Source organism: Rhipicephalus microplus, chromosome 8, assembly GCF_043290135.1.
Source record: "Rhipicephalus microplus isolate Deutch F79 chromosome 8, USDA_Rmic, whole genome shotgun sequence".
Taxonomy (NCBI): Eukaryota; Metazoa; Arthropoda; class Arachnida; order Ixodida; family Ixodidae; genus Rhipicephalus; species Rhipicephalus microplus.
Genome location: NC_134707.1, coordinates 84633047 through 84705135, shown reverse-complemented (window position 1 = coordinate 84705135; position 72089 = coordinate 84633047). Strand labels below are relative to the sequence as shown.

General features: G+C 46.2%; 2 protein-coding genes and 1 pseudogene across 2 annotated transcripts; 2 read left to right on the top strand and 1 right to left on the bottom strand.

The window, feature by feature from the left end:
- The first annotated feature begins 62553 nt into the window (after positions 1-62553).
- On the top strand, positions 62554-64031 carry LOC119179069 (uncharacterized). Its single transcript, XM_075870263.1, has 4 exons — positions 62554-62666; positions 62996-63125; positions 63625-63768; positions 64020-64031. The coding sequence occupies exons 1-4, from the start codon at positions 62554-62556 to the stop codon at positions 64029-64031; spliced, it is 399 nt and encodes a 132-aa protein (XP_075726378.1).
- LOC119179068 (uncharacterized) lies at positions 63653-66850 on the top strand (annotated as a pseudogene).
- LOC142769207 (uncharacterized) lies at positions 65940-68178 on the bottom strand. Its single transcript, XM_075872237.1, has 2 exons — positions 67979-68178; positions 65940-66733 (listed from the first exon to the last, which is right to left on the bottom strand). The coding sequence occupies exons 1-2, from the start codon at positions 68116-68118 to the stop codon at positions 66187-66189; spliced, it is 687 nt and encodes a 228-aa protein (XP_075728352.1). The 5' UTR covers positions 68119-68178; the 3' UTR covers positions 65940-66186.
- Positions 68179-72089: the final 3911 nt, after the last annotated feature.

Sequence of the window (72089 nt, the reverse complement as noted above, 5' to 3'; positions counted from 1 at the left end):
AGGTCTGGATCTTAAGTGGCTTTTCAAATACCTTCCAGTCAACGTCCAACCAAATGGCTAAGGGCGCCCCGCGTACTGGCTAGACGTCACCGTCGTCTTCTTCCGAGGAGTTGTCCTGAAAGCCACTCGGTCCTGGTCTGGGCTCCAGGGTATTCAAATCGTCCCTGTCACCTCGCCACACGCCAGGGAAGTCGTCCAGTCTGCGACGCTTGCACAGCGGTCCGGCGTCGTCATCTGAAACATACGGTAAAACCCTACAGACGGTATCAAATCCAGTAGACGCCTCTGCATTACCTACCTCGACTCCAGCGCCAGAAACAGCGGGTGCCGAATCCGCACCATCGTCAGTCGACGAGCCATCGCTCCATGAATCTTGACTGGACGAGTCATCGCTCGATGAATCGTGGCTTGAGGAATCGTCACATGGGACCCATTTCTTCAAACTCTCCGCGAGCAAGACGTAGTGAAGCAGGCTCGAGGTGTTCTGCATCTTCCCTTGAGCCTGCGAAATAAGATCGTCAATAGTCGGGGCACGCTTGACGGGCATGACGATAAAGCGGTGTACTTACGGGAAGCAATACTTTTTTTTTCTCCCAACGTAGCGCACGTGCGTTCAATGCCGAAGCCAGCAGCCGACTGAAGACTGAGTTCTCGTCTCTCTCTCCTTTCACTCAAGCAGTGACGTCACGAGCAGCGCCCGCCAGTGAGGCCCACTCTCGCTGTCGGAACAGGAGCTGGTTGGCCAAACGAATTCTGGTGAGGGCAACCACTGGAAAGGCTGGCGCTACGGTCGCGCTGACGCAGCAAACGACCACACGCGACAAGTTCATGCAGTCGTCAGTGAAGCACGCTTCCTTTAAACACCAAATCAGATATTTTTCTAGCTAACCGGTTTTTTTTTACCGCACCATACCCAGTGCCGGACACAATTTAGCGAGTCTATAATGAGTCAGCCTTTCCAAAACGCCACGGCAGCGATACACTTGCCTACAAAATTGAAACTGGCGAAACAAATCAGCCATCATGTTCGGGTGTTAAACTGAGTTGGCAGCCACTTTCTTTTTGCGCGTCCGTGCATTCGCTAAGAATCTGCGTCTCTTATTAGATTTCAAATATACGGTATGTATTGAAGAATTTCAAAATATTACCGTGCACCCTCACCTTGATAAATACGTAGAACAACTAGCTGCAATATGACGTTTCTTTTTATTTTGAAACTACTTTCACCTAGTTAAACGCCGGAAGGCCTCAAAGTGCTGTCACTAAGTCTTGTTCAAACTTGAGAGCGACGACGTCTATTCCTCTTTATAGTTACGTCCCTCAGTGCATCGACCTGCATTCCATCAAATGCGTTGCTGATCCAGCATTTGCGAAAAGACTTGCGCAACATATCTTCCGTGAAAGATTCCCTTGCTGACGACACTCAACCAAAAACTGTCGCGGGGCGGTGGACGTCGTATAAGCGCCCAGCATCCACTTATTGTAGAGTTCGCGCACGCAATCTCGCAAGGTGTTTTTGGGCACTACGTACAAATGCTGGAGAATTCCGCGTAGACGTGGCGATTGTATCTGATACCTTAGCGCTGTGCTTAGGGGAAAAAAACGAGAGCCAGCGGCGAACATCTTACCACACCATTTCTTCGTACGTACGAAACAAAAAATCCAGTGTTTAAAATGCCGAGTAAATGTGACGTTAAGGCATCTCAAAAAGGGCATGTAGTCTCTGCGGGAGCAGAGCATGGTAAAACCCCTTTGGTTTCCACACTCATGCACGACGTAAACGGCGCAACGACGTTACAAACGTTTAACATTGCGAATGTACTTGGCGCAAATATAGTGTGCAGGATCTGCCCGTCACCAGCACCTGCATTCCCGTTGGCAATTTAGCTTTGCTTCGAAGGTTCCTGGATTATCCGTACGCAGTTGCTGCCGGCACTTGGCCTACCGGGCTTGTTTTTGTGCCTGGACTGCAGCATCAGCCCGCCGAATGCGAGCTGTCTCACCTTCTCACTTCCGGCATTCTTCTCGAGTTGTCCGTGGCATACCCATGTGGAAGGTTACAGGAGAAGCTCTCGAACACGCTCGCCTACTATAACTGTCTATCAAACAGTTAGTGTACCTCGGGCGTACCGTGATAGCGTGAAGTGTGCATGCGCAGATACGTATATGTTACCCGTACCGCTTACTGTACGTGCACTATTTAACGTCAAACATGGTGGCGCTCTCGGAAGCCCGCTTTGAAGTGACGTGGTTGTTGAAAGATTCACTTTGTTTGCATCAAACGACTGTTTAAAGTGACTTCGCTTGCCTTCAGTTAGCTTCTACGACCGAGCATACAATTAAGTTGGCGCAGTCTTTGAGATAGCGTCCCATTTCTAACGTGTTTAGGCCTCACTACAACATCAATGTAAACAAATCGGAAACTTGGAGTTTTTCGCATTTGGTGCGTTGTTTCAATTTATTTACTTTCTTCATTACTAAAATAAATGTGTAACAATGCTTCGCGCGGTAACACAGGCTGATAATCTCGTTTCATTATCCTTGTCACTTTTCTTACTTATCAACACTTTGATAGGTGGCGCCACCATTCCGTGCGGGGAATGTAAATGCTGTACCGCTAAACAATAGGGCACTGTCCGCGACTAATGTTTCCTGCACGGTAACGTCATTCCCTTAACCTCTGATATCGCGCAGAAGTTAAGGGAATAACCCAAAGCACTGCCGACGGCGTGCATACGACGCTGCGAGTGATTAACTGATAAAAGAGCCAGCGGAGACCGCTCGTGACACCACCACTATACGAATTATTCAAGTTATACACAGCTTTCACTGTAAAACGGAGCACCAACGTAAGCTTACTGGCGTCTCGGGGAAGGTGGCGAGACCACTCGACGATAAGTATAGTAGAGTCGAATGCGCCCATCCCTCCCCCCTTCCTTCCAGATGAACAAAGGCGGAGGGCGCCTCTAGAGTTATGAATCTGTTTTTTTCTTTTTCTTTTGTGGTCGGAACTTCATCTCAATAGCTCAGGTCCTGACCTCTTTTTTTTTTACTTTTTGGTGTTAAGTGTATATCTGATGTCATAAATGATGCTCTTTACGCCTCCATCTAGCAGTTCGCAAGTCTGTGTTCCTTGTAGTGTTTCTCTAGGATAATGTGTTACCTATATAATGTCGTCTGTATATCTTTATTCTCGATGTACAATAGGCCTAATCGATTAATTAAAACTTTTGCGCCAAAAGAAATACATGTTATTTACAAACACAGATCAAAAGACGCATCATGCAAAGACATGCAACAAAAGAACACTAAACTTCGTAAAGAAAAGAAAGGTCTGGATCTTAAGTGGCTTTTCAACTACCTCCCAGTCAACGTCCAACCAAATGGCTAAGGGCGCCCCGCGTACTGGCTAGACGTCACCGTCGTCTTCTTCCGAGGAGTGGTCCTGAAAGCCGGTCGGTCCTGGTCTGGGCTCCAGGGTATTCAAATTGTCCCTGTCACCTCGCCACACGCCAGGGAAGTCGTCCAGTCTGCGACGCTTGCACAGCGGTCCGGCGTCGTCATCTGAAACATACGGTAAAACCCTACAGACGGTATCAAATCCAGTAGACGCCTCTGCATTACCTACCTCGACTCCAGCGCCAGAAACAGCAGGTGCCGAATCCGCACCATCGTCAGTCGACGAGCCATCGCTCCATGAATCTTCACTGGACGAGTCATCGCTCGATGAATCGTCGCTTGAGGAATCGTCACACGGGACCCATATCTTCAATTTCTCCGCGAGCAAGACGTAGCGAAGTAGGCTCGAGGTTTTCTGCATCTTCCCTTGAGCCTGCGAAATAAGATCGTCAATAGTCGGGGCACGCTTGACGGGCATGACGATAAAGCGGTGTGCTTACGGGAAGCAATACTTTTTTTTCTCCCAACGTAGCGCACGTGCGTTCAATGCCGAAGCCAGCAGCCGACTGAGCTCTTGTCTCTCCTTCCACTCAAGCAGTGACGTCACCAGCAGCGCCCGCCAATGAGGCCCACTCTCGCTGTCGGAACAGGAGCTGACTGGCCAAAGGAGTTCTGGTGAGGGCAACCACTGGAAAGGCTGGCGCTGCGGTTGCGCTGACGCAGCAAACGACCACACGCGACACGCTCATGCAGTCGTCGGTGTAGCACGCTTCCTTTCAACCCCAAATCAGATATTTTTCTAGCTAACCGGTTTTTTTTACCGCACGATACCACAGTGCCGGACACAATTTAGCGAGTCTATAATGAGTCAGCTTTTCCAAAACGCCACGGCAGCGATACACTTGCCTACAAAATTGAAACTGGCGAAACAAATCAGCCATCATGCTCGGGTGTTAAACTGAGTTGGCAGCCACTATCTTTTTGCGCGTCCGTGCATTCGCTAAGAATCTGCGTCCCTTATTAGATTTCAAATATACGGTATGTATTGAAGAATTTCAAAATATTACCGTGCACCCTCACCTTGATAAATACGTAGAACAACTAGCTGCAATATGACGTTTCTTTTTATTTTGAAACTACTTTCACCTAGTTAAACGCCGGAAGGCGTCAAAGTGCTGTCACTAAGTCTTGTTCAAACTTGAGAGCGACGACGTCTATTCCTCTTTATAGTTACATCCCTCAGTGCATCGACCTGCATTCCATCCAATGCGTTGCTGATGCAGCATTTGCGAAAAGACTTGCGCACCATATCTTCCGTGAAAGATTCCCTTGCTGACGACACTCAACCAAAAACTGTCGCGGGGCGGTGGACGTCGTATAAGCGCCCAGCATCCACTTATTGTACACTGTAAACCAAATTACACCCATATAGGTGTTTTATAGTGTCTATAACTCACACCCCAACACCCCACGAAATGGGTGTATCAAGCAGTACTACACCTATATACCGTGGGCGGATTTCCGAATTTACACCCTATGGCACAAACATTTTTGGGGTGTAAAAGCAAATGTACACCCAAGTGGCCTTAAGGGAGTGAGGGTGTAAAATCGAATGTACACCCAAGTAATCTTAAGGGCGTAAGGGTGTAATATTGCTATGACACCCTAACACCCTTAAAAACAAAAGTAGTGTAGGGGTGTAATTCGCCCAAACAGCAAAAAGGGTGTGCGGGTGTTCATGCTGAATAATGCCCCAACACCCATGCAAAAAATACCATGATTCGAGTGTTACCCCTTTCCAGTAGGCCCCTGTAGAAGCACGTGAAAGCTTACCCCTTTAGCTAGACCTTTCATGTGCAGATGTCCTATTGTAGTGGCTCCTGCCACCGTGTGGTAATCCTGGCCCTAGCACAGCTTTTATGGTGCATATATGAAGCACAGCATATAAGGCTCTCACATATAACATGTAATTTTAGCTGAATCCGAAGGTATCACTCAAAATGAGCTGTCACACATAACACAACGTTCACAAAGTCATGCCATAGTGCAAAATGAAATCAAGCTTTATTTTATTAGAAACAGAGCACATACAGGCTTCAGAGACAAATTGTACCTTAATCAAAAGCCTTTTTCAATTGTGCAGAGCAGAGTGCCATTTGCTACAAAAGAAGACCGAAAATCAGACGTGAATGGTACGTCATGGAGCTCTAACGACCGATGCATGCATATCAAAGTACCACAGAAGAGCCTTTATTTGCACTTAAAAATGAAGAACTAATTTTAACACGCTTCAATGCAGCACAAAAGCACAATGCAGTGAAGCATACAAACAGCAGGAAGAGTAGTGCAATGCAGCATGCCTTATTTCAACAATATACTGAAATAATATATCAATACACACTACAATTGCCTCATTGATACGCCACAGTTTGCATGTGTTGCCGCATGCCTTATGCATATTATGCAAGGCTAGTGGCATTCTAATGAATGTAATGACAAAACAGTCTTAAAATGGTATTATCAATTCACAATAGCCCTTGTGTGTTCAGACATTCAGAATACTGGAGAAACAATAATACAGGAGTGAAAACAATAGGCAAAATTACAATAGCTTAACAGTGTCACTGGATACTAACCATGCAGAATAATTGATTTAAAGTTGTAAAATATCAACCGCATCACATATGTCCCCCTGAAACAATGCAACATCAAGGAACATAAAATGGACACACAAAAGCAAAGTGAAAGATTAACCACCTACAGCTAGCAGAGGTGGAGCAGCCAAGCTATCATCTGAAGCAATCTTTTGGAGCATCATATCTTGCTTTTCCAGGGAGAAAATTTAAATTTGGAGCAGGTTTCAGGAATAACAAACGCAGCATTTTTGAGCCTGAAATTCCAAATTTACAGCATTGATTGATATGTGCAGTTTAGCATCCCAAAACCACCATATGGTTATGAGAAACATCGTAGTGGAGGGCTTTGGAAATTTTGACCACCTGGGGTTCTTTAACGTGCACCCAAATCTGAGCACACGGGCCTACAGCGTTTTTGCCTCCATCGGAAGTGCAGCCACCACAGCCGTGATTCGATCCCGCGACCTTGGGGTCAGCAGCCGAGTACCACAGCCCCTAGACCCCCCTGATGGGGCTCCAAATTTACAGTAGTACAACAAATTAGACTGAATCACACAAAAAGAAAAATATATGAAGAAATCATTTGATATCCGCTAATTCATTCAAAATATACGAAAGTGCAGCTATTTCAATAAAAGAAGTCTTGAACTGTCTCACAGTGCAAACAATGCTAACCTTCCTATTTACGAACGCTCCTCGACTCTAATCTCGTCCTTCACTTGAACTATCCGAGCACAGCGCCACCGCTTGTCTAAAAATGACGCTGTGTTTCTCGAGAATCGCTGCAGATTATCCCTGATATTGGGTGACTTGCTCTGCCTAGAGGCTGCACTGGAATCAATTTTCTCAAGTCAAGATGAAGCATTTAGTGAAGGGACGTTCTAAAATATGGGGGTAAAACTCACAGTAGTATTTGCCAAGCTTGTCAAACTATTTGACAGGCGACCCAGAAATTCCAGATATTCGTAAAGGAGGCGCTCAAGGGGGTGGCCAAAAGAAAAAAAAGTGGCATATGATTTTCTTTATGGTCGCTTAAGGCAGAAAAAACCTCATAAATCACTCTGAAAGACGGCAAGCACTAATACTAGTACTCGTTATTGAATGGCATCTGCATGGCAGAGTAATATGGGGAAAAAATATTTTGTGTCCTGTGACAGCGAGTATTAGTAGCCACTTCCAAATCATAAAGCACTTTTCCGCAGAGCGAAAGGACACTCTGGCAAAAGCGATTTAAAAAGTGTTATGGACGTCATAGAGAGGGGGGGAGAACTTTCAAACCGTTCTACTCTTTTCTTTTGCTGTGAGGTTAGAATATAGTCAATTAAAAGTTAAAATTACGGTTGGCACATCTGTATTAGATTGGATGATGATGACCCCGTCTCAATGGTTTAGTCGCCAAGGTACTCAGCTGCATTTTTCATGCAGGCGAAAATGCTGTAGGCCCATTTGCTTAGATTTGGGTGCACAAGAACCCCAGGCGGCCGACATTTCTGGAGCCCTTCCCTAAAGCGTCTCATAATAAAATGGTGGCTTTAGGACATTAAACTGCACACATCAATCAATTGGATGGTGATGCACAAACTTACATTGAATAATGGATTTTATGTTTCTTGATAAAAACAACAATACTGAGAAATAATTGAGGCTGGTTGGGCATTGCGCAATGGTTTTATGCAAAATTAGAAAATTGTATCCAATTGACACAATTGGCATGGCTGCTGTTCTCTTGAACATGCAAATATGAATACGAAAATAGCATGTAATATTGTGCTACAGACATTAAACATGTGCTGTAAATAGACATGAATGCCTGAATTGAATAGTCAATTTCGCGACGAAACGATCGCACAAAGAAAACACATGGACAGGACGGGTGCTCACTAGCAGCTGTTTGTACCATATATTCATATTATAGCATATATTCATACACACAACCTTAATAAGGTGGCGAGTTGGCATGAAGTACTGATGGAGTTCGTGCCCCTAACAAACTCGCAAAGTTGCGCTGGTGCATCGCTGGAAATCATGCTGAGCAGCTGAAAGGCTGTAAAGAGAAGCATGCGTGGCCATTCACGAAGTCTGCCACTGAAGTGGTTTACAAAATGCCCCTATCGTGCAGAAAGGGACATGTTAGCCAGACGACAAGGCGCTGCGTCAATGAGGGAACACGCCCTTACAACAAAGAATAACGACGGTGCCCGTTCAAGAGCACATGTCACTTTATGTGGATTCACACCCAGAGCAATTTCAAAGGGCTTTCACAAAAGAAACGGGGTATCAATTACGTTAGCAAAACTTCACTCATCATGTATGAGCTGGAAGCACGGTATCTAGCGATCATGTGTCCTATAGCGTGATTACGTAAGGGACGGCCCGAGTAGGTTGCACATGCTACGACGAAAAGTGGGTTTATATCAGCCTGTTTCCTCAAGAAATAAACAATTGCAAATGAGTGCCCATCCCGTTTGGGTGTTTTCTTTGTTTGTGTGGTTGTCATTTTAGCACAAAATTGACTAATATTTAATGCAAACACGCACCAACTATCCCAACAGCGAGTTCTACTAGATATGAATGCCGCTACTTCACATGTAAACAACAATGGCACGTGCAGCCGCCTTAGAACTGTGAAAAAAGCAGTGTTATACAGTGCCTCAGAGGAGGCACTTTCAATATATTTCTTGGTAAATAAAGGGCTTGATAAGCATAGGACCTTTTTTTTGTATTCATGACATGCTGTTAGGGTGATTTCATGCCAAATGCCCAGCCATTTTGGCGACCATCTCAAATGCATTCGAAATATATTGTGCTGATTACCTGTATTGAAAGCAGTGAAACGGTAGGATATTTCGCAGAGAAAAAATCTTTGGTCACGTGGTTGCCTTCAGAACTTTCCGGAATGTCGTTTGGGTGTTTGTGAAAAAATTTATTTTAAAAGTACGTTCTACACCAAACACGGTCTATATGTTGAGTAAAGGTTTTTGTGTAAGGTGTTTGAAGCTCAGTAATATTATTGCAATTATACTGGCACATATGCTTCTAAGAATTTATCGAAAATGTGTTATGTTTGCAATTTTTTATTGCAATACTGCAATTCGTATGAATATCTGAGTAGTGAATACTTACTCCACACAAGGTATATTTTGAGAAAAAAATATATTGGAGACCTCTCAAGCCGATAAACTTTATGAGAAAAAGTCATAAATTCTACAAAATCATAATTTTTGTCCATATTGAGGTGCGATTTACGTCATGTGGTGGCTCAACTAAAAATTACCTTTACACATAAATTGAAAGCAAGTAAACAGTTCTTTTCATATACCATCATTACATTTTTTTTTGTTTTAACGAACAAAATATTTTTTTAGCATTCCGATTGGCGCCTATCTTCCCATTTGGTCATACGACAGCTGCCGCTTTGAAACTCCCTATTTTCATCAATGGGAAAGTTCAAAACTTATTTTCTTCCTTAAAACAAAAATATGTAATGATAACAATTGGCATATGAAAATACCTTTTTTTCCTTTTGATTTAGGTTTGAAGATCATATTTATTTGGACCACTCGACAGTGCAAATCGCGTCTCAATATAGACGAAAATGACGATTCTGCGAAATTTATAATTTTTTCATGTAATGTTTAGCAGATATTATTTCCTCAAAATATACCTTTTGTGTAGTTAGTATTCATTACTCAGACATTCATAGAAAGTGCAGTATTACAATAGAAAAAACTGCAAATATAACACATTTTGGCTAAGTTCTTGAAGGCGTAATAGACGAAGAAAGTGCTCAACAGCGCAAACGACAAGGAGGAAAAGAAGAGACGAGAACAGAGCTCTGAGCAAACAACCAAAGTTTACTGCAAACCAACTGCAATATATAGAAAACAGAATCTGCGCATAACCACGCACTATAAGCAGAATTGCACATACATGCACCATAGGCCTACCTTATCAACAACCGGTCATACAAGTGGACCCCAGATAACTACACAGCACTTAAGAAAAATTGAGGGTACGCTAACACAGGAAGCACCAAGTTGTTGAATAAAGAAGGCTTCACTAATCTCGTGCTCGCGCCGATTTTTATATCCCCCGTGGTCAAACAGTTGTCAAGAATTGGCTGACAACAAGACTTATTACAATGGTCTGCCAAGTGGCTGGGAAGGAAACCTTTTAGAAAGTTAGTGTGCTCCCTCAACCAACCATTCATGCATCGCCCTGTTTGGCCAATGTCCACAAGTAAATAATATCTTGTAGAAAATTGCTAAAACACATTCAACATGGCACATAGCGTGTTTCTTAGTGCCTGCTTCTTTCTTAGGTCCTTCACTGTTGTCCCTGCGACATAGGCCAGCGAGCTTGTCGCGTGCGCAGAACGCAACTCTTACACTATTTTGTAGCATTAGCTACACTGGCCTCGCTGAGCCAATTTCGCGTGGCACTGGTCTGCGCATGCGCAATGATACTCCGCCGCCGGTGTGCGCGCAAGTGGATGCGCTGCGCAGGCGATCAGTGGTGTCACGCACCGAAACCGGCACCTTTTTCAGCGACCTTCTTTAGCCTATGGCAAACTTCGTGTACGTAGGGAATAACAGCCTTGCTAGAATGGGGCTTGTTGAGTTAGCTGTTGCTTTGTGTCTTATCAGGCAATCTTAGTGACGTTAGGAGAGCCTCGGCAATACAAGTTAGCAGGGGATTAGAAAAGCCTGCTTGTTGAAGGCGGTGAACTTAGAGCGAGAAACTGCAGTCTATCTGGCGGTGACAAGAGCCAGTTAGAATTGCCTTTAGGCAGGAAAAAGCGATGTTTCACTTGACTAGCTTAGAATGGGTGGACGTAAAAAGAAGAAGGTTTTTCCTTGAGCAATGTTCGTACCGCCAATATACATGGTGAACCAAAAAAAGCATTTCCGAGTCTAGACATCGTAACTTGTCGTCATGAATTAAACTCCAACTTTAATTTCAGTTGCTTCATTTCACGCCGAAAAACGTTAAATATCTCACCGGCGCAGATGTGTGCATTGGCTCATGTTTAGCACCAGTTCTTTATGACCTCTTACTCACGCGGTATGAAAGAAGTCTCATGGCTAACTTTGATCACACGGGTAGAGTTAAAGTATTCCGCTACGTTGACAACTTTTTAGTGTTTTACCACATCGATCAATCCGACCCTCGGGGAACCACCGATGAGATATTTGACGTTTTCGGGCGTGAAATGAAAAAACTAGAAATAACGTCGGAGTTTATTTCTGACGACAACCTACGATGTCTAGAATCAGAAATGCTTTTTTTGTTGATCATGTATATTGGCGGTACGAACCATGCTCAAGAAAGAACCTGCTTTTTACGTCCGCCCATTCTAAGCTAGTCAAGTGAAGCATCGCTTTTTCCTGCCTAAAGGCAATTCTAACTGGCCACCGCCAGATAGAGTGCAGTTTCTCGCTCCAAATTCACCGCCTTCCAAAAGCAGGCTTTTCTAATCCCGAGCTAACTTCCATTGCCAAGACTCTCCTAACGTCACTAAAAGTGGCTGATAAAAGACAGAGCAACAGCTAACTCAACAAGCCTCATTCTAGCAAGGCTGTTATTCTCTACGTACACGAAGTTTCCCAAAGGCTAAAGAAGGTCACTGGCAAAATAAGTGTAAAAGTTGTGTTCTGCGAACGCGATAAACTCGCTGGGCTATGTCGCAGAGTCAACAGCGAAGGATCTAAGAAAGAAGCATGCACTAAGAAACACGCTACGTGCCATGTTGAATGCGCTTTAGGGATTCTCTACAAGATACTTTTTACTTTTGGGCACGGTTACATTGGCTAAACAGGGCGACGCATAAATGATCGGTTGAGGGAGCACGCTAACTCTCTAAAAGTCTCTTCCTAGCCACTTGGCAGACCATTGTAATAAGTCTTGTTGTCAGCCAATTCTTGAAAAGTGTTTGATTATGGGGGGATATGAAAATCGGCGTGATCACGAGATTACCTAGTGAAGCCTTCCACATTCAACAACTTGTGCTTACTGTGTTAGCGTACCCTCAATTTTTCTTAACTGCTGTGAAGTTAGTTATCTGGGGTCCATTTATATGACCGGTTGTTGATAAGGTAGGCTGTATGGTGCATGTATGTGCGATTTTGCTTATGGTACGTCGTTATGCGCAGATTATGTTTTCTAAATATTGCAGTTGGTTTGCAATAAACTTTGGTTGTTTGTTCAGGGCTCAGCTCGTCTCTTCTTTCCCTTCTTGTCGTTTGCGCTGTTAAGCACTTTCTTTGTCTACCATACAGCACCAACCAGCGGCATCGAGCACTTTGTTAGTCTTGGAGGCGTATGTGCCAGTGAAATTGCACTAATATTACTGTGCTTCAAACACTTTACACACGAACTTGTACTTAACATGTAAACTAATTTTGGTATAGAACCAAGGAGCAGTACTTTTAAAATAAAATTTGCACAAACAAGATTAAAACGACATTCCGGTAAGTTCATAAGGCAACTACGTGACCAAAAATTTTTTCTTTCAAAAATACTTTACTGTTTTACTGTTTTCAATGCAGTAAATCATCACAATTTTTTCGAATACATTTGAGATGGTCGCTATATTAGCTGGGATGTTTGGCGTGGAATGACCCATTAGTGAATCAACATTTTAAGCTGGAGACATCTAGGCCATCTGCAGTTTATCATACAACTCTAACATTATGCATTGTACACAGTTTTCTACACGCACTGCTGTTAATCTGATGGCAAACTGATACTCATATTGGAAAAATAAATAGGTATATAGGACGCATAGCTTGAGATGAAGCCTTCCCATCAGAGGAATGTTCCTAAAATGTACAAGATAATTGGTGCACCCTATGTGTAGCATCCACCACTGCTGCAACCCTTTGAGTGAGGTCGTGAGCCGGGAACAGCTGCTTTCATGTTGTGATGAAGAATGCACTGCATCATCAGCACCCAGTCCATCCTAGAAGACGTAGTGTGCTTTCCTTTCAACATTCTGCATGTAAGAGATGCACAACATTCAACTAAGCATTTAAAAAATACTGGGAACAATCAGAACCTCATTATGATGTGTCATATAATAAAAAGTTCCAGCTTCCCCACTTTCAGCTTTACCATTATTCACTTTTACGTGTAAAAGCATCTGTGCATATTAGTGTACGAATGCAAGTGCCAAGTTTGAGTCTACACCATGGTGGTGGTAAAAAAGTGCTTCTCTCTTGAATCAAGCACCTACCAAGAAGTTTCAAATATACTGGCATGCTCAAATTTCAGCGTTTTACCAAGTTTTCTTGCTTAGCTAGAATACCCTAACCAATAGGCCACTACAATGGGTGACAAAAAAAATTATATAAACCCATTCAGACAGAAAAGTAGCAATATTTATCAGTTACTTTGAAGGATCGTTTTGTAGACATGTACACATCACAGATGTACAATCTACTGTGTGAAGCTAGTGTAAAACATTGAGCAAGCCCCAATCTGAAAAGATCAACTGCACTTATTAAATGACAACTGCTGCTGGAAACACCACTGTGTATTTGTGGAAGCTCACCTCTAAAATTCTTCTTCAGTTACATAAATTTGGTGTACTAGATAATTTTATAATATGTCTTTCACAGGTTGCTTATTGTTCAACAAAATGATTACTTTAGGCCTTGAGTAAAACTGACTACTCTCAAAAATCAATAAGACCTGCTAATCTTATTATTCGAGTGCATGCGTAAGCAGCTCATTCGCCATTGATTTTTTTTTAATTCATAAAAACAATCATGCAACAGATAATGCATCACAAGTAAGTTAAATATATGCTCAATAAGCTCTGAACTGCTGGATTATAAATATGTATAATTAAAAAAAATGCACGACTTATTGGAGAAGTAGCTAACAGGAATATATGCATGGAGGGCTTATTAGTTGGATCAGTGTGTTTGCATTCGTAAGGATGAAACCTGCACAGACAAAATGCATGAAACAGACAAGAACTGTTAGGTCTGTTTGCTTTCATTAACAGCCACCTGTGTCGCCATGGTCATTTCGTTTTTCGCGAGCGTGTTCTTTAGTGGCTAACTATGCCTACACTATTATCATCTGTGCTGTATCAGCTTAACTGAAAGTTTTGTGTGGGTATTTGTTTGTACACTTTGGCTAAGCTTTCATATGTAACCACAGCGCCAAAACCCTACACCAAAATATACAGAAATATTCTATGTGCCGCACTACAACGGCGCAAAAATGCAAAAAGATGTGTGCAATTGAGTGTGGCTGTTCAATCCTTTATTAAAACACATCAATATTTCTATATCCAGATTATCTACAATATACTAGTATATATATAAACAAACCTAACAAGGCATAAAAAGCGCAAATCGCTGACCAAACAAGGCACATCTAAAGTATTTGGTTAGCTGCGAGATTTTTAACAAAACACATCTCACGCCGCTGCAAAGCGCTGGAATGAAGGGGTACTGATAGAAATTTTATGTATTTTTGAATTGTTGCTTTAAATGGCGTATTTACTCGCATTAAAAACGCACCCCTATCTTCAGTCATTGAAATCTGGATTTTTTTTTTCTCCCGCGTAATAAACGCGCCCTATTTGTCCACTGCAGTCCCGCTAACTGACAACTTGCGCCTCCTTTACCGTTGATCTGCTTCGTTTTTTTATTATGATTATCATTATGCCATTTCTTTCGCCCACCTCGGTTCGCTCACACCCCCCCCCCCCTTTTTTTTTTCTCACCCGCTGCCGCATGCCGTAAGGTCTATCTGCGCGCGGCACATCCCCCCGTTTTCTTTAACCATGCGCCACAGCGAGGTTCACGAACACTGCGGCTGTTGAGACATCGCAGCTGACAAGCACGCAGCGAGCGAAGGTCACGAAGCTACCGGCCGCCGGCGCCAAGAGACGGTCGCTTCCTGCAATTACGAGTATCGCGGGCAAGTCGGGCGTTGGCAGGCAGACACGCACTTCTGCACTTCGTTGTTCGCATGCACGAAAGCTTACCTTTTCAGCAATAGCACGAAATCCAAAAGCATTCTCCGTGTAGCTCCCAGCGTACACTCCGTTGATTGCTTGATCGGAAACACTGCTTGCGGCGTGCACAAGCTTCAACGAAAGCCGTTGACAGAGGACACACACTCCGCCGCACCGAAGTTGTTCTGTACTTGCCGACGCGCCACAGATTGCAGTGACTTGTACTGTATCTACTGTAAGCGCGAGTTGAACCGTGCAAGCCGTATACGTACACATCCTGGACAAAGCAAGTGAACAGTAAAATAATAAACCACCATCAGCCTGCTGCAAACACGCATACGGCATGTTACCACCCAATTCAAAGTCTGCCTGTTGACGATGGCGATGCGCAGTTGCTCCGATACCTCGAAACCGAAACCGAAATTCATAGCAGCACCGTTTTATGATATAATTTCCAAGCTACGTCAAGCCTCCAAGATATAGTCTAAATTTTATGCTTGACAACATATTTATTTGCTAGCAGAGCTTCAATGTCGTTTTTTTTGCCACGGACGTGTGCAGGCGGCAAATGCGTAGCCTTCGTAATGCACATTCCCGAGGGAGGCGTGATTGTGGCGTTGTTTCGACATTTTAGAGTCAAAATTTGTTACTTGTGCAACATAGATATAAATAAAAAGTTAGGGAAGGGCGGCGGGGAGGTTGTTTCATATTTGACACACCTCCACCCCTTTCTTATGTTCGTCTGAGGAGCTTTTTTTTAATTCAAAATGGGGCAAATCTAGAACCGAAAAAAGCTCAACTAAGCCGCCTTGGCATATACATGCTATCAACGTTTTTCTAGAACAGCGATAAGTATAAATAATGCTTTAATATTACTGTTTTAGAGGAAAGGTGAACGTATGTATGAGCCAATTGAGTGTCATTGGAGCTACTTTCGGGTTAGGATTTGGCCCATTTCGCACAAAAAAAAAATGAAAGCTCCCGATTTGGTTTCTCAAGGATGCAACCACAGGCAAAAATGTACATGCGAATGGGTCAGGCCCTCTTTTTTTTTCTCTTTCTATCCCCCTGCATGCATAAATCCTAGAAACACCCCCGCTGTGCTATTAGCTTTATTTAAATAACACTCTGCCATTCAGTAAGAGCCTGGGGACTATGCTTTTTTCACCAACAAAGTATGAATGACGCTTGCTTTTATTTCAAGTCCTAAACTGTGTGTGAGCATAGCAATGTGCCATTAGCAGTGCATTGTAACGCCACAGTAACAATTACTATCAATTACAATGCTGCAACTAGTCAACTATTCTCCATTCTTGTGGCACGGGTACATTGCGCTAGTGTTGTCTACGATCGTTCGCGTGTATATTAAGTGACGCGCAAGCGTTCATATAAAGGATATAAAAAAGAACAGTAAGTGCCCAGAGTGGTGCATACCATTGTACGAGTTCACCTGTGCTTAGCGGATGTGCGCTGAGCTTGTCCTGCGGCGCGGCATGCGTGCACAGCAGCGGCATTAGAGTAAGCTTAGCCTGTTATTTGTAAACATGCCTAGTTCCACGGCAATGCGAGTGCTGCAAACATTCAATTTGAACTCATCCATGTTCATATATCTAAATATACCTCACTGAATAAATCAGGGACTTGTGTATTGATGCGAAACACTTCAGTGTAAGGAAATATGTGAACCCCCGTTAAAAAAATTGGCCCCGTATCTGCATGTTTCTGCAAATGTCGAAAGACGATAGTCTTGCGTGTGGAGAGAGTGAACAGGAAATTCATTTGGTGTTCTGCGCAAGAAAATCGGTGAGTGGTATTCTGAAGGCACTGCGTTTAAGTGCCTCGAGCGTGCAGCGGAGGCAAACTAGCGCATCAAGTCACGTCACACATGAGACATGAGCGTCATCTGGTAAAATTCAGAAAAGAAAACAGCAAAGCGCATGGCTCTGAGACGGGTGTGCGCGCCCATCTCAGAGGTGATAAGGTGTAGAACGCAAGGCGACGGTAGGTGCCACCACCATCTCGTCTTAGCAAAGTGTTGGAATTACTCCCCATTCCGTGCAATCATTGCATGGTCAGCGCAGCGTGATAAGCGCTACGGTCCTTAAAATTACTTATGTATGCTTTTTCTGGTAAAATATTCACATGCAGAGTATATACGTGTTGTTATCGTGCCCCAGACATGCGCAATAATTGCTTTTTAATTGACGATTGCACAAGCATGAACGCTCAACCTTGAGCAACATATAGGTGGGTGCTGTGAATGGGGTCGGCCGTTTCAAGTACCCGATGCCGTATAGAGTGGACAAACAGACAAATGTGCAGGCGGACAGACAGACAGACCAAAATTTTTGCGTCGAAAGTCCCCAAGAAAGACTATAGTTTTTAATAAACCAGAAGCTCTCGTACGAACAAATTTGTGTGATTTCAAATGAGAAAGCGCGCACGATAGCCTGTCGAAAACCGTGTGTAATCGTTTCATGTTATGTTTAAGCGCAACATAACCTCTTTTACCGATATCTCTGTGAGAATTAGGGAAGAATGGACATGAGCAGCAGCAAAATATTTTTATTAAGAATCCCAAAAACGTAACCCAAGTAATAAGTTGTTAAACATGTGAGAAATGCTCTGAATAATGTAAATAGGGGGTGGTATAATAAATATAATACATAGCACAATATATTTTGGCGAATGATACGGTAAATGAAAACAAAGGCCCAAACATCGATATTTTTACCAGAACATTGGCATGCGGTTTGATTGCATTCGTTGAGATGTGATATGTATTGATGCTCTAAACTATGCATATATGATAGGTGTAACATTCAAGGAAACACCCTTGGGTGTAATTTGCTAACATACACCTATAGTACACCTAAAAATGATAAATGGGTGTACAAAAGGTGGAATTGCAGACGTTACACCCGTGCGGATAAGTTTGGCAGAAAGAATAGGTGTAAGATGGGTGATTTATTGTAAAAACCACCCTTAAGGGTGTGAAATGATTTGCAGTGTAGAGTTCGCGCACGCAATCTCGCAAAGTGTTTTTGGGCACTACGTACAAAGGCTGGAGAACTCCGCGTAGACGTGGCGATTGTATCTGATACCTTAGCGCTGTGCTTAGGGGAAAAAAACCAGAGCCAGCGGCGAACATCTTACCACACCATTTCTTCGTACGTACGAAACAAAGAATCCGGTATATGAAAAGCCGAGTAAATCTGACGTTAAGGCATCTCAAAAAGGGCGTGTAGTCTCTGCGGGAGCAGAGCATGGTAAAACCCCTTTGGTTTCCACACTCATGCACCACGTAGACGGCGCAACGACGTTACAAACGTTTAACATTGCGAATGTACTTGGCGCAAATATAGTGTGCAGGATCTGCCCGTCACCAGCACCTGCATTCCCGTTGGCAATTTAGCTTTGCTTCGAAGGTTCCTGGATTATCCGTACGCAGTTGCTGCCGGCACTTGGCCTACCGGGCTTGTTTTTGTGCCTGGACTGCAGCATCAGCCCGCCGAATGCGAGCTGTCTCACCTTCTCACTTCCGGCATTCTTCTCGAGTTGTCCGTGGCATACCCATGTGGAAGGTTACAGAAGCTCTCGAACACGCTCGCCTACTATAACTGTCTATCAAACAGTTAGTGTACCTCGGGCGTACCGTGATAGCGTGAAGTGTGCATGCGCAGATACGTATATGTTACCCGTACCGCTTACTGTACGTGCACTATTTAACGTCAAACATGGTGGCGCTCTCGGAAGCCCGCTTTGAAGTGACGTGGTTGTTGAAAGATTCACTTTGTTTGCATCAAACGACTGTTTAAAGTGACTTCGCTTGCCTTCAGTTAGCTTCTACGACCGAGCATACAATTAAGTTGGCGCAGTCTTTGAGATAGCGTCCCATTTCTAACGTGTTTAGGCCTCACTACAACATCAATGTAAACAAATCGGAAACTTGGAGTTTTTCGCATTTGGTGCGTTGTTTCAATTTATTTACTTTCTTCATTACTAAAATAAATGTGTAACAATGCTTCGCGCGGTAACACAGGCTGATAATCTCGTTTCATTATCCTTGTCACTTTTCTTACTTATCAACACTTTGATAGGTGGCGCTACCATTCCGTCCGGGGAACGTAAATGCTGTACCGCTAAACAATAGGGCACTGTCCGCGACTAATGTTTCCTGCACGGTAACGTCATTCCCTTAACCTCTGATATCGCGCAGAAGTTAAGGGAATAACCCAAAGCACTGCCGACGGCGTGCATACGACGCTGCGAGTGATTAACTGATAAAAGAGCCAGCGGAGACCGCTCGTGACACCACCACTATACGAATTATTCAAGTTATACACAGCTTTCACTGTAAAACGGAGCACCAACGTAAGCTTACTGGCGTCTCGGGGAAGGTGGCGAGACCACTCGACGATAAGTATAGTAGAGTCGAATGCGCCCATCCCTCCCCCCTTCCTTCCAGATGAACAAAGGCGGAGGGCGCCTCTAGAGTTATGAATCTGTTTTTTTCTTTTTCTTTTGTGGTCGGAACTTCATCTCAATAGCTCAGGTCCTGACCTCTTTTTTTTACTTTTTGGTGTTAAGTGTATATCTGATGTCATAAATGATGCTCTTTACGCCTCCATCTAGCAGTTCGCAAGTCTGTGTTCCTTGTAGTGTTTCTCTAGGATAATGTGTTACCTATATAATGTCGTCTGTATATCTTTATTCTCGATGTACAATAGGCCTAATCGATTAATTAAAACTTTTGCGCCAAAAGAAATACATGTTATTTACAAACACAGATCAAAAGACGCATCATGCAAAGACATGCAACAAAAGAACACTAAACTTCGTAAAGAAAAGAAAGGTCTGGATCTTAAGTGGCTTTTCAACTACCTCCCAGTCAACGTCCAACCAAATGGCTAAGGGCGCCCCGCGTACTGGCTAGACGTCACCGTCGTCTTCTTCCGAGGAGTGGTCCTGAAAGCCGGTCGGTCCTGGTCTGGGCTCCAGGGTATTCAAATTGTCCCTGTCACCTCGCCACACGCCAGGGAAGTCGTCCAGTCTGCGACGCTTGCACAGCGGTCCGGCGTCGTCATCTGAAACATACGGTAAAACCCTACAGACGGTATCAAATCCAGTAGACGCCTCTGCATTACCTACCTCGACTCCAGCGCCAGAAACAGCAGGTGCCGAATCCGCACCATCGTCAGTCGACGAGCCATCGCTCCATGAATCTTCACTGGACGAGTCATCGCTCGATGAATCGTCGCTTGAGGAATCGTCACACGGGACCCATATCTTCAAACTCTCCGCGAGCAAGACGTAGCGAAGTAGGCTCGAGGTTTTCTGCATCTTCCCTTGAGCCTGCGAAATAAGATCGTCAATAGTCGGGGCACGCTTGACGGGCATGACGATAAAGCGGTGTGCTTACGGGAAGCAATACTTTTTTTTTCTCCCAACGTAGCGCACGTGCGTTCAATGCCGAAGCCAGCAGCCGACTGAGCTCTTGTCTCTCCTTCCACTCAAGCAGTGACGTCACCAGCAGCGCCCGCCAATGAGGCCCACTCTCGCTGTCGGAACAGGAGCTGACTGGCCAAAGGAGTTCTGGTGAGGGCAACCACTGGAAAGGCTGGCGCTGCGGTTGCGCTGACGCAGCAAACGACCACACGCGACACGCTCATGCAGTCGTCGGTGTAGCACGCTTCCTTTCAACCCCAAATCAGATATTTTTCTAGCTAACCGGTTTTTTTTTACCGCACGATACCACAGTGCCGGACACAATTTAGCGAGTCTATAATGAGTCAGCTTTTCCAAAACGCCACGGCAGCGATACACTTGCCTACAAAATTGAAACTGGCGAAACAAATCAGCCATCATGCTCGGGTGTTAAACTGAGTTGGCAGCCACTATCTTTTTGCGCGTCCGTGCATTCGCTAAGAATCTGCGTCCCTTATTAGATTTCAAATATACGGTATGTATTGAAGAATTTCAAAATATTACCGTGCACCCTCACCTTGATAAATACGTAGAACAACTAGCTGCAATATGACGTTTCTTTTTATTTTGAAACTACTTTCACCTAGTTAAACGCCTGAAGGCGTCAAAGTGCTGTCACTAAGTCTTGTTCAAACTTGAGAGCGACGACGTCTATTCCTCTTTATAGTTACATCCCTCAGTGCATCGACCTGCATTCCATCCAATGCGTTGCTGATGCAGCATTTGCGAAAAGACTTGCGCACCATATCTTCCGTGAAAGATTCCCTTGCTGACGACACTCAACCAAAAACTGTCGCGGGGCGGTGGACGTCGTATAAGCGCCCAGCATCCACTTATTGTAGAGTTCGCGCACGCAATCTCGCAAAGTGTTTTTGGGCACTACGTACAAAGGCTGGAGAACTCCGCGTAGACGTGGCGATTGTATCTGATACCTTAGCGCTGTGCTTAGGGGAAAAAAACCAGAGCCAGCGGCGAACATCTTACCACACCATTTCTTCGTACGTACGAAACAAAGAATCCGGTATATGAAAAGCCGAGTAAATCTGACGTTAAGGCATCTCAAAAAGGGCGTGTAGTCTCTGCGGGAGCAGAGCATGGTAAAACCCCTTTGGTTTCCACACTCATGCACCACGTAGACGGCGCAACGACGTTACAAACGTTTAACATTGCGAATGTACTTGGCGCAAATATAGTGTGCAGGATCTGCCCGTCACCAGCACCTGCATTCCCGTTGGCAATTTAGCTTTGCTTCGAAGGTTCCTGGATTATCCGTACGCAGTTGCTGCCGGCACTTGGCCTACCGGGCTTGTTTTTGTGCCTGGACTGCAGCATCAGCCCGCCGAATGCGAGCTGTCTCACCTTCTCACTTCCGGCATTCTTCTCGAGTTGTCCGTGGCATACCCATGTGGAAGGTTACAGGAGAAGCTCTCGAACACGCTCGCCTACTATAACTGTCTATCAAACAGTTAGTGTACCTCGGGCGTACCGTGATAGCGTGAAGTGTGCATGCGCAGATACGTATATGTTACCCGTACCGCTTACTGTACGTGCACTATTTAACGTCAAACATGGTGGCGCTCTCGGAAGCCCGCTTTGAAGTGACGTGGTTGTTGAAAGATTCACTTTGTTTGCATCAAACGACTGTTTAAAGTGACTTCGCTTGCCTTCAGTTAGCTTCTACGACCGAGCATACAATTAAGTTGGCGCAGTCTTTGAGATAGCGTCCCATTTCTAACGTGTTTAGGCCTCACTACAACATCAATGTAAACAAATCGGAAACTTGGAGTTTTTCGCATTTGGTGCGTTGTTTCAATTTATTTACTTTCTTCATTACTAAAATAAATGTGTAACAATGCTTCGCGCGGTAACACAGGCTGATAATCTCGTTTCATTATCCTTGTCACTTTTCTTACTTATCAACACTTTGATAGGTGGCGCTACCATTCCGTCCGGGGAACGTAAATGCTGTACCGCTAAACAATAGGGCACTGTCCGCGACTAATGTTTCCTGCACGGTAACGTCATTCCCTTAACCTCTGATATCGCGCAGAAGTTAAGGGAATAACCCAAAGCACTGCCGACGGCGTGCATACGACGCTGCGAGTGATTAACTGATAAAAGAGCCAGCGGAGACCGCTCGTGACACCACCACTATACGAATTATTCAAGTTATACACAGCTTTCACTGTAAAACGGAGCACCAACGTAAGCTTACTGGCGTCTCGGGGAAGGTGGCGAGACCACTCGACGATAAGTATAGTAGAGTCGAATGCGCCCATCCCTCCCCCCTTCCTTCCAGATGAACAAAGGCGGAGGGCGCCTCTAGAGTTATGAATCTGTTTTTTTCTTTTTCTTTTGTGGTCGGAACTTCATCTCAATAGCTCAGGTCCTGACCTCTTTTTTTTACTTTTTGGTGTTAAGTGTATATCTGATGTCATAAATGATGCTCTTTACGCCTCCATCTAGCAGTTCGCAAGTCTGTGTTCCTTGTAGTGTTTCTCTAGGATAATGTGTTACCTATATAATGTCGTCTGTATATCTTTATTCTCGATGTACAATAGGCCTAATCGATTAATTAAAACTTTTGCGCCAAAAGAAATACATGTTATTTACAAACACAGATCAAAAGACGCATCATGCAAAGACATGCAACAAAAGAACACTAAACTTCGTAAAGAAAAGAAAGGTCTGGATCTTAAGTGGCTTTTCAACTACCTCCCAGTCAACGTCCAACCAAATGGCTAAGGGCGCCCCGCGTACTGGCTAGACGTCACCGTCGTCTTCTTCCGAGGAGTGGTCCTGAAAGCCGGTCGGTCCTGGTCTGGGCTCCAGGGTATTCAAATTGTCCCTGTCACCTCGCCACACGCCAGGGAAGTCGTCCAGTCTGCGACGCTTGCACAGCGGTCCGGCGTCGTCATCTGAAACATACGGTAAAACCCTACAGACGGTATCAAATCCAGTAGACGCCTCTGCATTACCTACCTCGACTCCAGCGCCAGAAACAGCAGGTGCCGAATCCGCACCATCGTCAGTCGACGAGCCATCGCTCCATGAATCTTCACTGGACGAGTCATCGCTCGATGAATCGTCGCTTGAGGAATCGTCACACGGGACCCATATCTTCAAACTCTCCGCGAGCAAGACGTAGCGAAGTAGGCTCGAGGTTTTCTGCATCTTCCCTTGAGCCTGCGAAATAAGATCGTCAATAGTCGGGGCACGCTTGACGGGCATGACGATAAAGCGGTGTGCTTACGGGAAGCAATACTTTTTTTTTCTCCCAACGTAGCGCACGTGCGTTCAATGCCGAAGCCAGCAGCCGACTGAGCTCTTGTCTCTCCTTCCACTCAAGCAGTGACGTCACCAGCAGCGCCCGCCAATGAGGCCCACTCTCGCTGTCGGAACAGGAGCTGATTGGCCAAAGGAGTTCTGGTGAGGGCAACCACTGGAAAGGCTGGCGCTGCGGTTGCGCTGACGCAGCAAACGACCACACGCGACACGCTCATGCAGTCGTCGGTGTAGCACGCTTCCTTTCAACCCCAAATCAGATATTTTTCTAGCTAACCGGTTTTTTTTTACCGCACGATACCACAGTGCCGGACACAATTTAGCGAGTCTATAATGAGTCAGCTTTTCCAAAACGCCACGGCAGCGATACACTTGCCTACAAAATTGAAACTGGCGAAACAAATCAGCCATCATGCTCGGGTGTTAAACTGAGTTGGCAGCCACTATCTTTTTGCGCGTCCGTGCATTCGCTAAGAATCTGCGTCCCTTATTAGATTTCAAATATACGGTATGTATTGAAGAATTTCAAAATATTACCGTGCACCCTCACCTTGATAAATACGTAGAACAACTAGCTGCAATATGACGTTTCTTTTTATTTTGAAACTACTTTCACCTAGTTAAACGCCGGAAGGCGTCAAAGTGCTGTCACTAAGTCTTGTTCAAACTTGAGAGCGACGACGTCTATTCCTCTTTATAGTTACATCCCTCAGTGCATCGACCTGCATTCCATCCAATGCGTTGCTGATGCAGCATTTGCGAAAAGACTTGCGCACCATATCTTCCGTGAAAGATTCCCTTGCTGACGACACTCAACCAAAAACTGTCGCGGGGCGGTGGACGTCGTATAAGCGCCCAGCATCCACTTATTGTAGAGTTCGCGCACGCAATCTCGCAAAGTGTTTTTGGGCACTACGTACAAAGGCTGGAGAACTCCGCGTAGACGTGGCGATTGTATCTGATACCTTAGCGCTGTGCTTAGGGGAAAAAAACGAGAGCCAGCGGCGAACATCTTACCACACCATTTCTTCGTACGTACGAAACAAAGAATCCGGTGTATGAAAAGCCGAGTAAATCTGACGTTAAGGCATCTCAAAAAGGGCGTGTAGTCTCTGCGGGAGCAGAGCATGGTAAAACCCCTTTGGTTTCCACACTCATGCACCACGTAGACGGCGCAACGACGTTACAAACGTTTAACATTGCGAATGTACTTGGCGGCGTATATAGTGTGCAGGATCTGCCCGTCACCAGCACCTGCATTCCCGTTGGCAATTTACCTTTGCTTCGAAGGTTCCTGGATTATCCGTACGCAGTTGCTGCCGGCACTTGGCCTACCGGGCTTGTTTTTGTGCCTGGACTGCAGCATGAGCTCGCCGAATGCGAGCTGTCTCACCTTCTCACTTCCGGCATTCTTCTCGAGTTGTCCGTGGCATACCCATGTGGAAGGTTACAGGAGAAGCTCTCGAACACGCTCGCCTACTATAACTGTCTATCAAACAGTTAGTGTACCCCGGACGTACCGTGATAGCGTGCATGTGCAGATACGTATATGTTGCCCGTACCGCTTACTGTACGTGCACTATTTAACGTCAAACATGGTGGCGCTCTCGGATGCCCGCTTTGAAGTGACGTGGTTGTTGAAAGATGCACTTTGTTTGCATCAAACGACTGTTTAAGGTGACTTCGCTTGCCTTCAGTTAGCTTCCACGACCGAGCATACAATTAAGTTGGCGCAGTCTTTGAGATAGCTTCCCATTTCTAACGTGTTTAGGCCTAACTACAACATCAATGTAAACAAATCGGAAACTTGGAGTTTTTCGAATTTGGTGCACTGTTCCTATTTATTTACTTTCATTATTACTGAAATAAACGTGTAACAATACTTCGGACGGTAACGCAGGCTGATAATCTCGTTTTAATATCCTTCTCACTTTTCTTACTTATCAACACTTTGATAGGTGGCGCCGCCATCCCGTCCGGGGAACGTAAATGCTGTCCCGTAAACAATTGGACACTGTCCGCGACTAATGTTTTTGCACGGTAACGTCATTCCCTTAACCTCTGATATCGCGCAGAAGTTAAGGGAATAACCCAAAGCGCTGCCGACGGCGTGCATACGACGCTGCTTGTGATTAACTGATAAAAGAGCCAGTGGAGACCGCTCGTGACACCATCACTATACGAATTTTTCAAGTTATACACAGCTTTCACTGTAAAACGGAGCACCAACGTAAGCTGACTGGCGTCTCGGAAAGGTGGCGAGACCACTCGACAATAAGTATAGTAGAGTCGAATGCGCCTATCCCCCCCCCCTCCAGATGAACAAAGGCGGAGGGCGCCTCTATAGTTCTTAATCTGTTTTTTTTCTTTTTTTGTGGTCGAGACTTCATCTCAATAGCTCAGGTCCTGACCTCTTTTTTTTTTACTTTTTGGTGTTAAGTGTATATCTGATGTCATAAATGATGCTCTTTACGCCTCCATCTAGCAGTTCGCAAGTCTGTGTTCCTTGTAGTGTTTCTTGAGGATAATGTCCTACCTATATAATGTCGTGTGTATATCTGTATTCTCGATGTACAATAGGCCTAATCGATTATTTAAAACTTTTCGCGCCAAAATAAATACATGTTATTTACAAACACAGATCAAAAGACGCATCATGCAAAGACATGCAACAAAAGAACACTAAACTTCGTAAAGAAAAGAAAGGTCTGGATCTTAAGTGGCTTTTCAAATACCTTCCAGTCAACGTCCAACCAAATGGCTAAGGGCGCCCCGCGTACTGGCTAGACGTCACCGTCGTCTTCTTCCGAGGAGTTGTCCTGAAAGCCGCTCGGTCCTGGTCTGGGCTCCAGCGTATTCAAATCGTCCCTGTCACCTCGCCACACGCCAGGGAAGTCGTCCAGTCTGCGACGCTTGCACAGCGGTCCGGCGTCGTCATCTGAAACATACGGTAAAACCCTACAGACGGTATCAAATCCAGTAGACGCCTCTGCATTACCTACCTCGACTCCAGCGCCAGAAACAGCAGGTGCCGAATCCGCCCCATCGTCAGTCGACGAGCCATCGCTCCATGAATCTTCACTGGACGAGTCATCGCTCGATGAATCGTCGCTTGAGGAATCGTCACACGGGACCCATATCTTCAAACTCTCCGCGAGCAAGACGTAGCGAAGCAGGCTCGAGGTGTTCTGCATCTTCCCTTGAGCCTGCGAAATAAGATCGTAAAAATTCGGGGCACGGTTGACGGGCATGACGATAAAGCGGTGTACTTACGGGAAGCAATACTTTTTTTTTCTCCCAACGTAGCGCACGTGCGTTCAATGCCGAAGCCAGCAGCCGACTGAGCTCTTGTCTCTCCTTTCACTCAAGCAGTGACGTCACCAGCAGCGCCCGCCGATGAGGCCCACTCTCGCTGTCGGAACAGGAGCTGATTGGCCAAAGGAGTTCTGGTGAGGGCAACCACTGGAAAGGCTGGCGCTGCGGTTGCGCTGACGCAGCAAACGACCACACGCGACACGCTCATGCAGTCGTCAGTGTAGCACGCTTCCTTTCAACCCCAAATCAGATATTTTTCTAGCTAACCGGTTTTTTTTTACCGCACGATACCACAGTGCCGGACACAATTTAGCGAGTCTTTAATGAGTCAGCCTTTCCATAACGCCACGGCAGCGATACACTTGCCTCACAAAATTGAAATTGGCGAAACAAATCAACCATCACGCTCGGGTGTTAAACTGAGTTGGCGGCCACTTTTTTTGCGCGTCCGTGCATTCGCTAAGAATCTGCGTCTCTTATTAGATTTCAAATATACCGTATGTATTGAAGAATTGCAAAATATTACCGTGCACCCTTACCTTGATAAATACGTGGCACAACTAGCTGCAATATGACGTTTCTTTTTATTTTGAAACTACTTTCACCTAGTTAAACGCCGGAAGGCCTCAAAGTGCTGTCACTAAGTCTTGTTCAAACTTGAGAGCGACGATGTCTATTCCTCTTTATAGTTACGTCCCTCAGTGCATCGACCTGCATTCCATCAAATGCGTTGCTGATCCAGCATTTGCGAAAAGACTTGCGCAACATATCTTCCGTGAAAGATTCCCTTGCTGACGACACTCAACCAAAAACTGTCGCGGGGCGGTGGACGTCGTATAAGAGCGCAGCATCCACTTATTGTAGGGTTCGCGCACGCAATCTCGCAAGGTGTTTTTGGGCACTACGTACAAAGGCTGGAGAATTCCGCGTAGACGTGGCGATTGTATCTGATACCTTAGCGCTGTGCTTAGGGGAAAAAAACGAGAGCCAGCGGCGAACATCTTACCACACCATTTCTTCGTACGTACGAAACAAAGAATCCAGTGTTTGAAATGCCGAGTAAATCTGACGTTAAGGCATCTCAAAAAGGGCATGTAGTCTCTGCGGGAGCAGAGCATGGTAAAACCCCTTTGGTTTCCACACTCATGCACCACGTAGACGGCGCAACGACGTTATAAACGTTTAACATTGCGAATGTACTTGGCGGCGTATATAGTGTGCAGGATCTGCCCGTCACCAGCACCTGCATTCCCGTTGGCAATTTAGCTTTGCTTCGAAGGTTCCTGGATTATCCGTACGCAGTTGCTGCCGGCACTTGGCCTACCGGGCTTGTTTTTGTGCCTGGACTGCAGCATCAGCCCGCCGAATGCGAGCTGTCTCACCTTCTCACTTCCGGCATTCTTCTCGAGTTGTCCGTGGCATACCCATGTGGAAGGTTACAGGAGAAGCTCTCGAACACGCTCGCCTACTATAACTGTCTATCAAACAGTTAGTGTACCCCGGACGTACCGTGATAGCGTGCATGTGCAGATACGCATATGTTGCCCGTACCGCTTACTGTACGTGCACTATTTAACGTCAAACATGGTGGCGCTCTCGGATGCCCGCTTTGAAGTGACGTGGTTGTTGAAAGATGCACTTTGTTTGCATCAAACGACTGTTTAAGGTGACTTCGCTTGCCTTCAGTTAGCTTCTACGACCGAGCATACAATTAAGTTGGCGCAGTCTTTGAGATAGCTTCCCATTTCTAACGTGTTTAGGCCTAACTACAACATCAATGTAAACAAATCGGAAACTTGGAGTTTTTCGAATTTGGTGCACTGTTCCTATTTATTTACTTTCATTATTACTGAAATAAACGTGTAACAATACTTCGGACGGTAACGCAGGCTGATAATCTCGTTTTAATATCCTTCTCACTTTTCTTACTTATCAACACTTTGATAGGTGGCGCCGCCATCCCGTCCGGGGAACGTAAATGCTGTCCCGTAAACAATAGGACACTGTCCGCGACTAATGTTTTTGCACGGTAACGTCATTCCCTTAACCTCTGATATCGCGCAGAAGTTAAGGGAATAACCCAAAGCGCTGCCGACGGCGTGCATACGACGCTGCTTGTGATTAACTGATAAAAGAGCCAGTGGAGACCGCTCGTGACACCACCACTATACGAATTTTTCAAGTTATACACAGCTTTCATTGTAAAACGGAGCACCAACGTAAGCTGACTGGCGTCTCGGGGAAGGTGGCGAGACCACTCGACAATAAGTATAGTAGAGTCGAATGCGCCCATCCCCCCCCCCTTCCAGATGAGCAAAGGCGGAGGGCGCCTCTATAGTTCTTAATCTGTTTTTTTTTTCTTTTTTTGTGGTCGAGACTTCATCTCAATAGCTCAGGTCCTGACCTCTTTTTTTTACTTTTTGGTGTTAAGTGTATATCTGATGTCATAAATGACGCTCGTTACGCCTCCATCTAGCAGTTCGCAAGTCTGTGTTCCTTGTAGTGTTTCTCTAGGATAATGTTGTACCTATATAATGTCGTCTGTATACCTTTATTCTCGATGTACAATAGGCCTAATCGATTAATTAAAACTTTTCGCGCCAAAAGAAATACATGTTATTTACAAACACAGATCAAAAGACGCATCATGCACAGACTAGCAACAAAAGAACACTAAACTTCGTAAATAAAAGAAAGGTCTTGATCTTAAGTGGCTTTTCAAATACCTCCCAGTCAACGTCCAACCAAATGGCTAAGGGCGCCCCGCGTACTGGCTAGACGTCGCCGTCGTCTTCTTCCGAGGAGTGGTCCTGAAAGCCACTCGGTCCTGGTCTGGGCTCCAGGGTATTCAAATCGTCCGTGTCACCTCGCCACACGCCAGGGAAGTCGTCCAGTCTGCGACGCTTGCACGGCGGTCCAGCGTCGTCATCTGAAACAGACGGTAAAACCCTACAGACGGTATCAGATCCAGTAGACGCCTCTGCATTACCTACCTCGACTCCAGCGCCAGAAACAGCAGGTGCCGAATCCGCACCATCGTCAGTCGACGAGCCATCGCTCCATGAATCTTCACTGGACGAGTCATCGCTCGATGAATCGTCGCTTGAGGAATCGTCACACGGGACCCATATCTTCAGACTCTCCGCGAGCAAGACGTAGCGAAGCAGGCTCGAGGTGTTCTGCATCTTTCCTTGAGCCTGCGAAATAAGATCGTCAATAGTCGGGTCACGGTTGACGGGCGTGACGATAAAGCGGAGTACTTACGGGAAGCAATACTTTTTTTTTCTCCCAACGTAGCCCACGTGTGTTCAATGCCGAAGCCAGCAGCCGACTGAGCTCTTGTCTCTCTCTCCTTCCACTCAAGCAGTGACGTCACCAGCAGCGCCCGCCAATGAGGCCCACTCTCGCTGTCGGAACAGGAGCTGATTGGCCAAACGAGTTCTGGTGAGGGCAACCACTGGAAAGGCTGGCGCTGCGGTTGCGCTGACGCAGCAAACGACCACAAGCGACACGCTCATGCAGTCGTCAGTGTAGTACGCTTCCTTTCAACCCGAAATCAGATATTTTTCTAGCTAACCGGTTTTTTTTTTACCGCACGATACCACAGTGCCGGACAATTTAGCGAGTCTATAATGAGTCAGCCTTTCCATAACGCCACGGCAGCGATACACTTGCCTCACAAAATTGAAATTGGCGAAACAAATCAACCATCATGCTCGGGTGTTAAACTGAGTTGGCGGCTACTTTTTTTTGCGCGTCCGTGCATTCGCTAAGAATCTGCGTCTCTTATTAGATTTCATATATACCGTATGTATTGAAGAATTGCAAAATATTACCGTGCACCCTTACCTTGATAAACACGTGGCACAACTAGCTGCAATATGACGTTTCTTTTTATTTCGAAACTACTTTCACCTAGGTAAACGCCGGAAGGCCTCAAAGTGCTGTCACTAAGTCTTGTTCAAACTTGAGAGCGACGACGTCTATTCCTCTTTATAGTTACGTCCCTCAGTGCATCGACCTGCATTCCATCCAATGCGTTGCAGATGCAGCATTTGCGAAAAGACTTGCGCAACATATCTTCCGTGAAAGATTCCCTTGCTGACGACAGTCAACCAAAAACTGTCGCGGGGCGGTGGACGTCGTATAAGTGCCCAGCATCCATTTATTGTAGAGTTCGCGCACGCAATCACGCAAGGTGTTTTTGGGCACTACGTACAAAGACTGGAGAATTCCGCGTAGACGTGGCGATTGTATCTGATACCTTAGCGCTGTGCTTAGGGGAAAAAAACGAGAGCCAGCGGCGAACATCTTACCACACCATTTCTTCATACGTACGAAACAAAGAATCCAGTGTTTAAAATGCCGAGTAAATCTGACGTTAAGGCATCTCAAAAAGGGCAAGTAGTCTCTGCGGGAGCAGAGCATGGTGAAACCCCTTTGGTTTCCACGCTCATGCACCACGTACACGGCGCAACGACGTTACAAACGTTTAACATTGCGAATGTACTTGGCGGCGTATATAGTGTGCAGGATCTGCCCGTCACCAGCACCTGCATTCCCGTTGGCAATTTAGCTTTGCTTCGAAGGTTCCTGGATTATCCGTACGCAGTTGCTGCCGGCAGTTGGCCTACCGGGCTTGTTTTGTGCCCGGACTGAAGCATCAGCCCGCCGAATGCGAGCTGTCTCACCTTCTCACTTCCGGCATTCCTCTCGAGTTGTCCGTGGCATACCCATGTGGAAGGTTACAGGAGAAGCTCTCGAACACGCTCGCCTACTATAACTGTCTATCAAACAGTTAGTGTACCTCGGGCGTACCGTGATAGCGTGAAGTGTGCATGCGCAGATACGTATATGTTACCCGTACCGCTTACTGTACGTGCACTATTTAACGTCAAACATGGTGGCGCTCTCGGAAGCCCGCTTTGAAGTGACGTGGTTGTTGAAAGATTCACTTTGTTTGCATCAAACGACTGTTTAAAGTGACTTCGCTTGCCTTCAGTTAGCTTCTACGACCGAGCATACAATTAAGTTGGCGCAGTCTTTGAGATAGCGTCCCATTTCTAACGTGTTTAGGCCTCACTACAACATCGATGTAAACAAATCGGAAACTTGGAGTTTTTCGCATTTGGTGCGTTGTTCCTATTTATTTAATTTCATTATTACTAAAATAAACGTGTAACAATACTTTGCACGGTAACACAGGCTGATAATCTCGTTTTAATATCCTTCTCACTTTTCTTACTTATCAACACTTTGATAGCCCTTCAGGGGCGCCTGTGCAAGTAGGCGTTTGGTGTGTAGCGACACCATGGACCCGAGCTAACGGGAAAGTTTTGACTTCCTCCCACGCCTAGCCGTACGTGGCTTTGCTGTGTCCGGGGAAGAGGGGATCCTGGGGGTTGAGCCGACGCTGGGTGATTGGATCTTTAAGGCCCCCCGGCAGAGGCAACACACCCCTTTGGCCCCGGCTTCACGTAGACGGCACCCCTGGGCTGACCCACCCAGGGGAAATCGGCAGTCGCCTTTTCCTATCTCTCTCTCCCTACATCTTCGTCTTTTGTTCTCACTTTACATCATTTCTGTATTCTCCTCACTTCATTTTACTTCCAATTTTTCCTGGCGGCAAGGGTTAACCTAGTGTAAATATCCAACCTTGGGTAGATATATTAGGTTATAGCGGTCAAGTACGGCTGGCGCCTGCGTCTCCTTCGCGTCTCGCAGCGTCCCCTTGTTGGGCTCGGTGGTGGGTGGCTGGCATGGCCGCCGAATAAGCTATCAAATTTATGGGAACCCCTAGCCCTCTCACAACTGATCGCCCCTCCAAGAGGTGGCGCGCCGATGCAATTTTTGAATTTGTTCCAAACAAAAAAGATAACTTCCCCAAATACCACATAATTCACTGTGAAAGTACAGAAAAGAAAGCTAGAAGTATTTCCCCTTTCCTTGTGTCCAAATGTCTCATAGAAACGCTGGGCGCAGGCGACAAGGCCACAAAGACTGCCAGTGGTGACCTGTTACTTGAATTAAAAGACAACGCACAGTACCAGAGACTACATAAACTCACAGCATTTGGGGATCAGCCTATCACAATCACACCGCATCGAACCATGAACACAGTGAAGTGTGTGGTATCAGATGGAGACCTGATGGACCTCTCTGATGATGAACTTCTAACAGGCTGGAAAGAGGAAAACGTCATTCAGGTGCAGCGTATCAAATAGGAAGAGAAAATAAGGAAATCCCAACGAAGCACATCATACTAACTTTCGCATCTAGCACCCTCCCCACTGAAATAGCAACAGGATATCTTAAACTGCCAGGTAGACCATACATACCCAACCCGCGGCGCTACTTTAAGTGTCAGAGGTTCAGGCACGGCTCCCAGAGCTGCCGAGGACAGCGTACTTGCGCGAAATGCGGCACCAAAGGTCATACCGCTGACGATGACTGCCAGCTACAAGTCCACTGCGCAAACTGTGAGGGTGACCATCCTGCATATTCCAGGTCATGCGTGGCCTGGAAAATGGAAAAAGAAATTATTAATACAAAGTTTAAATTGAACATAAGCTTCCGTGAAGCGCGGCAGCGCGTTTCCCCGCATTTTGCTGGGAACACATCGTATACCGAAGTGGTGCGAGGGGGGTCAGCACCACTTCGGTTTCCGGCAATGCCTTGGACCACGCCCAGCGTGCCGACGCAAACGCCACAAGCCCCCATGGGGGGAGCAGCCTCGGCTGCCCCACCCTCCTTGAATACAGCCCCACCGAAGGCCCCTGTGAACCTTGGCAGCAGCCAGGGCACCACACAAACTAAAGAGGTCCCCTCGACCTCCAGCCCGGTGGGGTTTAAGGCTCCGTCTGTCACGACGAAGCCTACAACAAAAACAACATTATCTGACATCTCTCCTGAGGCGATGGACACATCAACTGCACCGGCGCAGACTGCGCCAAAGGAGCGGCGGGGTTCCCTCGACCACTCTAAAAAAGACAAAACGGTAATTACAGGGCCTTCTAAAGGCTCTGTAAGATAAGTCACTTCTCTCTTTAGACACCAGCCACACTCATTTCGTACACACAGCACTTCTTTACTCCCATAATGGAGACACAAATTATACAATGGAACGTCAGAGGACTACTTCGAAACCTCGACGATGTCCAAGAACTTCTACACAAACATTCTCCAAAAGTGCTGTGTGTACAGGAGACACACTTAAAATCCAAGAATACAAATTTTTCGCGTCAATATGTTGTCTTCCGAAAGGACAGAGATGATGCTGTGGCGTCATCTGGTGGTGTAGCCATTATAGTTAATCGAGGAGTAGCATGCAGTCATTTACCCCTACTAACATCCCTAGAGGCAGTGGCTGTTCGAGCAGTTCTATTGAATAAGCTCGTCACCATCTGCTCTCTATACATACCACCGCAACACCGCCTGGAAAAACATGATTTCCAGTCTTTAATACATGAGTTACCAGAACCTTATTTGGTTCTAGGGGACCTGAATGCGCACAGCGGTTTATGGGGTGTTTGTTGATGTGATGCACGAGGTCGTCTCATTGAACAGTTTCTCTTTTCATCAGGTGCTTGTCTGTTGAATAGAAAAGAGGCAACATATTATAACCTTGCAAACAATACTTACTCCTCCATAGACCTCAGTATCGCATCTCCTTCACTTGTACCACTACTTCAGTGGAAAGTCATAAATAATCCATACGGAAGTGACCATTTTCCTTTAGTTTTAAGTACGCCAATAACATATGAATGTCCTCCACATGTTCCCAAATGGCTGGTGAACAAAGCCGACTGGGAACAATTTCAAAAGATTACACACTTAAGTTGGACCGACATATGTGGATTAGGCATAGATGAAGCTGTGCAGTACGTCACGGCTTTTCTTACTGACGCAGCAGCCAAGTGCATTCCACAAACATCTGGACTGCCCGGCAAACGACACGTCCCGTGGTGGAACACTGAGTGTCAGAATGCGCGAAAGGAACAGAACAGGGCATGGTGGTCGCTGCGCAACTCGCCGACAGCAGAAAACCTTGAGAGCTTTAAAAAAATAAAATCTCGAGGCAGGAAAACGCGTCGGCAGGCCAGAAGAGAAAGCTGGCACAAATTTTTTTCAGGGATAAATTCATATACACAAGAGGCTAAAGCCTGGGACATGGTTCGTAGGGTAGCAGGAAGACAAGTACACTCACTCCCACTTGTAAACACACAGGGTGGCAGCCTGGAAGATCAGGCGAACTTCCTCGGTGCACACTACAAGCAAGTGTCTAGCTCGGCACACTATACTGAAGTTTTCCAAAGATATAAAGCAAGGATAGAAAAACAAAAACTAGAATATAAGTGCACAAAACACGAGGCATACAACCAACCTTTCAACTTAGCTGAGCTTCAAACATCACTAAACTCTAGCAGTAATTCTGCACCAGGCTACAACTGTGTCACGTATGAAATGTTGAAAAACCTGCCGCCTAAAACGCGAAAAACTTTACTCTCTCTATACAATGCTATCTGGCTTTCTGGCACCATCCCTGCTTTCTGGAAAGAGGCTATTGTTACCCCTATTTTGAAACAGGGCAAGGACCCTTCCTCAGTTTCAAGTTATAGGCCCATTGCACTAACCAGCTGCCTTTGTAAACTTTTTGAAAAAATGATAAACCACCAACTTTTACATTTCCTTGAAACACACAATCTGCTCGACCAGTTCCAGTGTGGGTTTTGAGAGGGTAGGTCCACCACCGACCATTTGGTGCGTATCGAGGCACAGATCCGAGACGCTTTTGTCCACAAACAATGCTTCCTCTCAGTGTTTCTCGATATCGAGAGGGCTTACGACACAACATGGCGTTTTGGGATTTTAAGAGACTTGTCTCACCTGGGTGTGCGCGGCAGAATGCTTTCCATAATCGAGAGTTACTTGTTCAATCGTAAATTTCGCGTCCGTGTGGGCAGTACTCTCTCCCAAACATTTGTGCAAGAAACGGGAGTACCGCAAGGTGGTGTACTTAGTTGTACACTTTTCATTATTTAAATGGATTTCTTGCACCTGTCCATCCCCCACAACATGTTCTATTTCATATATGTCGATGACGTCCAGCTTGGCTTTAAGTCATGCAACCTAGCAATGTGTGAGTGGCAGGTTCAGTTAGGCTTAAACAAGCTCTCCAAATGGGCAGAGGAAAACGGATTCCAGCTGAACCCAGAAAAAAGCACGTGTGTCTTGTTCTCCCGAAAGAGAGGCGTGCACTCAGAACCTGACATTGAACTGAACGGTCGACGTCTGTCTGTCAATGCGGAGCATAAATTCTTAGGCTTAATCTTGGACAACAAGTTGACATTCGTACCACACATCAAGTATTTAAAAACAAAATGTTTAAAAGCCATGAATGTTATAAAAGTGTTGTCACATACTACGTGGGGTAGTGACAGGCAATGCCTCATGAACCTGTATAGAAGCCTCATTCGCACCCGCTTAGATTATGGGAACGTTGTCTATCAGTCTGCTACTCAAATTGCCTTGAAGATGCTGGACCCCGTGCACCATTTGGGCATCCGCCTTTCTACAGGTGCTTTTCGCACCAGCCCCGTAGAAAGCCTTTATGTTGAGTCAAATGAGTGGTCGCTTCATCTGCAGAGAACTTACATGTGCTTTCTTTATTTCCTTAAGGTGAAAGCAGACAAGAAGCACCCCTCATACTCTACAATTAATGATTTGTCAAGCTCAACTCTGTTTCAAAACAGGCCTTCGATGAGGTAGCCCTTCTCAGTTCGCCTGAAGAGTCTAGCTGAGGAAACTGGAGTCTCAATTGAACACAGTTTAATGGCTCCTGTAGCATACCCGGCACCGTGGCAATGGCAGACTATAGACTGCGATGTGTCTTTTCTAGAAGTTACAAAACATGCGCCTATTGTCCATATCCGAACATATTTCCTGGAACTTCAACACAAATACACACGTCCTGAGTTCCTTACAGATGCCTCTAAGTCCAACTCCTCTGTGTCCTACGATGCTGTTTGCCCTTCCTTTTCGGATGCTGGCCCTCTACATCCAGGCACAAGTATCTTCACAGCGGAAGCTTACGCGATACTTGTGGCAGCGAAACACATCAAACAATTACAAATACAAAAAGCAGTAATTTATACAGACTCCCTCAGTGTGGTAACGGCTCTGCACAGTCTTAAAAAACAAAAAAAAATTCCGCCATATCCACGAAGTGAATGATGATGAGTGGGCGAAGCTCCGGAGGTAAACCTGGTAAACCATGAATCCTCAGTACATTTTGCCCATTCGATTTTATTACATCGCTCCCCCTAGCGTACGTCGCCGCACTAAATCGAACGATTGCCTTCAACCAATGACACGCGCCATACGTGACATCATTCCTATTTTATAAGATCTCGCGTCTTTCATCAACTACAAGTACCGCTTTCTAGTTTATAACATCTTGCATCTTTTCGTGATCAGCTACAAGTACCACCATCTAGTAAACACTAAGAGAACTAAACGAGAGGTGGCTACATACAGGAGACGGTACCGCCATCTAGTGAACACTGCAAGAACTAAACTAGAGGTGGCTACATACAGGGGACGGTACCACCATCTAGTGAACACTGCAAAAACTAAACTAGAGGTGGCTACATACAGGCTACAGGGGACGCACAGCCCATGCCCTAAGGAGCTTCGCCCCTAAAAACCCTGTCCTTGTCTCACTTTACTCCATTTTTTGCACACTCTACACACTCAACCAACATGTTGTAGTGTGCTGGGTGCCAGGGCACCGTGAGATCCAAGGCAACGTGAGGGCGGATCAGCTCGCTGCATCCGTCCACAAAACCACTGCCCCTACACCCATATCAATCCCGGTCCTTGATCTGAAGCCGTCTCTCAAACGAAACCTCAGGGACTACTGGCACAGCAAGTGGGATAAACACACACAAAACAAACTACACGTTATCAAGCCACACCTTGGCCATTGGCCACCAGTATCAAAATCAGGTCTAACAGAGGTAACACTAACAAGACTCAGGATAGGACACACATACACGACACACACACATCTTTTGTCCGGTGGTGATCCACCATTGTGTGATAAATGTGGTGAGGCATTAGCAGTTCTTCACGTTTTAATCCAATGTAAACAGTTAGACACTCTAAGAAGACAACACTTTCCATTACCCTACCGACAACATATACCTTTACACCCTGCAATGTTTGTCGGTAGGGAACCACTTTTCACCCATAAATCATTGTTAGCTATTTTAAGAGATGTCAATTTTTACCATGTAATATACCCAGGCATTGCGTAGCGTGACCTCTCAAGAGAGGTTGCTGTTGCTGTGATTACATTTAAAAGCACTTGCCTCGCAGCCCTTGGACACAAGGGCGCTGATGAGGCATGTGTGCTAGTGCCAAATATTTTTACATGTGTTTATTATGAAAACCTTTGTCACCCTTTTTAATATGCATATCACGCCACTGTCATGTCTTTAATACTTATGTTTTTACCCGCATTATGGCGAGGAATTTTAAGTCCCCTATACAGCCACGCAACATATCATTGTCCACATCTCTATACTCATTGAAATGGCGCTCTTTGGCCATCATTTGGCCCTTGCGACATGAAACGCCACACACACTTTGATAGGTGGCGCCACCATCCCGTCCGGTAAACGTACATGCTGTACCGCTAAACTATAGGGCACTGTGCGCGACTAATATTTCCTGCACGGTAACGTCATTCCCTTAACCTCTGCTATCCCGCAGAAGTTAAGGGAATAACCCAAAGCGCTGCCGACGGCGTGCATACGACGCTGCTTGTAATTAACTGATAAAAGAGCCAGTGAAGACCGCTCGTGACACTACCACTATACGAATTTTTCAAGTTATACACAGCTTTCACTGTAAAAGGGAGCACCAACGTAAGCTTACTGGCATCTCGGGGAAAATGGCGAAACCACTCGACGATAAATATAGTAGAGTCGAATGCGCCCATCCCCCCCCTTCCAGATGAACAAAGGCGGAGGGCGCCTCTATATATCTGAATCTGTTTTTTTCTTTTTTTTGGTCGAGACTTCATCTCAATAGCTCAGGTCCTGACCTCTTTTTTTAATTTTTGGTGTTAAGTGTATATCTGATGTCATAAATGATGCTCTTTACGCCTCCATCTAGCAGTTCGCAAGTCTGTGTTCTTTGTAGTGTTTCTTGAGGATAATGTCGTACCTATATAATGTCGTCTGTATATCTTTATTCTTGATGTACAATAGGCCTAATCGTTTATTTAAAACTTTTCGCGCCAAAAGAAATACATGTTATTTACAAACACAGATCAAAAGACGCATCATGCACAGACTAGCAACAAAAGAACACTAAACTTCGTAAAGAAAAGAAAGGTCTGGATCTTAAGTGGCTTTTCAAATACCTCCCAGTCAACGTCCAACCACAAGGCTAAGGGCGCCCCGCGATCTGGCTAGACGTCACCGTCGTCTTCTTCCGAGGAGTTGTCCTGAAAGCCGCTCGGTCCTGGTCTGGGCTCCAGGGTATTCAAATCATCCGTGTCACCTCGCCACTCGCCAGGGATGTCGTCCAGTCTGCGACGCTTGCACGGCAGTCCGGCGGCGTCATCTGAAACAGACGGTAAAACCCTACAGACGGTATCAGATCCAGTAGACGCCTCTGCATTACCTACCTCGACTCCAGCGCCAGAAACAGCAGGTGCCGAACCAGCACCATCGTCAGTCGACGAGTCATCGCTCCATGAATCTTCACTGGACGAGTCATTGTCGATGAATCGTCGCTTGAGGAATCGTTACACGGGACCCATATCTTCAGACTCTCCGCGAGAAAGACGTAGCGAAGCAGGCTCGAGGTGTTCTGCACCTTCCCTTGAGCCTGCGAAATAAGATCGTCACTAGTCGGGGCACGGTTGACGGGCATGACGATAAAGCGGTGTACTTACGGGAAGCAATACTCTTTTTTTCTCCCAACGTAGCGCACGTGCGTTCAACGCCGAAGCCAGCAGCCGACTGAAGACTGTGCTCTTGTCTCTCTCTCCTTTCATTCAAGCAGTGACGTCACCAGCAGCGCCCACCACTGAGGCCCACTCTCGCTGTCGGATAAGGAGCTGGTTGGCCAACCGAATTCTGGTGAGGGCAACCACTGGAAAGGCTGGCGCTGCGGTAGCGCTGACGCAGCAAACGACCACACGCGACACGTTTATGCAGTCGTCAGTGTAGCACGCTTCCTTTCAACCCCAAATCAGATATTTTTCTAGCTAACCGGTTTTTTTTACCGCACGATACTACAGTGCCGGACACAATTTAGCGAATCTGTAATGAGTCAGCCTTTCCAAAACGCCACGGCAGCGATACACTTGCCTCACAAAATTGAAATTGGCGAAACAAATCAGCCATCATGCTCGGGTGTTAAGCTGAGTTGGCAGCCACTTTTTTTTTTTGCGCGTCCGTGCATTCGCTAAGAATCTGCGTCTCTTATTAGATTTCAAATATACGGTATGTATTGAAGAATTGCAAAATATTACCGTGCACCCTTACCTTGATAAATACGTGGCACAACTAGCTGCAATATGACGTTTCTTTTTATTTTGAAACTTTTTTCACCTAGTTAAACGCTGGAAGGCCTCAAAGTGCTGTCACTAAGTCTTCTTCAAACTTGAGAGCGACGACGTCTATTCCACTTTATAGTTACGTCCCACATTGGATCGACCTGCATTCTATCCAATGCGTTGCTGATGCAGAATTTGCGAAAAGACTTGCGCACCATATCTTCCGTGAAAGATTTCCTTGCTGACGACACAACCAAAAGCTGTCGTGGGGCGGTGGAGGTCGTATAAGCGCCCAGCATCCACTTATTGTAGAGTTCGCGCACGCAATCTCGCAAGGTGTTATTGGGCACTACGTACAGAGACTGGAGAATTCCGCGTAGACGTGGCGATTGTATCTGATACATTTGCCCTGTGCTTAGGGGAAAAAACGAGAGCCAGTGGCGAACATCTTACCACACCATTTCTTCATATGTACGAAACAAAGAATGCAGTGTTTAAAATGCCGAGTAAATCTGACGCTAAGGTATCTCAAAAAGGGCATGTAGTCTCTGCGGGAGCAGAGCATGGGGAAACCCCTTTGGTTTCCACACTCATGCACCACGTAGACGATGCAACGACGTGTCAAACGTTTAACATTGCGAATGTACTTGGCGGCATATATAGTGTGCATGATCTGCCCGTCACCAGCACCTGCATTCCCGTTGGCAATTTAGCGCTGCTTCAAAGGTTCCTGGATTATCCGTACGCAGTTGCTGTCGGCACTTGGCCTACCGGGCCTGTTTTTGTGCCCGGACTGCACTATCAGCCCGCCGAATGCGAGCTGCCTCACATTCTCACTACCGGAATTCTTCTCAAGTTGTCCGTGGCATACCCATGTGGAAGGTTACAGGAGAAGCTCTCGAACACGTTCGCCTACTATAACTGTCTATCAAACAGTTAGTGTACCCCGGGCGTACCGTGATAGCGTGAAGTGTGCATGCGCAGATACGTGTATGTTACCCGTACCGCTTACTGTACGTGCGCTATTTAACGTCAAACATGGTGGCGCTCTCGGATGCCCGCCTTGAAGTGACGTGGTTGTTGAAAGATTCACTTTGTTTGCAGCAAACGACTGTTTAAAGTGACTTCGATTGCCTTCAGTTAGTTTCTACGACCGAGCATACAAATAGGTTGGCGCAGTCTTTGAGATAGCTTCCCATTTCTAACGTGTTTAGGCCTAACTATAACATCAATGTAAACAAATCGGAAACTTGGACGTTTTCGCATTTGGTGCGTTATTCCTATTTATTTACTTTCATTATTACTAAAATAAACGTGTAACAATACTCCGCGCGGTAACACAGGCTGATAATCTCGTTTTAATATCCTTCTCACTTTTCTTTCTTATCAACACTTTGATAGGTGGCGCCACCATCCCGTCCGGGGAACGTAAATGCTCTACCGCTAAACTATAGGGCACTGTCCGCAACTAATGTTACCTGCACGGTAACGTCATTCCCTTAACCTCTGCTATCGCGCAGAAGTTAAGGGAATAACCAAAGCACTGCTGACGGCGTGCATACGACGCTGCGAGTGATTAACTGATAAAAGAGCCAGTGGAGACCGCTCGTGCCACCACCACTATACGAATTTTTCAAGTTATACACTGCTTTCACTGTAAAACGGAGCACCAACGTAAGCTTACTGGCATGTCGGGGAAGAACAGTTACGAGGCCACTCGACGATAAATATAGTAGAGCCGAATGCGCCCATCCCCCCCCCCATCCAGGTGAACAAAGGCGGAGGGCGCCTCTATAGTTCTGAACCTGTTTTTCTTTATTTTTGTTGTCGGGACTTGATCTCAATAGTTCAGGTCCTGACCTTTTTTGGTGTTAAGTGTATATCTGATGTCATAAATGATGCTTTTCATGCCTCCATCTAGCAGTTCGCAAGTCTGTGTTCTCTGAAGTGTTTCTTGAAGGTAATATCGTACCTATATATTGTCGTCTGCTTTATTCTCGGTGTACAATAGGCCTAATAGTTTATTTAAAACATTTCGCGCCACAAGAAATACATTTTATTTACAAACACAAATCAAAAGACGCATCATGCAAAGACATGCAACAAAAGAACACTAAACTTCATAAAGAAAACAAAGGTCTGGATCTTAAGTGGCTTTTCAAATACCTCCCAGTCAACGTCCAGCCAAATGGCTAAGGGCGCCCCACGTACTGGCTAGACGTCACCGTCGTCTTCTTCCGAAGAGCTGTCCTGAAAGCCGCTCGGTCCTGCTCTGGGATCCAGGATATTCAAATCGTCCGTGTCACCTTGCTACTCGCCAGGGAAATTGTCCAGTCTGCGACACCTGCAGGGCGGTCCGGCGTCGTCATCTGAAACAGACGGTAAAACGCTACAGACAGTATCAGGTCCAGTAGACGCCTCTGCAATACCTACCTCGACTCCAGCGCCAGAAACAGCAGGTGCCGAACCCGCACCATCGTCAGTCGTCGAGTCATCGCTCCAAGAATCTTCACTGGACGAGTCCGCCCGGGGGTAATCGGCAGTTGCCTGTTCCTGTCTCCACCTCACATCTTCGTCTTTTCTCTCACTTTAAATCTTTCCTGTCCTCTACTCACTTCCATTGACTTTCGTGCTTCCTGGCGGCGAGGGTTAACCCTGTGTGGCTATCCTACCTTGGATACACCATATTCGGTTATAGTGGTGGCGTACAGCTGGCGTCGGCGGGGCCTGTACTTACAGACCCTGCAGCGTCGCCTTGTAGGACTCCATGGTGGGTGGCTGGCGCCGCTGCCGAAAGTAAGCATTTACATATGGCATGTTCCTTCCCCCCACTCCCTGATCGCCCTCAGAAAGGAGGGCGCACCGATGAAGTTTTCCAGTTTTTTGGTAACCAGAAAGTATTTTTTCCCCGATTCCATGTTATCCACGCTGACACACCCGGCAAATCAGTGCGAACACTTTCACCCTTTCTAGTATCAAAGTCTTTGACAGAAATCTTTGGCCCAGGATATAAAGCTTCAAGAATGGCAAGTGGTGACCTCCTGTTGGAGCTCCGCGAGCAGAAACAATATGAAAAATTGCCTAACCTAGTGAAATTTGGAGATACCAAATTAATAGTAACCCCACACCGAACCATGAACACCACCCGTGGCGTTGTCTCAGATGATGACCTGTTAGGGCTGACGGAGGCTGAACTCCTGGAGGGTTTCATCGAACAGAATGTCATAAACGTAAAACGAATTAGCATGAGGCGTGATGGCAAACAAGTCCAGACTAAACACCTGATACTTACCTTCAATTCAAGTGTACTGCCCGACTCCGTTGAGGCTGGGTATATCAAGCTTCGTGTGAGGCCATATATACCAAACCCCCTCCGATGTTTCAAATGCCAGTGGTTCGGCCACAGTTCACAGAACTGCCGAGGCCGCCTAACTTGCGCCAAATGCAGTGCTGAAGAGCACACATCAGATGCCTGTGAAAATTCTCTTCACTGTGCGAACTGTAATGGAGAACATGCCGCATACTCGCGGTCATACCCGTGCTGGAAAAAGGAAAAGGAAATTGTCACAATTAAGGTAAAACAAAACATTTCATTTAAGGAGGCCCGAAAGCAGGTGTCCTGCCTACCAGAAACTAGCTTTGCCGAAGTGGCGCGTCAGGGGGCAGCGCCACGACGGCCCCTGGCGCCTGTCTGGCACACGCGTAGTGAGCCAATGGTGACGTTATTCGCCCCCTCGGCGGTTGCAGCCAGTGCTGCTCCGCCATCCAAGAAAGACCCACCAACCTCCGGGCTGGGGGCCGCGAAGGTCTCGTCTTTTGAGGCGGGGCCCTTAAAACAAATGCAGCGCTCGCAAGAGCGCCTGTCCAGCGCCTCGCAAGAGGCAATGGACACAACACCGAGCGTGAGGGCGCAGCCAGCGCCTAAGGATCGGCGCGACTCCGTCGACCGATCCAAAAAAGAAAAATCTCGTGTCATGGCCCCTGGAAAGGGTCCGTGAGCTAACTTTCCATTCTTGAGCACACAGCACAAAACACACCTAAAATGGATACACAGATCTTACAGTGGAATGTGAGAGGACTTCTCCATAACCTCGATGATATTAGAGAACTTCTTAATAAACATACTCCAAAGGTGCTGTGTGTTCAGGAGACACATCTCAAGTCCACACAAACAAACTTTCTAAAGCATTATGCCATCTTCCGCAAAGACCGTGACGACGCTGCCGCTTCGTCGGGCGGTGTCGCTATAATAGTTGATAAAGGTGTTGCCTGTAAGCAATTAAACCTCCGAACTTCTCTTGAGGCAGTTGCTGTTCGAGCAGTGCTGTTCTGGAAGCTACTAACAATTACCTCTATTTACATTCCCCCGTGCTATCAACTTTCAAAGACACAATTTCAAAGCTTCATTGATGAACTTCTTCTGCCATATATAGTCGTTGGTGATCTAAATGCACATAATCCCCTATGGGGCGACTCCCGTTTAGATGCGCGAGGACGCCTAATAGAACACTTTCTGTTTTCGTCAGGTGCATGTCTACTAAACAAAAAAGTGCCGCCACATCCACGAAGTGAATGATGATGAGTGGGCGAAGCTCCGGAGGTAAACCTGGTAAACCATGAATCCTCCGTACATTTTGCCCACTCGATTTTATTGCAACGCTCCCCCTAGCGTACGTCGCCGCACTATATCGAACGATGACACGCGCCATATGTGGCATCATTCCTATTTTATAACACCTCGCATCTTTCATAATCAACTACACGTACCGCCGTCTAGTTTATAACATCTTGCATCTTTTGGATGGATGGATGGATGGATGGATTGATGAATGGACGGACGGACGGACGGACGGACGGACGGACGGACGGATGGACGGATGGATATGGCTGTACCCTTTAGATCGGGCGGTGGCTAGCGTAATACTTAATGCCGTCAGCTACAAGTACCGTCATCTAGTGAACACTGCAAGAACTGAACGAGAGGTGGCTACATACAGGGGACGCACAGCCCACGCCTTAAGGAGCTTCGCTCCTAAAAAGAACCAACGTATTATAGCACTACACATAACACATACTCTTCTATAGACCTGAGTATTGTCTCATTGTCTCGGGTGCTATAATTCCATATCTGGAGTGGTTCGTTCCCAAGAACCCTTTTGGCAGTGACCACTTCCCGATTATGGTAAAGTTAACAAAAGAAGATACATGCTCGCCTGACATTCCTCGCTGGAACACCAAGTCAGCCAACTGGAAATTATTTCGAGAAATTACATTTTTAGACGGAGATGAGATTGCTGATTTTATTATAGACGATGCTGTAGCATACCTAACAGTTTTTATTATTGACGCTGCAGTGAAATGTATCAAGCAGACCAACGGAATGACCAATAAACGTCGCATCCCATGGTGGAACGACGATTGTCGGAAAGCGCGCAATAGACAAAATAAAGCCTGGAGACTACTCCGAAATCACCCAACGGCTGAAAACCTCAACAATTTCAAACAGGTTAAGTCCCAAGCCAGAAGAACACGTCGCCTTGCAAAGAAAGAAAGTTGGGATAGGTACATCTCCGGTATAAATTCTTACACCGACGAAACGAAGGTTTGGAATAGGGTAAAGAAGTTAACGGGTCGGGAGTCACACCCCCTACCTTTGGTAAGTAGCCGAGGGGAGAGCCTGGAGGAGCAGGTGGACTGCCTAGGCGAACACTTTGAATACGTCTCGAGTGCATCGCACTACACAGAAACGTTCTTAAGATTCAAAGAACGCGTAGAGCGACAATCCCTTAAATCTAAACGTCCCTCCAGGGAGGCTTACAACTGACCATTTTCATTAGCTGAACTTAAGGCATCTCTTGCGTACTGCAACAACTCGGCGCCAGGTGGCGATCGTATAACGTACGAAATGATCAAGTATCTTCACCCAGAAGCACTAAAAACGCTCCTAACCCTCTTCAATACCATGTGGGAAGCTGGATATATTCTATTGTCATAGAAAGAAGCGATAGTCATCCCGGTACTTAAACAAGGCAAAGACCCGTCCTTGGCCGCCAGCTACAGGCCAATAGCGTTAACAAGCTGTTTGTGTAAACTATATCAGAAAATGTTAAACCGGCGCTTAACCCACTTCCTAGAAAGTAACAGTATACTAGACCCCCTTCAGTGTGGTTTCAGAGACGGGAGCTCGACAATAGACCACCTTGTTCGCATAGAGACATACATCAGAGATGCATTTATTCATAGGCAGTTTGTACTTTCGGTATTCTTAGACCTGGAGAAAGCGTACGATACCACATGGCGATTCGGGATTCTACGCGATCTTGCCGCCATGGGCACCCATGGGAACATGCTAAACACTATTAAAAGTTATCTGTCTAACCGAACCTTTCGCGTAAAAGTGGGAAATGCTCTCTCTAGATCATTTACCCAAGAAACTGATGTTCCGCAAGGGGGCGTGCTTAGTTGCACACTCTTTCTTGTAAAAATGAACTCCCTGCAGTCACTCATTCCAAGCGCGGTGTTTTATTCTGTGTATGTTGATGATGTGCAGATGAGTTTCAAATCATGCAATACGTCTATCTGCGAACGACAAGTGCAGCTTGGAATGAATAAATTCTCTAAATGGGCTGATGAGAATGGTTTTAAAATAAACACCCAGAAAAGTACTTGCGTACTCTTCTCCAACAAACGAGGGATAATGCCACTTCCAAATATTACGATCAAGGGAGACCAACTCTCTGTGAGCAGCGAGCATAAATTCCTAGGAACCACTTTTGATTCTAAGCTCACGTTTATTCCCCATATTAAACATGTAAAAATGAAATGTCTGAAAGCGATGAACCTCCTAAAGCTCCTATCACGTACAACATGGTGTAGTGATCGGAAGTGTCTCTTAAACTTGTACAAAAGCCTTGTTTGGTCGCGCCTTGATTATGCCTCTATAATTTATCATTCCGCAACGCCAAGTGCTTTGAAAATCCTTGACCCCGTTCACCATCTGGGTATGCGACTGGCAATCGGTGCTTTCAAGACAAGTCCGATCCAGAGTCTCTTTGTAGAGTCGAATCAGTGGTCACTTCACCTACAGCGATCCTATAGCAGTTTCACTTATTTTATAAAGGTACGCGCAAACATAAAGCATCCTTCTTATTCAGCTATAAACGATTTGACCACTGCCACCCTCTACCATAATCGACCCGCAGCGAGAAAGCCGTTCTCTTTGCGTGTGAGAAGCTTAAGTGAGGAAATGGGTGTTCCGCTGCTAGAACTTTGTCCTATGCCCACAACAAAACATTTACCGCCGTGGCAGTGGCAGCTCATACATTGTGACACTTCCTTTGCCGAGATCACTAAACATGCACCAGAAGCACATATTAAAATGCATTTCCGACAACTTCAATCCAACTACTCATGCGTAGAGTTTTATACTGATGCTTCTAAGTCGCATGCAGGGGTGACTTATGCAGCCGTCGGACCATCCTTCTCGGAATCCGGTGTGCTGCACCCGGAAACAAGTATATTTACGGCTGAGGGATATGCACTATTGTCGGCTGTGAAGCATATACGGAAATCAAACATACAAAAATCTATTATATTCACAGACTCGTTAAGCGTCGTAAATGCATTAAGATCCCTTTTCAGATTCAGAAATCCAGTAATAATTTAGCTGTATTCCGTTCTGTGTACAGCGTGTATGTCCAACCAGCATGTTACTATTTGCTGGGTTCCTGGCCATAGAAGCATCGAGGGCAATGTGTTAGCTGACCAAATGGCTACCTCATTTATATTGCGCGCTATTAACCCCACCGCTACTGTCCCTGCAACAGACCTAAAACCCTTCATACGTAAGAAACTGCGAAACCACTGGCAACGCTTGTGGGACACAGAAATAAATAATAAGCTTCACTTGATTAAGCCGCGGTTGGGTTACTGGCCCTCAGCTACAAGAACACGGCGAACTGATGTCCCATTCTGTCGCCTCAGAATATGACACACTTATGGCACCCATAGCTTTCTGCTGACTGGCGATGAACCTCCTACTTGTGGTAGATGTGGTGAGAGGCTAACTGTCCTCCACGTTCTCCTGGAGTGTCCTGAAGCTGAAAGTGAGAGAAAGAAATATTTTGCTTTAGCATACCGCTATAATCTTCCTCTACATCCGATTATGTTTCTCGGTGAAGAGCCGCTTTTTGATGCAAAATCAGTTTTAAGCTTTTTAAAGGATGTAGTATTGAATGTTTTTAGCCAAACATTGAATGTTTTTAGCCCAACAGGTTCATAGCGCATCCTCTGTTCAGAGGATGCGCTATGCTATCACAACGTGTATGTTACCCGTACCGCTTACTGTACGTGCGCTATTTAACGTCAAACATGGTGGCGCTCTCGGATGCCCGCCTTGAAGTGACGTGGTTGTTGAAAGATTCACTTTGTTTGCAGCAAACGACTGTTTAAAGTGACTTCGATTGCCTTCAGTTAGTTTCTACGACCGAGCATACAAATAGGTTGGCGCAGTCTTTGAGATAGCTTCCCATTTCTAACGTGTTTAGGCCTAACTATAACATCAATGTAAACAAATCGGAAACTTGGACGTTTTCGCATTTGGTGCGTTATTCCTATTTATTTACTTTCATTATTACTAAAATAAACGTGTAACAATACTCCGCGCGGTAACACAGGCTGATAATCTCGTTTTAATATCCTTCTCACTTTTCTTTCTTATCAACACTTTGATAGGTGGCGCCACCATCCCGTCCGGGGAACGTAAATGCTCTACCGCTAAACTATAGGGCACTGTCCGCAACTAATGTTACCTGCACGGTAACGTCATTCCCTTAACCTCTGCTATCGCGCAGAAGTTAAGGGAATAACCAAAGCACTGCTGACGGCGTGCATACGACGCTGCGAGTGATTAACTGATAAAAGAGCCAGTGGAGACCGCTCGTGCCACCACCACTATACGAATTTTTCAAGTTATACACTGCTTTCACTGTAAAACGGAGCACCAACGTAAGCTTACTGGCATGTCGGGGAAGAACAGTTACGAGGCCACTCGACGATAAATATAGTAGAGCCGAATGCGCCCATCCCCCCCCCCATCCAGGTGAACAAAGGCGGAGGGCGCCTCTATAGTTCTGAACCTGTTTTTCTTTATTTTTGTTGTCGGGACTTGATCTCAATAGTTCAGGTCCTGACCTTTTTTGGTGTTAAGTGTATATCTGATGTCATAAATGATGCTTTTCATGCCTCCATCTAGCAGTTCGCAAGTCTGTGTTCTCTGAAGTGTTTCTTGAAGGTAATATCGTACCTATATATTGTCGTCTGCTTTATTCTCGGTGTACAATAGGCCTAATAGTTTATTTAAAACATTTCGCGCCACAAGAAATACATTTTATTTACAAACACAAATCAAAAGACGCATCATGCAAAGACATGCAACAAAAGAACACTAAACTTCATAAAGAAAACAAAGGTCTGGATCTTAAGTGGCTTTTCAAATACCTCCCAGTCAACGTCCAGCCAAATGGCTAAGGGCGCCCCACGTACTGGCTAGACGTCACCGTCGTCTTCTTCCGAAGAGCTGTCCTGAAAGCCGCTCGGTCCTGCTCTGGGATCCAGGATATTCAAATCGTCCGTGTCACCTTGCTACTCGCCAGGGAAATTGTCCAGTCTGCGACACCTGCAGGGCGGTCCGGCGTCGTCATCTGAAACAGACGGTAAAACGCTACAGACAGTATCAGGTCCAGTAGACGCCTCTGCAATACCTACCTCGACTCCAGCGCCAGAAACAGCAGGTGCCGAACCCGCACCATCGTCAGTCGTCGAGTCATCGCTCCAAGAATCTTCACTGGACGAGTCCGCCCGGGGGTAATCGGCAGTTGCCTGTTCCTGTCTCCACCTCACATCTTCGTCTTTTCTCTCACTTTAAATCTTTCCTGTCCTCTACTCACTTCCATTGACTTTCGTGCTTCCTGGCGGCGAGGGTTAACCCTGTGTGGCTATCCTACCTTGGATACACCATATTCGGTTATAGTGGTGGCGTACAGCTGGCGTCGGCGGGGCCTGTACTTACAGACCCTGCAGCGTCGCCTTGTAGGACTCCATGGTGGGTGGCTGGCGCCGCTGCCGAAAGTAAGCATTTACATATGGCATGTTCCTTCCCCCCACTCCCTGATCGCCCTCAGAAAGGAGGGCGCACCGATGAAGTTTTCCAGTTTTTTGGTAACCAGAAAGTATTTTTTCCCCGATTCCATGTTATCCACGCTGACACACCCGGCAAATCAGTGCGAACACTTTCACCCTTTCTAGTATCAAAGTCTTTGACAGAAATCTTTGGCCCAGGATATAAAGCTTCAAGAATGGCAAGTGGTGACCTCCTGTTGGAGCTCCGCGAGCAGAAACAATATGAAAAATTGCCTAACCTAGTGAAATTTGGAGATACCAAATTAATAGTAACCCCACACCGAACCATGAACACCACCCGTGGCGTTGTCTCAGATGATGACCTGTTAGGGCTGACGGAGGCTGAACTCCTGGAGGATTTCATCGAACAGAATGTCATAAACGTAAAACGAATTAGCATGAGGCGTGATGGCAAACAAGTCCAGACTAAACACCTGATACTTACCTTCAATTCAAGTGTACTGCCCGACTCCGTTGAGGCTGGGTATATCAAGCTTCGTGTGAGGCCATATATACCAAACCCCCTCCGATGTTTCAAATGCCAGTGGTTCGGCCACAGTTCACAGAACTGCCGAGGCCGCCTAACTTGCGCCAAATGCAGTGCTGAAGAGCACACATCAGATGCCTGTGAAAATTCTCTTCACTGTGCGAACTGTAATGGAGAACATGCCGCATACTCGCGGTCATACCCGTGCTGGAAAAAGGAAAAGGAAATTGTCACAATTAAGGTAAAACAAAACATTTCATTTAAGGAGGCCCGAAAGCAGGTGTCCTGCCTACCAGAAACTAGCTTTGCCGAAGTGGCGCGTCAGGGGGCAGCGCCACGACGGCCCCTGGCGCCTGTCTGGCACACGCGTAGTGAGCCAATGGTGACGTTATTCGCCCCCTCGGCGGTTGCAGCCAGTGCTGCTCCGCCATCCAAGAAAGACCCACCAACCTCCGGGCTGGGGGCCGCGAAGGTCTCGTCTTTTGAGGCGGACCCTTAAAACAAATGCAGCGCTCGCAAGAGCGCCTGTCCAGCGCCTCGCAAGAGGCAATGGACACAACACCGAGCGTGAGGGCGCAGCCAGCGCCTAAGGATCGGCGCGACTCCGTCGACCGATCCAAAAAAGAAAAATCTCGTGTCATGGCCCCTGGAAAGGGTCCGTGAGCTAACTTTCCATTCTTGAGCACACAGCACAAAACACACCTAAAATGGATACACAGATCTTACAGTGGAATGTGAGAGGACTTCTCCATAACCTCGATGATATTAGAGAACTTCTTAATAAACATACTCCAAAGGTGCTGTGTGTTCAGGAGACACATCTCAAGTCCACACAAACAAACTTTCTAAAGCATTATGCCATCTTCCGCAAAGACCGTGACGACGCTGCCGCTTCGTCGGGCGGTGTCGCTATAATAGTTGATAAAGGTGTTGCCTGTAAGCAATTAAACCTCCGAACTTCTCTTGAGGCAGTTGCTGTTCGAGCAGTGCTGTTCTGGAAGCTACTAACAATTACCTCTATTTACATTCCCCCGTGCTATCAACTTTCAAAGACACAATTTCAAAGCTTCATTGATGAACTTCTTCTGCCATATATAGTCGTTGGTGATCTAAATGCACATAATCCCCTATGGGGCGACTCCCGTTTAGATGCGCGAGGACGCCTAATAGAACACTTTCTGTTTTCGTCAGGTGCATGTCTACTAAACAAAAAAAGTGCCGCCACATCCACGAAGTGAATGATGATGAGTGGGCGAAGCTCCGGAGGTAAACCTGGTAAACCATGAATCCTCCGTACATTTTGCCCACTCGATTTTATTGCAACGCTCCCCCTAGCGTACGTCGCCGCACTATATCGAACGATGACACGCGCCATATGTGGCATCATTCCTATTTTATAACACCTCGCATCTTTCATAATCAACTACACGTACCGCCGTCTAGTTTATAACATCTTGCATCTTTTGGATGGATGGATGGATGGATGGATTGATGAATGGACGGACGGACGGACGGACGGACGGACGGACGGACGGATGGACGGATGGATATGGCTGTACCCTTTAGATCGGGCGGTGGCTAGCGTAATACTTAATGCCGTCAGCTACAAGTACCGTCATCTAGTGAACACTGCAAGAACTGAACGAGAGGTGGCTACATACAGGGGACGCACAGCCCACGCCTTAAGGAGCTTCGCTCCTAAAAAGAACCAACGTATTATAGCACTACACATAACACATACTCTTCTATAGACCTGAGTATTGTCTCATTGTCTCGGGTGCTATAATTCCATATCTGGAGTGGTTCGTTCCCAAGAACCCTTTTGGCAGTGACCACTTCCCGATTATGTTAAAGTTAACAAAAGAAGATACATGCTCGCCTGACATTCCTCGCTGGAACACCAAGTCAGCCAACTGGAAATTATTTCGAGAAATTACATTTTTAGACGGAGATGAGATTGCTGATTTTATTATAGACGATGCTGTAGCATACCTAACAGTTTTTATTATTGACGCTGCAGTGAAATGTATCAAGCAGACCAACGGAATGACCAATAAACGTCGCATCCCATGGTGGAACGACGATTGTCGGAAAGCGCGCAATAGACAAAATAAAGCCTGGAGACTACTCCGAAATCACCCAACGGCTGAAAACCTCAACAATTTCAAACAGGTTAAGTCCCAAGCCAGAAGAACACGTCGCCTTGCAAAGAAAGAAAGTTGGGATAGGTACATCTCCGGTATAAATTCTTACACCGACGAAACGAAGGTTTGGAATAGGGTAAAGAAGTTAACGGGTCGGGAGTCACACCCCCTACCTTTGGTAAGTAGCCGAGGGGAGAGCCTGGAGGAGCAGGTGGACTGCCTAGGCGAACACTTTGAATACGTCTCGAGTGCATCGCACTACACAGAAACGTTCTTAAGATTCAAAGAACGCGTAGAGCGACAATCCCTTAAATCTAAACGTCCCTCCAGGGAGGCTTACAACTGACCATTTTCATTAGCTGAACTTAAGGCATCTCTTGCGTACTGCAACAACTCGGCGCCAGGTGGCGATCGTATAACGTACGAAATGATCAAGTATCTTCACCCAGAAGCACTAAAAACGCTCCTAACCCTCTTCAATACCATGTGGGAAGCTGGATATATTCTATTGTCATAGAAAGAAGCGATAGTCATCCCGGTACTTAAACAAGGCAAAGACCCGTCCTTGGCCGCCAGCTACAGGCCAATAGCGTTAACAAGCTGTTTGTGTAAACTATATCAGAAAATGTTAAACCGGCGCTTAACCCACTTCCTAGAAAGTAACAGTATACTAGACCCCCTTCAGTGTGGTTTCAGAGACGGGAGCTCGACAATAGACCACCTTGTTCGCATAGAGACATACATCAGAGATGCATTTATTCATAGGCAGTTTGTACTTTCGGTATTCTTAGACCTGGAGAAAGCGTACGATACCACATGGCGATTCGGGATTCTACGCGATCTTGCCGCCATGGGCACCCATGGGAACATGCTAAACACTATTAAAAGTTATCTGTCTAACCGAACCTTTCGCGTAAAAGTGGGAAATGCTCTCTCTAGATCATTTACCCAAGAAACTGATGTTCCGCAAGGGGGCGTGCTTAGTTGCACACTCTTTCTTGTAAAAATGAACTCCCTGCAGTCACTCATTCCAAGCGCGGTGTTTTATTCTGTGTATGTTGATGATGTGCAGATGAGTTTCAAATCATGCAATACGTCTATCTGCGAACGACAAGTGCAGCTTGGAATGAATAAATTCTCTAAATGGGCTGATGAGAATGGTTTTAAAATAAACACCCAGAAAAGTACTTGCGTACTCTTCTCCAACAAACGAGGGATAATGCCACTTCCAAATATTACGATCAAGGGAGACCAACTCTCTGTGAGCAGCGAGCATAAATTCCTAGGAACCACTTTTGATTCTAAGCTCACGTTTATTCCCCATATTAAACATGTAAAAATGAAATGTCTGAAAGCGATGAACCTCCTAAAGCTCCTATCACGTACAACATGGTGTAGTGATCGGAAGTGTCTCTTAAACTTGTACAAAAGCCTTGTTTGGTCGCGCCTTGATTATGCCTCTATAATTTATCATTCCGCAACGCCAAGTGCTTTGAAAATCCTTGACCCCGTTCACCATCTGGGTATGCGACTGGCAATCGGTGCTTTCAAGACAAGTCCGATCCAGAGTCTCTTTGTAGAGTCGAATCAGTGGTCACTTCACCTACAGCGATCCTATAGCAGTTTCACTTATTTTATAAAGGTACGCGCAAACATAAAGCATCCTTCTTATTCAGCTATAAACGATTTGACCACTGCCACCCTCTACCATAATCGACCCGCAGCGAGAAAGCCGTTCTCTTTGCGTGTGAGAAGCTTAAGTGAGGAAATGGGTGTTCCGCTGCTAGAACTTTGTCCTATGCCCACAACAAAACATTTACCGCCGTGGCAGTGGCAGCTCATACATTGTGACACTTCCTTTGCCGAGATCACTAAGCATGCACCAGAAGCACATATTAAAATGCATTTCCGACAACTTCAATCCAACTACTCATGCGTAGAGTTTTATACTGATGCTTCTAAGTCGCATGCAGGGGTGACTTATGCAGCCGTCGGACCATCCTTCTCGGAATCCGGTGTGCTGCACCCGGAAACAAGTATATTTACGGCTGAGGGATATGCACTATTGTCGGCTGTGAAGCATATACGGAAATCAAACATACAAAAATCTATTATATTCACAGACTCGTTAAGCGTCGTAAATGCATTAAGATCCCTTTTCAGATTCAGAAATCCAGTAATAATTTAGCTGTATTCCGTTCTGTGTACAGCGTGTATGTCCAACCAGCATGTTACTATTTGCTGGGTTCCTGGCCATAGAAGCATCGAGGGCAATGTGTTAGCTGACCAAATGGCTACCTCATTTATATTGCGCGCTATTAACCCCACCGCTACTGTCCCTGCAACAGACCTAAAACCCTTCATACGTAAGAAACTGCGAAACCACTGGCAACGCTTGTGGGACACAGAAATAAATAATAAGCTTCACTTGATTAATCCGCGGTTGGGTTACTGGCCCTCAGCTACAAGAACACGGCGAACTGATGTCCCATTCTGTCGCCTCAGAATATGACACACTTATGGCACCCATAGCTTTCTGCTGACTGGCGATGAACCTCCTACTTGTGGTAGATGTGGTGAGAGGCTAACTGTCCTCCACGTTCTCCTGGAGTGTCCTGAAGCTGAAAGTGAGAGAAAGAAATATTTTGCTTTAGCATACCGCTATAATCTTCCTCTACATCCGATTATGTTTCTCGGTGAAGAGCCGCTTTTTGATGCAAAATCAGTTTTAAGCTTTTTAAAGGATGTAGTATTGAATGTTTTTAGCCAAACATTGAATGTTTTTAGCCATACAGGTTCATAGCGCATCCTCTGTTCAGAGGATGCGCTATGCTATCACAGCGGCATCCTCTGTTCAGAGGATGCCGCTGTGATAGCAGCTTTTAATGAGCCCAGACCTCCATGCTCTTGTTTTAAGGGCTTTGTCGAGGCACTGGTGCTCCATACCAAGTTTGTATTTCACATACATATCACTTTTAAACCATTTTATGTTTCCATAGCACACATCATTTGTCATTGCCATAATTTTACTATATATATATATTTTTACGCACCTACAGCGACTGTTTTTAGGCCCATTTACAGCCACGTCACATCTGTTTTATCCACACTGCACATCGCACAGTTCATTATCATCGCTCTGGCGCTCTTTGGCCACATCTGGCCTTTGCGCCAATAAACTCCACTAATCATCACTGGACGAGTCATCGCTCGATGAATCGTCGCTTGCGGAATCGTCACACGGGACCCATATCTTCAGACTCTCCGCGAGGAAGACGTAGGGAAGCAGGCTCGAAGTGTTTTGCATCTTCCCTTGAGCCTGCGAAATAAGATCGTCACTAGTCGGGGCACGGTTGACGGGCATGACGATAAAGCGGTGTACTTACGGGAAGCAATACTTTTTTTTTCTGCCAACGTAACGCACGTGCGTTCAACGCCGATGCCAGCAGGCTACTGAAGGCCGAGCTCTTGTCCCCTTTCTCCTATCAGTGCTATCACTCAGGCAGTGACGTCATGGGCAGCGCCAGCCAATAAGCCCTGCTCTCAATGGAGGAACAGGTTCTGGTTGGCTAAAAATGTTTGTGCGGCTGTGCGTTGGCCTCGAGGCCGAACACCGGAGAGGCTGGTGCTGCTGTAGCTGTGACGCAGTAAACGACATCACGTGACTCAACTATTTAAGTGAATCTCAGTGCAGCGCACTTGCTCTCATCCCCGAAACAGCAAATTTTCCAGTCATGTGGTTTGTGTACAGCTCGATACCGCAGTGCGGGGCACACTGGAGCAAGCCTAATGGGAACGAGCCCTTCGAAAACGTCGGGGCAGTGACATACATGACTGATAAAACTAAAATGGGCGAAACAACTCAGCTATCATACTATAGTGTTGACCCCATCCAGCGGCCATTTTTTTTAGCATTCGTGCACCCGCAAAAAGTTCGAGTTAGAATGACACTATATTTCGTGAATTGGGCGCATATGAACTAATTATCTTTGTTTACTCTAAGGCTGGAAAGACCGATTCCCAAAGCCTGGAATCGCAGCAACCCCACTGTAAAGCCCTTGTATGATTAAAGGAACTCGTGATGTGGTCAGTACTTCACACTGTGGCGCGAGTTTTCCTGCTACCCCGATACCTAAAAGCAGCAGGGTGCATGAACAATAAAGCCGTTGTTGCGGGAAGCAACGCTGCTTTATTGTTGCGTGTGCGATAAGCACTTTAGGGAAACAATTTCATGTACTGCGTTGAGAATAAAATCTTCGGCGAGTACGACGTGGAACTTTGCTGTAATGTGTGCGAAGAAATTGGGTGAAATTTATTCACGCTTGGCTGGCAGGCTTTATACAGCAGTCTGCAGCACAATGGAGGAGAGAATTATTCGGTCCGAATGCTGTTTTTTTTTTTGCGTTGCATACTTGAAGGTCACTGCTTCTGTAAGCAACCGTGTTGTGCTGAGCTACTGGTACAATAATTCGGTGCCCTTACAAAAGGTCGTGAGAGCTTAACAAGCACTGTCCAATATCGTTCGCTTTCGGCTATACTTGATACCGCTCTGAAAACTGGTTGAGGTGTCGCCTTCAATCGCGCGTGGCATGCAATCCATGCGAAATAAAACGTTTATCTCTCGGCCACGCACTCTGCACGCAAAGTAAGAGACAGGTGCACGCCATTTCGCTGACTTCAGTAAAGACAGATGCACCCGAAACGAGAGAATGTTTCATTTTCAGAAGTCTAGATGATTTACACAGCTACTCACCTTATACCAGAGAACCTCTTCATGTTGCTCGTCCGTGGCGCCACATGCTCCGTGGCTCGCTAAAAATCTTTTTTAGCAAGCAATATAACTTCTTTTGTAGCTAACACAAACCCAACCAGCTCTTTCAAAGCAAGAAAAGCCGAGGCTGAACAGTCTGAATCACTGGAGTGTTCGAACACTTCGCACAGTCGGTACCACTTGATGTCCCTTCGTACGTCAGAGGCGGTGACATGGTATATCACAGAACACCTATATGCTTCCATTTGATGGTAGCATATAGTATGTCCTGTCCTCCAGTAATTATGCAGGAGCGCTGTGCGTGCCTACGTTATATCGAAAGAAAAACTTGAAAATCGCTATGCCCTAAAGTATACACCGCTCACTCACAAACTGGCTCCGAACGCAACCGTCCTGTTTTTGCTGACGCGACGATGAAGCGTCCTTGCGCGACAGTGTTAAGTAAGCGTACAGTGATTCAGTGAGGAGGCCGTCGTCAACGGCTACAAAAGATATCTGCTGTTCGTAACCGAATGTTGTGCATTTTCATGGCGCCGAAAGGATGGGAATTCCCCAAACTGGTTCGCTCGCGAAACTTTCTGAATGGCTGTCGTGACATTCGCACTGCTTCGTTAGTTCGCTGTGCCTCATGCTTTCAACGTGTTTTTTGTATCATTTTGGTGATTTAGTCTCGATACACCAGCGTGCAATGCACGTTGTCACTTCATAAAAATAGAGCCGTACAAGATAACTTAGCGGGTAAATGAAAAGAAGAAAAACAGAATCTTAACTCCGAGAGCTTCAGAGGCTTGTGCGATCTCTGTTGCGTAGCGTATATTTCGATTCTGATATGTTTTAAACGTGCTGTGGTGATCATTCTGGCCGCTCAACCTTTAAACTTGTATTTGGGGCACTAGGCTCCATAACCGAAACCAACAACGCTCAGCCTTTTCGTCACTAGGAACCACCACCATACTGTTCTCTGTTCTCACTGACGCAGTGCATCGAAATAGCAGAAAAGGAACACAGGCCCCTGTGGCTAGCATTCTTGGATATCAAGGGAGCGTACGATAGCGTGGTTCAAGAGGAATTGGGGGGAATACTGGACACACTAGGCGTGGAACATGTAGTCACTAATCTTTTAAAGGGTATCTATAAATGTAACAAGGTAGTTATAAAGTGGGAAAAACAAGTATCCAAGCCTGCAGAGGTAAAACGGGGGCTTAGGCAGGGGTGCCCCCTGTCACCCTTATTATTCATGATGTACCTACAAGGATTAGAGGCAAAATTTGAGGGAAGTGGGCTGGGCTTCAACCTCTCTTTAGTCAAACAAGGAAAACTTATTGATCAGGCACTACCAGCATTAAGGTACGCAGATGATATAGTGCTAATGGCCAAGACCAAGGAAGATTTGCAGAGGTTGATGGACATCTGCGGTAATGAGGGAGATAGGTTAGATTTTAGATTCAGTAAGGAAAAATCAGCAGTCATGATTTTCAATGACAACGAAGGTAGTGAGCTTAGGATACAGGACGTCACGCTAGAGATAACAGATAAATACAAATATCTGGGCGTATGGATAAGCAACGGAACCGAGTACCTGAGGGAACACGAAATATACGTGACGACTAAAGGTAACAGGAATGCAGCAGTGATGAAAAATAGGGCACTGTGGAATTACAATAGGTATGATGTTGTGAGAGGAATATGGAAAGGGGTCATGGTTCCTGGGCTGACGTTCGGCAATGCGGTCTTGTGCATGAGATCAGAAGTTCAAGCAAGATTAGAAATTAAGCAACGTGGAATAGGCAGGCTTGCTTTAGGAGCTCACGGGAATACACCAAATCAGGGAGTACAAGGTGATATGGGATGGACATCATTTGAGGGCAGGGAAGCTAGCAGCAAGATAAAATTTGAGAAGCGATTGAGAGAAATGAAGGAGGAGCGTTGGGCTAGGAAGGTTTTCAGCTACTTGTACATGAAGAATGTCGATACAAAATGGAGGAAGCGAACCAGGAAGTTGACTGGTAAATACTTAGAAAACAGCAAGTGGCCAAACCAAAAAGAACTATCGGTTAAGAAGAAAGTGAAGGAAACGGAGACTGACATGTGCAAAATTGGCATGATTAAGAAGTCCGCACTAGAGATCTATCAAACTTTTAAGCAGGAAATTGCCAAGGAAAGGATCTATGATAATACTCGGGGTAGTTCTCTACTGTTTGAGGCAAGGACGGGAGTACTGCGAACCAAGACATATCGGGCCAAATACGAAGGGGTAGACACAGTATGCAGTGCGTGTGGAGAGGAAGAAGAAACTGCCGAACACTTGATAATGTTCTGTAAAGGGCTTCACCCTATAGTTCAGGATGATGGCGCAGAGTTTTTCAAAGCACTGGGGTTTAGGGACCGGGAGGGCAAAATAGACTTTAGGCAAGTAGACTTAACTAGAAGGAGGTTATCTGATTGGTGGCTAAAGTTAAGGCACGAGTGAAAATTAAACTCTACACTGCAAAGTACGAATCCTCAAACTCACTTTTTAAGGAAAAAATAAATAAATATAGTTTTGAGTTCATGAAGTATTACGGCTTGGTGGCGCTAGCCACCGCCCAATCTAAAGGGTACGGCCATATCCATCCATTCATTCATCCATCCGCTGCTGTTGCCAACCGCCAATGTATAACCCTGTGTGGTCGCTGGTAATATGGCTGACCCGCAATTCGAGCCTTTCAAGATATTTTTTGACCAGATGCCCCAACATATTAAGGCACCCATCAATTGCTACAGGTAACCGAATTACCAGGCTTTGTCTAGGACTTGAACCGGAGCCTACCGTACGTCTCGGTGGTGCCTGGGAGGCCAAGTAGTCTGTCTAGAGAGATGCGCCTATCGCGTGATAGTGTTTCTCCTTTGGGAGCGCTCGTGATTTTGGTAAACTAATACCGGGCATGGAATCGGGCGTCGGACACGTTAGCCGCTTTTGAGGACGGGACGGGCTGCTTTTGATTTCGTCAAAAACTGCGATACCGTTCGTGGTTTCGTGAAGCTGTAACCACGCGTTTTGCATTACGCTAAATGGTGCTGCTGTGATCTACCCATCCGTTTTTACCGTTACCTAAGGATAAGGCCCCAACTCCACGCACGCGTTCGCGCGCGAGATTCTACGCGCTGGCGCGCTCATGCGTTCGGGGCGCCTGTGAAGGGGGAGGGCGAGCAACCACATGAGAGGCGCGCGAACGCTCACCGCCCCGCGCTCGACTTGCGCAGCCCAATGTCGCTAGACCACACTGGCCAGAACTGCCTGACTACAGACACACATGCGCACTACTAACAAGCCGCATAATAGTTACTAAAACGCATAAAAACATTTCTTTTTCATTTTGAGACGCCGAAAAAACTGTTTCTTGTCGACGCAAACTATCGACACGACTTGACACACACACACAGCAGCCGAGCCTAGCCACGAGCCGAGCATCCGAGCCAAGTCGACGGTTTTGTTTACTCGGTAGCGCAGTGTTTCGACATCGCCTCCTCTGGTTTTGTTTACCGCTCTTTTCAAGCCCGCTTCCGTTTATCCTGCTTCATCGAGGGAAAATGGTCGCAACGCTGACTCGCAGCCATCTGTTCCTGCTAGCTACGCGAGTAGCGAAGACAATCGTCAGAAGGCGGCAGCGAAGGCAACGAGAGCACCGTTGCTGGGTGCGGCCTGTCTTCTTGGCGTGAAAACAGGAAGGCCTGTACCACACAGCCGTGAGTATCGTGTTGCTATTTCGCAGTGCATTAATGCTTAGCCCTATTATTGTAGGCATGGTTAGCTGAGTTGGTTAGTCACAACGGAATTTTTGTTTGTGTTTTCTGAAAGCTGTATAGCGTCATGACCAACAGTGGGGTGCACACGTTGTAAGCGCTCGCTTCTCGTCTGTTGTCGGCGCTTTGTTTGCGCGAGCGAAGCATTCCGCCGCCTTGTAACCCCCAGCTAGCGTGTTTCTTTTTACGCAAAAGAGGTTAAACAATGTGAGCCGCGCTAAGAAAACGTTTAATGCGCTTCGTATAAATTAAAATAAAATTCCAGAGTGCTCTAGATGCCCCATTTTATTCACCAGATTTTGTAGCTGCGACATGAGCTAGCTCCCTTAAAGATAGTACCTGTGCATCTTGTAAATGCATGATGAATTATCTACCCTTTTCATAGCCCGTTGGAGCTGGCTTACCCGGTGTACAAGTAACTAAAATGGTAGTGTCCATCTTCGACAGTACACTTTCTTTCTCCCTACAGATGCGTCGAATGCGGGAAGGCGACCAGCAGTTTTTCTTTAAGTTTTACCGCATGTCACCCGCGCTGTTCGACAAGTTGCTGGGCTTTGTTGCTGCGGACTTGACACGGCAGCACTTCATACGAGAGCCCCTGGAGCCAGGCGAAAAGCTTGCAATAACCTTGAGGTTGGTACAGGTTGCCTTCTGATGCTGATGCAAGAACATAAATATGTCAGTGAACAGATCATAGATGCATACGTCAGCTTATACAAATGGCTTTTGCATTGTGAAATGGCGAAATGGGCGTTGCAATCATTCATGCTTTCTCACATTGGCCAAGTCTTCAAACTTTTTTAATATAGATGCCCCTTCGTGTCAGAAAGCAATATTGCCATTTGCTTGTTACCTAAAGAGGCAATCCTGTTCAGAGTTTGCATGTTATCAAACACTTTTGTTGCAGTTGTGCTGACCATGTATTGTGAATCGGAGAAGAAATTACTTTTTCTGTGTTGCAGCTACCTCGCTTCAGGGCTGGACATCTGCAACGTGGCCCTCGCCTACCGTGTCGGCATTGAAACTGACCGGAGAAGCATTCACGTGACCTGTAGAGCCATTTGGGCTCGCCTGAAGGACCACTTTATGAAGGTGGGTAACGTCAGAGCCTGTATAAAATTTTCTTTCAGTAAATGGTACACTTCATATCTGCAGTACAAACAATTCCTTCGAAGAGTCTGTTTAAATGAAAAATTTTTTATTATTAACAGTGCCTAAGGCAATTGTGATTAGCAAATACAGTATATCCCTATGGGCTTTGAAAGCCTGGTGAACTATGTCTATTTGATTACTCTGGTTTTCAAAATGCAGTAATCACACCTTTTTGTTGTCGAAATAAAAAATGGGGTGGTAAAATGCACTGCGTTGACCGTGTACAACTGGCCAACAAAAGTGACACCATGCCTTCAGCATGATTGGAAGCTTACACCTTGTACAAAATTTGGTTCACCATGCCGTGGATCCATGCCCTAAGAGCATGCACAAGAGAAAAGTGAATGTCATTTTTTCACATTCCACCTCACAAAAATATTTAGCTAAAAATAGGTCTGTTTGGCCTACAAGTTTGTTCCTGGTTTCCAATTTATTCCAGGTACCAACCAAGGCTGAATGGGCCAAGATTGCTGGCGACTTCACCCGGCGTTGGCAGTTCCCAAACTGTTTGGGGGCTGTTGACGGGAAGCACGTCGCCATCACCTGCCCGCCGAAATCTGGAAGTGCCTTCTTCAATTACAAGGTAAGTCACTCTGGCCATTTATGCACGTATACTGAAACGAACAGCATTAATGCGGGAGGGGTAGTGTGCCCTTGTCTGCTGGAGAATGTGTGGTGGCAACATAGACAGCCAATGTGCACCACCCATTTGTAGGGGTGCGGTGCCAGTAGCGTAACTGTGACAATTAAAAAAGAAATGTTGCTAAGTGCTGTGGTATAAAAAGTTGTCTTAGTTATTTTCATTTCAGTAAGCTTCCAAACTCTGTAATGCAGGAAGTTGCCTAAAATTCTTCACCCCTTTCTTAAATTACCTTCTAATTTAAAATGCTTGGACAACGTCCAGAGCCTTGCCCTGCAATGCTATACTTTTTTTTTCTTATGTACCACTTTTGAATGGTGCACATGGGCTCCAGAAATCAGGGAAGAGAGGGAGACAGAGAAGGGGACTGAGCTCGCAGTTTGCCAAAACGAAGGAATACAGCCCCGTGGTCTAAGTCGTTTTTCCAGAATACTTCATGTATGCAGTATTCTTCCAGTGCTGCGGCAGGTACTTATGACAGCTTGATTTGATGTTTACTTTGAAATTTAATTTCAACAGAGGTGTTTTTCAGAGCCCTTATGGCTAAATAAATTATCACTGTGCATGACAGAAATTTTTCACAATGAGCTGGTACAAATAAATGCGTGGCCAGCATAGGTGATTTTGTAAATTTTGTCATACTTTTTCTTTGTAATCGCTTATTATTGTAGGTCCCACCTACACATACAACTTTACATGTGCTAATGTTTGGTCTGACGCCTACTGCTGCAGGGTACTTTCTCCATTGTGCTGATGGCCGGGGTCGACAGCTCTTCGAAGTTCGTGCTGGTCGATATTGGGGCAGAGGGCCGCCAGAGTGACGGCGGAGTGTTCAAGAACACGAAGTTTGGGAAGGCCCTAACGGAAGGGCAGCTTGACATCCCCTCACTGGGGCAGCTCCCAGGCACCACAAAGGTGGCGCCGTAAGCTTTCGTCGGGGATGAAGCGTTCCAGCTGCGGCGCGACTTTATGCGCCCTTTCCCTGCTAGACTCCTTGAAGATGAACGAAGAGTGTTCAATTACAGACTAAGCCGAGCACGGTATGATATCAGGCACTTTCTTTGGGTATGCTGAGCCTGCCATACTCAATTTTATACAAACACAGAAAGCACTTGAAATAACGTTTAATGCACTCTTCGCAGCAAGACATCGATGAAGAAAAATAAAAACAATGAACACAAAATACATAGCTTAAAAACAGTGGCTCTAATTTCACAATATAGTGCATATAGTCAACCCCGTAGCTCAAGAACAGTGGCTCTAACTTGCGGACAAAGCAGCTGAACGAAAACAGTTCAGAGGAAAAACATCTAAAAACAGAAGGGGCACATAAAAAGCTCACCACACTTAGTACAAACCATCATTATGAGAAAACGATCTCGCAAGCACAAGTCAAATTGAGGTGTGCACCGTGCACAATGTTTGTGACCCCATCTCAATAACAAGTGTCCTTTACCCAGCTCAGAAAAATAGGGCATGCGTAGCAGCTTGTGCGACTTGTGATTAACCTTACATTACAAACATAAATGCTGATTTGAATTAGCTGTTCACGTTGCTTCTCTAAAAGGCCGTACAGAAATAAGCGCAAAATATTTCTTTATGTACAATTATAGAGCATAGGGCTTTTATTCTAAACAAACGCGAGCTTATGAGCACTGTGCCCATTTTACGTTGCCATTCTTGTAGCTGCAGTTTCAAAAATAGTCTAATGAATCGGCTTTGAAAGGTGGCTGCTTCTAAAACCTGTTTTGTACTATTATTTCATTTTACCAGGAGGTGTGTTGAAAACGCCTTCGGCATCACAGCGGCCAGGTGGCGCATACTGCTCCGCACCATTCAGCTTCTCCCCAAGAATGTGGATTATGTAGTGAAGGCAGCATGTGTACTGCATAATTTCTTAGCGGTCCTAAATGAGGAATCGGACCAGATCCTCGACCAAGAGGACAGGTTCGGAAATGTGGTTCCAGGACGGTGGAGGCAGGGCATCCAGCAGACGTCGGGGCAGGGGTATGTGGACCCCTGCTATTTCTCGCTTCAGGGATCCCAGTCACGGAACTTCAGTGCAGATGCTGCGGATGCCAGGACGCTTTTCTCGGCCTACTTTTGCAGCAGCGCTGGAGAGGTAACGTGGCAGTGGCACCAGCCCGGAGTCTCCAAACAAGGGGCCCTGAAGCGCTTGGAAGAGCAGGGGCTGCACCCATTTTGCTGAAGGTAAACTTCTCCTTTAATAGCAAAGACACCCTGAATCATGTTTAGCCATGTAATGTTGGCCCACTCATATTGCACCATGCCTCATAATGCAACATGCCTCATTCTCTATGCCCACGCTTTGTCAGCTCTAAGGACAAGAAGCACCACACTTCAGCTACTGTTAAATTGCCGGATCACTTCCAGAATCTTCATGCGCATGCGCAAGTGGTCTTCCTCTTTTACTTTTCTCATTGATTTCACGAGCGACAATGCAAAATAATGATGGTCGTCCTGGTCCTCTAGACTGTATGTAAGTTTTCCAAGGTGCTCTACAAGTAAACTGTCATTGTCGTCTTTCTTTTGTCTTTTTTTGGGTGGCTGCATGACAGACATGCTGGCAAGGCTGGACCCCTGGCTTTCCAGTGACGTTGCCGCCAACCCAAGCGGTGACGCAGTTCCCAGCGGTGATGGTGCCGACTCACTTGACTGCGTCGCTTCAATGGATGACATTCCTGGTTCCAGTAGCGACGGACTACACTCAACTGACACCGCCGGCGCTGGATAGAGATCGGCGGGGTCATCAGTCTGATCTAACTCGATGGTGTCAAACTGGCTCGGACACATGTCTCTAAAAACGGTTTCCGGGGTCTCCTGCCGTGCCACCTGTCGAACATCCTCCTTCCTTTGCCTCCTCTGGGACTCGAAATTTCCAGAAGTCCTGCATAGCAAAAATGAAGGTGTATGTATTAGGGTATAGGTGTGTAAAAAAGTGTCAATGTTTGCCCTGAAAGATGGCAAAATATTCCCACTGTTAATAAATGTATGCTTCTTACAACCATAGTTTGTGTACTAGCACACTCATTGCTGCATTGTGTTATACAGAACGCCTCATGGATCTCGCATGCCATTCTGAGTTCCTTTTTTAACTTGCGGCTGCCCGCAGACCCTTTCAGCAAGTTAGTGTGTTTACACAGGCGATCGTTAATGCAACGTCAAACATGCCAACATTCCCATTGTTAATAAATGCATGCTTGTTACACTACAGCATAGTGTGTGCGAACACTATAATTGTTTTGTTTTTCATTATAAGGAGGGAGAGGGAAAGTAGATTTCTTTGTCCAGTTTAGTAGGGCTAGCCTTCCATCCTAGGCATCAGCCAGGTGCCTTTGGGTCCTAGTAGAGTCTTCGGCTAACTGAATGTCCCATAGCTGATCTGCCGGATCTGAGCTGAGGAGCAGTCTTCCACTGCTCATCACTAACAATGATGTGGTTCTAAGAGATAGCTCGAAGCAATTCCCATAATGTATGTGCAAGATCTGCCCCCTGTTTGCATCCTCTACAGCTGTCTGAAAGATGTCCAGCATAATGACTGTATGCAACAGGGTTTGGGCACCTTTGGCACCACTTGTACATCTGAGTAGTGTAGAATTTCTATATGCTTCCAAGAACTGCAAGGGAATCACTTCTGCATCTGGACAAAACTGCTTCTCTAATGAGCGGCCCCACCAATCACTGTGAGCAATAAAATGCTCACTTTTGTTGGCTTCAGCGTGACATAATCAAGCAAGTTTTAATTACTGTAGGTTTCCACTTTTACAGCATCCCTAGTTTAAACCTCGCATTACACCGCACGTTACAGATGCGGTTTTGGTACTGTTGCAAGCAATTTTTAGTTTTCAATAATCAAGACTATTCTGGTGCGAGAACGCGGGGCACGGCGCAAAAGTATGCACATTTGGTGTGTACAGGACAGAAATACACATACGCAAGAAGCACTCTTTGTGCGTTCTTACCTTTACTCGTCGCGTTTCGTGTAAAATTTTGTGGCGTATTAGCAACTTTCGCCAGCATTCCCGAAAGCGGCAAGGCTCACAATCACAAGCTACTTTATTCAACGCGAAAACTACGCGAGCTTTTCTCTTTCGCTAGTTCGTAATACCAATAAAAGCGTCAATAAACTTACTCTCGGAAGGTCATGGTGTCGCGCAGGAACACCAGCTGCTCGTAAAAGGGCCACGAAGCCGGCTGCACTGGACTGTCGGCAGGCGGGTTCCCTTCATCGCCCTCATCTTCGGTGTCGGAGTCGGCGTCTTCCGTGCCCATGCCGCTTTTCTTTTTTTTTCTGGGCTAGCACGAACAGCCTTCGGAACTTGTCCCGCAAAAACTTCCAGCGCTTTTGCTCCGCAGTGATACACTCTGCGTAGACGAAATGAAATATCAGCCACTGCTATCAACACAACCTGTCAAGCCGGCGGAAACGCGCCGTACGTACCTTTGCTGGCCTTCCCCGGATACATTATTTGACCCACTTCTTTCCACAGGGCATCTTTGACTTGCCGATTCTTGTGGTCCTTGTGCGTGGCCAGCCACAAGGACGTCCGGCTGGTCACACAAGAGATTAGTTCTTCGTTATCGACCGCCATCGCCGACAACTTGCAGAGGGCGGCCATTGCGGCTGAGAGACAGGAGGAGCGGAAGCCCGCGGCAGCGGCGTTTGATTGGCTGCTGCCGAGGGAGCAACTTCCGGCGCGTGTAAAAATATCTGGCATAGCCAGATCTTTCCGAACGCGCGCGCTTCGCCTGGCGCGCCGTCTCCGGCCGTCATGTGGTAGCGCTAGGCGCGTGAGCGCGTGGAATCTCGCGCGCGAACGCGTGCGTGGAGTTGGGGCTTAACGCTCGGGGCACGGTTGACGGGCATGACAATGCCCGTCAACCGAACCGTGTGCTCAGGGGAGCGTTCCCTTTTTTGTTTCGAACTCAGCGCACGAGCTTTCAATGCTGAAGCCAGTAGCTGACTGAAGGCTGAGCTTGTGTCCCTTCTCACCTTTCACTCAAACAGTGACGTCACCGGCAGCGCCCACCAATAAGCCCCACTCTCGATGTCGGAACAGCAGCTGGTTGGCCAAACGAGTTCTCGCAACGGTAACCACTGGAGAGGCCGGCGCTTCAGTCGCTGTGACGCAGGAAATGACACCACGCGACTTTTTAATGGCGTCGTCAGTGTAGCGCGCTTCCTTTCAACCCCAAAACCGCTAGTTTTCTAGCTAGCGAGTTTTTTACCGCTCGATACCGCAGTTCCGGACACAATCGAGTGAGTCCATCATGAATCAGCTCTTCGAAAACGCCACGACAGCGATACACTTGCCTCACAAAATTAAAATCGGCGAAATAAATGGGCGATTGCACTCGGTTGTTCAACTGAGTCGGCAGCCACTTTTTTTTGAGTGCCTGTGCATTCACTAAGAAACTGCATCTGCTATTAGAGCTTAAATGTTTGGTATAGAAAAATTCCATGATTTTTTTTAATATTGCACAGTATCGGGGCGCACCCTTGTCTTGATAAATAAGCGACACAACCACCGGCACTGTGGTGACGTTTGTTTCTATTTCCACACCAATATTATGTAGTTCAACGCTAGAAAGCCACAAAGTGCTATCAGTCAGACTAGTTCGAACCTCAGTCCGCAGCGTCTCTTCCTCAGTATAGTTACGTCCCAGAGTGGATCATCCTCCGTTCCGTCCAATCCGTTGCTGATGCAGCATTTGCGTAAGGAATTGCGCAGCATATCTTCCGGGAGAGATTTCCTAGCTGCCGACACCAAGCCAAAAACAGTCGCGAGAAGTGGACGTCATATGCGCTCAGCATCCACTCAGTATAAAGCTCGCGCACGCGATCTGTGAAGGCGTTATTGAGCACTACGTCGAAGAGGCTGGAGGATTGATGTTAGTCCCCTAGAGATCATGAAGGGCCCTTCTGGCCATCGGAAAGAGGTCCGTTTAAATCGGTCGTGAGGTAGCCTCTAAATAAGTTGAGCACCAACATGCTCGGTTGCTGAAAGAGCACACTGGGCGACCGACTCGACACAAGCCGGATCCACTCAAGCATGAGGAACTATTTCAAGAATACTTTTTTGTTCGCTGTCACGATAACATCTCGGGGAAAAACTTCTTTTGGTTAACCTTTTCTTTTGAAAATGATATAAGGGGGCAGCTTTCTTCAATCGGCTGTGCACGTGAGCATCAATGTAAATCGTGAATTCCCGTTGTCCAGAGTTTCACTTGATAGGTTGTCTTAGCGGTTGAAGGCGTATCGAACCAGATCGGAGTTCTGTCAGCGTTGCCCATGTAGCAACGCTGTCGACAATGCCCGATGACGAAGCGCTGATACTGGACCAACTTGTTATCGAAATCTTCGGGCACACGCAAGTACGCCCCTCCGCGCAAAGTCCTGCCACTTCGTAAATATGCACACACACGCACACACTATGGCGAGCCCTTGAATTGCAGTCTGGTGAACGCGGAGCCGCGCGCCATCTTCAGAGCTTTCACGAGGATGCACTCCGCTGTTACGGGTGGCAACCTCGCACGCAGCTCCCGGACGAATTCGGTGAGTAGCATTTCCAGTTCGGGGTGCACTGCAGTCTGTCCAGGAAACGACGCTTTTTTGTTGTTGTTGTAAGATTTGATGCGCTGGTTTTCGTTCCTCCAGTATCAGACACTTTTCTCCGATACACCGAATTCCCGCACCGTAACCTGGCAGCTACCATGCGCTTCGGCATACTCGACAACTTTTTTCCTAAAGTCTATCGTAAACTGCCGTCAACTACCCCTCATTTCTGAAGGATATAGTAAACAAACAGCAGACTGACAAGGATAGCTGAAGCAAACGGGCGTTGCTAATACACTGTAGGCCTTGCCCAGCCCCCCACGGCGCCGCTGCTAATGCTCACGATGTCAATGGAGGCTTTTGACTTCAGCTGCCCATTCGTCCGGGAAACCACTTTTTTCTGCCAATGACCGGTATATAAGAAGAGGGTTGACGTTTCATCGCCTTTTTTTAAATTAAGAATTCTACCGATATTCTGTTTTTATAGGTAAATGAGAAACACCAAGGACACAAGAGCATTGAGCTTCATGTCGGGAAAGGAATCGCGATAGTATAACTAATCAAGTGTCTTAGAGCACAAAAGCAGCTGATATCTGAATCACACGATGCGCATTGCGTGACCAGTGGGTCATCGAATTATCCACCTCACTATGACCTCTTCAGGCATAGTTTTTCCTCGTTGTCAGCCACAGCACATAAATTGGACAAGATTCCTTGCAAGTATAGTGGGTACCATGCTTCTCCGAAGAATGCCGTACAGTGGATGACTCCCTACCACACAAAAATTGTGATGATTTATTGCGCTATAGTTGGTACCCTGCTAGTGTGCTTGTAGCAATTACCGAAAGAGTGTATGACAAAAGTTCTGAAAGGTTGCTCTTCACACTTTCGCTGCGACTGTGCTGCGTGTGCCGCGTAGGCTGGCGCCTTCTTCTCACGTATTTGCGTTTGGCTTAGGGAAAAAAAACGAAAGCCTGAGGAAAATATCTCACCACACCATTTCTTGCATATGCATGAAATAAAAAAAGGCAGCATATTCAAGGAGTGAATGATGGATAGTGGGGTGAAGCATCCGTCCGCTCATTCGTTCTTGTTTCCGTCCATCGATGGGTGCGTCTGTTCGTGCGTCCGCACGTTCATCTGTGCGTCTGCTTCTGCGTCCGTCCATCCGTCCGTGCAGCCATCGTTGCGTCCGTCCAAGCATCTGTCTGTGCGTCCGTTCGTCCACCTATTCAACACTCCAAGTACTATAATCTCGCATCTTTTCATCATATATTCCTCATATAGAAGCACGGTCATTCAGCGGACATTCCAAGGACTGAATGATATGAGGCACACGCACACTTTCTTGCGGCTTGCGCTTCATGTCTACTTCCCACCTTTAACCACCTCGATTTCATGGTATATACTAGTTCACTGTAACTATGGCACTGCGACCCAACGCTCTCTAAACCTTTCTAAAACCTAGGAGGTTATGCCCAGCGAGTATAACGTAGCAACCTTTTTTTGTCTTCTGTGCGTTGTTGAACAATAAAAATTCGCAGCGTGCGCGTTATCTAAAAGCCGAATGCCCCTGTCTCTCATTCCCCCTTAGCAGCCATTGGAATGTACATTGAGCACTATCTTTTATTGGCCAACAACGCACAGAAGAAATCTCTCACCGGCACCACCTTGGAGGTCAAAATGT

What these genes read in the sequence shown, in the direction of transcription:
- LOC142769207 (XM_075872237.1), bottom strand. Translation starts at nt 68,118, where the DNA reads ATGGGCACGGAAGACGCCGACTCCGACACCGAAGATGAGGGCGATGAA. An exon ending in GACACCATGACCTTCCGAGA is followed by an intron (nt 66,734 to 67,978) that starts GTAAGTTTATTG and finishes TTTGCTATGCAG; the next exon opens with GACTTCTGGAAATTTCGAGT.
- LOC119179069 (XM_075870263.1), top strand. Translation starts at nt 62,554, where the DNA reads ATGTCACCCGCGCTGTTCGACAAGTTGCTGGGCTTTGTTGCTGCGGAC. An exon ending in AAGCTTGCAATAACCTTGAG is followed by an intron (nt 62,667 to 62,995) that starts GTTGGTACAGGT and finishes TCTGTGTTGCAG; the next exon opens with CTACCTCGCTTCAGGGCTGG. An exon ending in TGAAGGACCACTTTATGAAG is followed by an intron (nt 63,126 to 63,624) that starts GTGGGTAACGTC and finishes AATTTATTCCAG; the next exon opens with GTACCAACCAAGGCTGAATG.